Source organism: Triturus cristatus, chromosome 2_1 (assembly GCF_964204655.1).
Source record: "Triturus cristatus chromosome 2_1, aTriCri1.1, whole genome shotgun sequence".
Classification (NCBI taxonomy): domain Eukaryota; kingdom Metazoa; phylum Chordata; class Amphibia; order Caudata; family Salamandridae; genus Triturus; species Triturus cristatus.
Genome location: NC_140581.1, coordinates 545,991,452 through 546,063,540, shown reverse-complemented (window position 1 = coordinate 546,063,540; position 72,089 = coordinate 545,991,452). Strand labels below are relative to the sequence as shown.

Genomic DNA, 72,089 nt, shown 5'->3' with positions numbered 1-72,089 from the left:
AATCCCCTACACACTCTAAATTATATAGCAACGCAAGCGACCCCTAATCGAGAATTGGAAGATACACAGCTTGATTGTATGAACTCGAGCAAGGCATCACGTTTGGCAACGGTATCTTGTGCTGCGAACAAAAAGTTATTAAACATCGGTCCGGATAGCTTTCCATCAATCTCTGAGCCAGACAAATCAAACTGCCTGCCATTAGTTAATGCTCCATCAATGCAACTATTAAATAGTGATAAGACTCACGGTTTGCTTTCTACTTTTTTACCTGCCCAGGGTTCTAGGCAGGGATTAACAGCTCGTACTGATTGCACTGCCCCTACTAATAAGGATGTCCAGATGCATAACCTACTATCGTGGAATGTGGCAGGTTTATCTAACAAGTTCACTATTCCTCTATGGGCAGATACTGTGACCTGATTTAGCATCATTTGCTTACAAGAAACCTGGAACATCGAAGAGATTCATCTCCTGGGCTATACGACTTTACACACACCAGCATATCTAGTTTGCATGGCAGAAACAAGGGGGGATTATGTACATATATCTCAACTGAGTGTGGCTTGTCACCAGTAAAGTTTACTGGGATGGAATTTTATCAAATTCTTGTCCTCTCATGGGGGCACTTAAAAGATCTCATTTTGGTAAATTTTTATAACAATGCTCCAACTCCCTCTGTTGAATCAGTTCTTACTAACTTAAAGACGGACTTAATAAATATAGAAGAACAGGCGGGAGCTGACGTGGTCCTCCTTTGGACAGGGGACTTCAATTGTCCTCTGTGCCCTTGGAGTAATCTGGGCGTCTGTGACTTGGGAAAGTGTAGGGAAGACACCCTACACATTTTTCACACAGTAAATTGGGGGATTTTCTTAACAGTCTGATCTTTCACTTTGATCTCTCTTATGTAAACGAACTGTGCACCCCACCGAAGCCTTTTCAACCAACCTATAATGGGAGAGGTTGTCATTCTATAATTGATTTTACACTCTTATCAGAATCAGAATCAGAAAAACTTTATTTGATTGTAAATAAACAATCATAAAAGTATACATAAAAATAGAAAATACATTAACTCGTAAAAACATTGATTAAAAATACATGATGCCCAGAGATTTACAAAAGAAATACATTATAATATCATCCTTTTCCTAGTAAAAATAACTTTTTTCAAATACAGATTCAGTGTTGCAACACAAAGATGATTGTCCAGGCGATGAATATCATAAAATGCATGACGACATTGGCGATGTCCAATCATCCTTAGAAACGGCAATAATATAGTTCGCCTATCTTGATTATAAAATTTACAAAACAATGCGACATGCATAGTACTTTGAGGAGAAATTTCATCACAAGGGCAGGGAGACAAATCATGAGACCAATCGTTGATTGTGGGGAAACTAACCTATCTGTAGAAAATACAGAATCTAAAACGACACAGTAAAAATCTATCATAATTACCCGGAACATGGGTCAAATAGGGTTGAATATTAAAAGAAGTCAAAATTAATTCATGTTGTAAGACAGTGGGTTTTAAGACCTCCACAGCACATCTTGTTGATTCTAAAAATGACAAACCCTCTTTTTTAAGGTCCTTCCGTGAGATTGCTGTGATGTTAAGAGGATTTAAAAAGTAATCCAGTTTGCCTATATCAGATAGGAATTTTCGTACATAACTCAGCCATGGTATCCTCATATGACCATCTGACTTTAAAACATCTAAAAGAATATCTCGATTAAGCTTGGGTTCTTCTTTTGACCATATCCTGTGCCATAATAATACGGGTTCTAGCTTAATGAGATCTGATATGAAAGAAAGTCCCAATTCTGTATGACAGTTATAATTAGAGGAACTCTTGGGGACCGCGAGGATAAACCTCAGGAAAGTATTCTCAACTACCTGAAGCGGGATAGGATCCACAAAGCCCCATATCCCACTACCATACATAGCGCCGGATACGCATTTGGCTTTATAAATTTTGATTAACTCTAAGGGTGGTCTAGTACCTAGTTTCCCTGTGAAGGACCTAAGGGCAGCAGTCGAGCGAATCATCGCCTGTTTTTTTGCAGCCAATGCCTCGCCCCAAGAGTCCTTTTGAGTAAAAAGAATACCGAGGTAGGAAAATTGTTGCGTGAGAACCAACCGTTGACCTTCAATAAATATAGGCTTCTTTGATTTTACATTTCTACCACAGTGCATGATAAATGTTTTTGCAATATTTACTTTTAAGCCCAATTCTGTCATAAAAAGGGCAAAACTAGCAACCACACGCTGTAGTCCCAATTGAGTACGGGACATCAATACAGCATCGTCCGCATACATTAGTAGCGGAATCGGACGGCCAGCGATGCGCGGGGATCACAATTGTTATTGCACAAAGCTTTCTCCAAACCATTTATATACAAGTTAAAAAGGAAGGGGGCCAGGACACATCCTTGCCTTACCCCGCTTCTAATTGGTATTTTACCAGTGCATTCCCCATTTTGACCATAGCATACAGACGCTGAAGCTTCACTATAAAAACATTTAAGAAAATAAATAATGTTATCTTCAACCCCAATTTGTTCCAGTAATATCCACAGTTTGGAATGAATCACACAATCAAAAGCGGCTGAGAGATCAACAAAAGCCACAAACAAATTCTCCCTCCTTGCCCTAGTGTATTTCCCAGTCAACATCAGAAAATTTAAGCCCTGTTCCACTGTTCCTAGGCCAGTACGAAAACCATATTGTAGGTCAGATAGAATAGAATTATCCTCAGCCCATAGGAGTAGACGGTCCAAAATTATTCGTCCAGCTAATTTTGTGAATGAGTCTAAAATGGAAATAGGTCTGTAACAGGCCGGATCATGTTGATCCCCTTTTTTAAAAATAGGGACGATTATGGACTCCACCCAAGTGGGCAAGAATTTTGACGTACAACTGGCATTTAGCACCTGAACCAGAAGGGGGGCCCACAGAGGCATATCTGCCTTAAATATATCTATGGGTACACCGTCTGGACCAGGAGCCTTCCCACCCTTGCTTACATAAATCGCTTTTTCAACCTCGGGCAGAGAGAACTGCATATTTCTCAGAGATGGATAGTCAGAGGGGTTGCAAGGGGTGGGAAACGTTCTATCCCCCTCATACACTTTTGAAAAGTGATCAATCCACTCGTCCTCAGAGATTGCTATTTCGAGAGTGGGACAAGACACTTCTCTAAATAAGGGGTTTCTGATGATCTTCCAAAAGCTTGCGCAATCGTTGCATACCGACGCCTGGTGCAACGCATCCCAAGATTCCTTCCTTATCTCCTCTTTCCTATCCTTGACGGCAAGTTTGCTCTGTATCCTAAATTTACGTACATCTTCTGAGCACCTAGGTTGTTTATGTAGTGCATTCTTTAAAAGAGAGTACGCCTTGGTGCATCTAGAATTAAACCAACCACCCTTCTGTGCTTTGTTGTATCTGCATTGTCTCGTTAAGGAAGATCTAATCTCTCTACAAATAGACAGAAAGGATCCTAATATATTTTCTGGAATAGCATCCACTGTTAGGCACGTTGAGAAATCAAGGGCACAGTTGGTAAATACCCTTTTAAGCGTATTAATTTGATCCACCTTGTCCCATTTAAGCGAAAAGCAATTGATAGAACCAATGGCAAGGTTTTCCCATAATATATCATTATCTGAACCTTTTTTTGGGGCAGACCTCTTTGGAATAAAGATGGAAAAACAGAGTGGAAAGTGATCGCTTAGTGCAATGTCAGATACATTAAAAGTGATGATGCCACGAGCATGCCTATTTGTAATAAATGCGAAGTCAATCGTTGAGTTACAACCTCGCCCATTAAACGTAGGGGGAAGAGGAAGCGGTGTTGGGCAAACCTCGTTTATAAAGCCCAAATCAAATTGACCAATAAGTTCATTCAATTGCTCTCCCAGAGTAGAATGATTAAAGTGAGACAAACTCAAACCATAATCTCTACCAATACTACATCTATTATCTGCCATCATATTGCATAAAGTGCAATTAAAATCTCCCACAAGGAGTATAAGCATATTAAATCCAAAGATTTTTTCCTGTGAGAGAATTACTTTAGCCAACTTCTTACAGACAATAGAAACTTCCCCAGGGGGAATATTGTTATAAAAGTTGATTAAGACAATCGGGGTGGATAAATCCAAGACCATTGTCAAGGCCTGGAAATGGGAATCTTTAACTGGCTCTGTTATCTTTATAAGATGCAATTTGTTAGATATATAGATCGACAGCCCCCCCTTGGCCCTTCTATGGAGGGTATCCACTGCTGGAGTATGGAACGTTTTGAACCCATTTAGGTGTACCGGGTCCTTGCTCCATATTTCTTGTAGACAAATAAGATCTTGCAATTTGATGAAGTCTTGCCAGAGTGGATTACCAATTTTAGATTTAATACCAGCAATGTTCCAAGAACAAATGCTACAGGGTAGGGATCCAAGGGGGGGACAAACAGATGGAGCCGGGGTGGAATCTACCAAGGAAGATATGGTTCCACTCTCATTCCTTTCCACTAATCCCACTTCCAATACAGCCGGCCGTCCTGCATTACCATCAAGCTCTGGTAAGCAGCGGACTACCCCCGATTCTCCCATATTATTGTCTATTGGATCACACCTAGGCTCTGTAGTGATAGTTAAGGTATTTTGAGAAGAATAGGTTTGCTGTCAGTCATTATTATCTAACCCACTTAAAATGTCAAAATGATTAAATGTTGATATGTTGTATCTTTCTCCTTCAGGATACCCCTGCTTATAAAGTTGACCCCACAACCTTTCTCGACGTATGAGGGGATAAAAGAAGTCGAGAGGAACAATATTAACATAGTCAGCGGCTAGGTGGCCAGTATAGCATTTATCAAGTATATGGTTAACCAGCAAAGGGGACCGGAACAACACGATCACACAGTCCCCTCTCAGTGATTTAGTTGACGAACCAAGCCAGCGAACTCTTCTGACCATCTTAAAGTTTGAAAAAAGAGTGGTATTCGACCCAAATTTAATGGACAAATAATGGAGGGCCTTATTCCTCAAAGTTGACCAATGTTCAAAAGCGTCTGGGGCAAGAGGTGGAACATTTGCTAGCACCACAGTACAGGGTCGAGCCTCGGGTGGTAAGTTCAGCGTGGGTAAAATAGATGTAATAGTTTTCTCCCTGGTATCTACAGCAGGTCTTACAGTGGTTAAATCTATATTAGGAGCTGAATTAGGGGGTCCTACGGTGTTTATTCCATCTGAGTTAATAACACTGGTGCCAATAGACTCCTTCTGCACACAACCACCAGACATCTCTTATCATCTAGGCACTCGGGGATATTGCATGACTGGGCCACACTAGATATCGCTCTCAGCGACCATTATCCCATCTCTGTGTTCTTAACACTAAGCACATATGCCACCGTAAATAAAAAGAACAGCCCTTTTTATACTCCACCGGTTACATTGGCTAGTACCAACGGGTATTATCTTAAATGGGACAAAGTAGTCCCTTCCGACTTCCTCAAAGCCCTGCTTAAAAATACTTATGACTACATCCAATCTTGTCTTTCAATCGCTGAAGACCCCCAGATAGTTAGCAACTCTTTTTCTAAAATCTCCCTAGAGATTAAAAGATTACTGGTCAGGGTACCTGGAATAGCATCTCCGCATAGCCGAGGCTGGTTTAATGTGAGTTGTACCAAGGCTTTGAAAGCCCTAAAAACGGCCTTACGCACTATGCCTAGACAACAGGGGCAAATCCGGTTAGCTAGGCAAGCGTATCGTGCTGCCCTATCAAGCAGGAAAAAGCAACTGAAGAGAGAGGCTTGGATGGTTTGCAGGAGGCGTCTGATAGGAGGGATAATATAGCCTTTTTGAAGGCAGTAAAAGCCCCTTTCTTGCAGAGTACGATGTCCCCAAATATAGACCTAGTAATACCTGGTGATACCTGGGTTAGACACTTTGGTAGCCTATATGACAGCCGGGAAGTTGCAGGATATCTGGGCATACAGCATTCTGACCCTGGATTACCCCTAGGGCAAAATATTCCTAGTCCTTTTCCAATAGGCATTACATTTGACTATGAGGAGGTCCTCATGGCCTTGAAACAAAGTCCTTTGGGCAAAGCTCCGGGCCCGGATTGCATACCAATTGACATCTTTAAATCTCAGTTGGATCTCTGGGCCCCTCTGCTCACAAACGTGCTAAATTCGCTAAAGACCACCGGATTCATCTCTACCTGGCAAGAAGCTATTGTAGTGCCAATTTTCAAAAAAGGTGACAGGAACGATCCCTCCTGCTACCGTCCAATATCACTACTTGATGCCCTAATGAAAGTTGCTGGAAGAATTATCTTAAATAGAATCCAGGAGTGGACAAATGAGCACGATGTAATTTCCAATTTACAATACGGCTTTAGACCAGGAAAAGGGACTATCGAACAAGGTTTAAATGTAGCTCTTATAATCGCTAAATACACTCAGGCAAAAAAAGGTAACCTCTTCGTGACATTTGTTGACCTAAGTTCCGCTTTTGACTGTTTTGACCATGAGTTGCTCTGGGCCACACTCGCAGAGATTGGACTAGAGAAATGCATTCTCTCTTTTATTAAAGAACTTTACAGGGGAGCAGGAGCACGTGTAAGATTCGGGAGAGGGGGCGAATGTTCCGATACATTCCAGATCCGCAGAGGCGTTAGACAGGGATGTATACTAGCACCCTTATTGTTTACCCTATATATAAACTCAGTTGGTAACCACCTCAACAAAACTTACCACGATTATCCCACTATAAACGGTACACCAATACCGATATTATTGTATGCAGACGACGCTGCAATTCTGTCTCAAACGTCCATGGGATTACAAAGGGCAGTAGTGAAGTTTACCGACTTCATGAAACATAGAGGCTTAAATGTCAATGTGTCTAAAACTTTTACCATGTCTTGCGGACCTGGGCACTTTAAGAAACAACGCCCAATCCTATTGAACGGAAGAAGGATAGAGCACATAGATAGGTTTTCGTATCTGGGTATTCATTTTGATAAGAGGGGCACTTGGCTGGCCGCCGCACAGGCAAGGGGAATTACGTTTTCTAGGGCTACGGGCGCTCTCATCAATTTTTCAAAAAAAATGGGAGGGAGACCGGTCAAGCCCTTATTACAGATCTACAGGGCCAAATGTACATCTACTGGCACCTATGGATCTGGGATATGGGGGATTGAGCACCTACACAGCCTCCAATGCTCCGAGAATTCCTTCCTCCGCTATCTCCTTGCCGTCCCACGTGGAACTTCAACATACGTGGTACATAAGGAATTAGGCCTCACATATATCACGGACATCATTAACTCATCACCAATTTTACTGTGGCACAGTGTATGGACCAATCAGGAAACTAGCTTGAATAGGGAAGTTATAAAAGATTGTCTTAGCTTGGTGGGGGCTGATAACATCAAATGGCTAAAGTATGTGAGAAACATGTTAAACGATCTTGGACACCCTGAATTCTTTTCCAATCTACCATCCATGAATAAACTGCCTAGGGCTACCTTTAAAAAAATGATCTTACAGCACCTGGACAGTCATCGATGGCTCGTGGAACAGGGCAAGAGCATGGTGGTTGAGTATCAACTGTCAACCTCTTTGGAAAGGATCCAACACTACTTAACACAAGAACCATCACCTTTTACGCGTATGCTCCTGGCCCGTTTTCGAACTGAAACTTTTTTCAGACTGATAACATTCCCACGTCAAAACAGTTGGACCAGAAACTTGGGGAAATGCCCATGTGACTGTATCTCACCGCAGACTAACATTCATTGCATCCTTTTTTGTAGGTTTTATCAGCTTCAGAGGGTAAGCTTTTTGAAACCCCTATTAAAATCTTGGGGTATACGCACTTGTAGAGCAGCCTATTACAAGTTAAAAACCTTAGACAACCCCCTCGTCATCGCAGCTGTTTCCGCTTATTTAAAAGCGATTGTCAGAGTCAGGGTTTCAATGCAACCTGTGGTTTTTTAAATGCATTTTTAAAGTATTTAATTTTCATGTGGATTTTTATTCTTGTGTTTTCTACTATCATGAAAACTGTTTGCTTTTCTGATATTGTTTTTACATATCGAATAAAGTCTAGCACAGGATTGTCCCCCACCACGCCCCCTCCCCACACACACACACACACACACACACACACACACACAACCATGGGCGTTTCCACAAGTCAATAGGAGAATCCGTAATGGAGCATGGTGTGTCTAAAGATAATCACTTTTCAGCCAGTGCGATTGAATTAGATTACACCCACTACCTGTTCTAGAAAAGAGTATAACGTGAAACCCTAAGTGTTAGATTGACAATGCTCCCATTTTTTGATATATTGAATGTGTATTATGGAGAATTTTAGATTGTTAAATTGGTTTTTAAATCTGATGCATTTTATCTGTACTTTTATGGTATTTTTTTTATACCGAATAAAGTTATGAGATTGAGATTGACTGAGAAGGAGCTGCAGTAAGGTAAACCTTTCAATGACTGTGCATGGATATCTACCTCCCATAGGCCACTATTTCAATTTACAAACAGCAGTAGAATTGCCTTTCCTCTTGTTGAGGGAATAATGGACTTGCTGATGGTCTATATCCACCATCAGAACATCGTGGGTATTCTGTTTCCCAATTGACAAGTGCATATTAGTCCCCACACTGCACATAAATGTGGGCGGAACATATGTCACATTGTTACTGAGTACCCGGTGCTTCAAAATGCAAAAAATTTTAAGTGCTTTTTAAGGAAATTATGTATACAAAATAAGGACGACCCTTATTGCCCACGAGAACTAGAATAGGAGTCAAACAAATGTCCAATGGGACTCATTCACCATTACTTCTACTTTGAAACTCAGTGAGTAACTTGTATCATAATTAATGCTATTGAAAAAGGATGCAGGACACAATATCTTGTATGATGGGGATTTTCATATTTTTAGTATAAGAACAATATACATTTCAGTGTGTATCAAAATTATTGCAGACTACGTAGTACTCAGACAGTGAACAGATACAACAGAATAGAGCAAGGCACTGAACAGATTTCAAGATGATATATGATTTTATATCATAAAAAGAAGCAGAGATACTGTCAGTTTATATTTGGTATCTCCTGTCAAACCATAACATGTTTTGACAGCAATTTAGAGACGGGATGTCAGCATTTCGTCCAGTAGTTCAAGACAGAGTCTACAATATATATTGGCCCACTTGGTTAGTCGGACAGTTCCGGTGGGGTAAACAAATTATCTGGGAGAAGTACGCCTTTGTATTGTGTGGATAAAATGGTCACCCCTACACATACAGAGTACTTCCGGGCAAAGCCAACAGTGCAAAATGGGCTGCTCGGTTCCTTAGACAGTCCCATATAGGTAAATGGATTACTCAGAAAAAGCACACATTTGCATTGTGTCACGCCACCAACATGATCATGGCGGTGGCATGAAGTTTCAGAGTTACAGATGAAAAATATCTCACAAATGGCCACTTTTTCCTACACATTCTCAATATTTCTTTATTTCAGCAGTTAGTTTCTTTGAGAAAACCTTGAAGTATCTATACATATGATCCCTTGCTGAATTTGAAATGTTGTCTACTTTTCAGAAATCTATAGCTGCTCTGGTTCCCCCATGGGTTTCATGCTGGTTTCCACTGCAAACTGGAAGTAGGTTAAGAGCACAAAAACTAGGAAAAATGAGCTACCTTTATGAAAAATGCCAAAACTGTGGTAAAAAAATATTTTTTTTATGCAGGTCTGAATATTCCTGAAAGCGGAGAAGATAGAGACATTAGCACAACAAACCAATGCCATTTATAGAAACAAAACAGAAACTTTTAGACGGAGCATATTTTCTCAGCCCCCTCCAGGGTAATCCACAACCCTTGGGTACCTTTAGAATCCCCAGCATGTTGGAAAAAAGGACCCACATTTGGTGTGGATACCTTATGGAGCCCGATGCACATACTAGCCAGAAGAAAGGCTAAGCAGTTGGAGGGTAAGGCCCAGCAGTTAAGTGGTTAAATAATACAAACTATTTACAGTACCTAATTTGTAAACAAATAAGTGTCAGGGCCTTATCAGGAGGCCACAGCAGCTTGCACCACACATTGTCCCTGCCATCGCTGCCAATGATAGCAACAACACAACTAATAACAATCTCAGTCCAAGTGGGACAATTTGGACTATTTCAGGCCACCAAAGCAATAAGAATGGTTTCAGGGGCAGGTAATAGTCATTTTAATGTATATTGTGTTAATAATTAACTGTTATTGGGGTCATCTCTAAATTTACCAGATAGCGCCACCTTGTGGCAGGCTTTCACAATCACCGATGTTCACAATTAAGTGCTGGTGCTGAGCACCAAAAAACACTTACTCAAATTGAGCACTGCCATTACATAAAAACACAATTTAAACCAATATTTCACAATAACATTTTAAAATTAAATAATCACACTACAATGTAAACCATTTTAAGAAAGTGTTGGACACTAAAGGAGTCACATTTATGATTCCCAGTCCAATCTATAACAATTTGGGGAAAGTGTTGGACACTAAAGGGGTGACATTTACTATTCACAATCCAACTTTAACCAATTTTGATAAGGTGCTGGACATTAAAGGTTGACAGTTACTATTCTAACTCAAATCTATACTAATTTGTGCAAGATGTTTAAGATGGAAAGGGTGACATTTACTATTCCCACACCAATCTAAAATGATTTGAGGAAAGTGTTGAACACTAAAGGGGTAACATTTACTATTGCCAATCCAATCCATTCCAATTTGGGGAAGGTGTTGTACAATAAAATAGTGACATTTACTATTAACAATCCAATTTAAACCAATCTGGCATAGATGTTGGACACTAAAGGGGTGAAATTTACTATTTCTACTACAATCTACAACACTTTATGCAAGACGCTACAAACTAAAATATTTATATACACATTCATTACTTCATACTCACAAAACATTGAGGATATATAAAATAAACTAACATGCACACACTAACCATAAGTACAAACCTATATATTCATATGTAATATTAATATCTATATAAAAACTATATTAATAATAATGAATATTTTTTTATTATGTATTACCATTTCTAAACTTTGAACCATAAAATAAAAATACAATCATAACTCAAAATTAACAATAATAATATTTAAAAAATATGTAACGCACATCTTTGAAATATAAAAGTAAAATAAATATTTTTACAATGACTTTTAATATTTAACATAAAAAATGAAAATTCTTTCAGTTATATATATATATATATTTAAAACCAACAAATTCCAGAAAATTTAACATTTATTTTCTTTATTAAATTACATTCTTATATATGCTTTCATTGTTAATATTTTTATTTAAATAGTTATTGTAATTACAATAAAAGAATAATTTTGAATGTTTTATAATTAATGCATATTTTAGTTAATTTATTTAGAAAACAAAAACAAAACAAAATGAATGTTTACATTTTACAATATTAATTTGCATATATCCTAAAGAGGGACAAACGCAGAAGGCTGCCGCGTGCCGTGTTCGCGTCCGTCATTCACCTGCTGATGATCCGCTCTGATTAGGAGGACGTTTGACGCTTCCCCGCCCGTCAGCCGCTCCGTGCGGTAAATATGCACGCAACAACCAACAGTTTCTCCCTCTTTTATGAGGGTTTTCTTTTCTTTTTTTAGGACACTCACAATCTTAAAATAAGCAATATGTCATTGGCCTGAATCCTCTACATGTCTACTCTAAAGTTTGCTTGGTTTAAATCAATTGCACAGATATTTCTAATTATGTGGCAGGAGTGCTCTCTAGCGGTAGATTGCTGTTGATGCACAGTTTACAGTAGATTACGCTTCATATTTACAGCACAATTACAAAAAAAGCACATTTAAATGCATTCCTCAAAGGGGATATTCCTCACAATGTGTGTATTTTCCAGTATATAATAGATTAAATACACGACAAAAAGGTTACATGCATCTTTTACATTTAAGCGAATTTATAGAGTATATCCATTACAAACACTAAAACTGTATGCATGAGTGTTGTGACCATGTTTTGCATATTCGAATTTAACAATGATTATTGCTCACATTTCACACATACATAATTTTGTGACAGGCATCCATGTTGATTTCCAGCAGAGCTTAGCTTGACATTAGGTATTGGTTGAAAAAGCTTTCGTCATTTTGCCAGTGGGTTAACTTTTTTGTGCTAAAGGCATGTTGTTTGTATTATATGCGTGATAGTGAGGCCTGCATGCAGGAAGTGGAGAACAATCTAGGCAAAATAACATTCACAGGAGGTCTTCTGTGTGCGGAGTACCAGAAGGAAGAGATGCCCAGGGTTGTCAGCTACATACCTAAATCTGAGGAGCTGAGAACCTAGGGAGTGTGTTGAACCCCCTCACATTCAGCAACTGGGTTAGTTGCTGGTGATGGGAGTGATATCTGGATGTTTTTGAAGCTAATGTTATATTTAATTGGTGTTTACATAGCTAGTTAATCAGTCTTTCCCTTGACTCAGGGAGGGAACAGATCTCTTTGATGGGCTATCTATGAGTTTCAACCTTCATGCTGAACACTTCTCTTATTTTTCTGAACTTCTATAGAAGTTCGATTCTATGCAGACACCTTCTATGGTCCCTGGCTAGAAATCCCCATTGGTTAATCCTGGTTTAAACCTATGTCTAGATTAGAAAAGGGAAGTTCGTTCAGGAACACATTATTATGACAATCTGTTACATTTCCATTGTGGCAGTTACTATTTTGTTTCTTGTTTTATTACGATTGAACCTTCTGGCACATTTTGCCCTCAAACTATGTTGCTGTATCTTATGAATTTATTTCTACTTTGCATATATACTGGATGGATTAATATCCTAAAATAAATTCATTAATTTAAAATCATTGATTCCTGGTCTTTATTGTGGAGTCACATTGGTTCCACTATTTGGAAAATTAAAGTCTGATGTTAACTCCCTTACAACACTTTAAGTTAACTAACAAGGGTCCATACAACCAATGGGAAATATATTTGATGATTTAACTAAGAGATTGAGGTGCAGATACCAGCGAGCTGTCACACCTTTCCAGAAGAAAAATACCAGTGAGCGAGGCTCCGATATTATATTAAATAGTAATTGAAGTTAAATTGTATTTATTCATTCAGAAAATGACTTTTTTTGTCTTTGTTTACCTCTATTTTTACTCATGGGTCCTTAACACAGCTCTAGAACACATTTAAAAGCAATTTCTATTTAGAGTTGTTGTTGTTTGAAGTATATATAGATCAAGACAAAAAATACGGGGTTTAGGTGATTTCGCCTAGTTTTGTACTGGTTGAGATATTTCAATGCAGATGGTGTCTGCAGAAAACCGATCAAGTGCCATCTCCAGCACCGTTACGTACGTTGCTGTATATTATGCCATGCCCTGTTGGCTGTTTATTCCCACATGTAACCTTTGAAGGTTTTGTGGACTTAGAATTGTGGATGGGGTTTCTACAGCAACTTCAGCATGTCTTCTCAATGGTTGTGATTGCTGGCTAAAATTCTTAGGTTATACATTATGAATGTGACAGGCTGCTATTAAAATAGGGCCGCAGCATGGTGAGCATCTAATCTTTGTCATTGTGGCTTGTCATCGTCTCACATGATGCAAAGTGTATGTAATCATGACGGTTTAAGTACTTCTCAGCAATGCTATCCTAGCACCCCTTAGCCCTCCGAAAGAAATCTGTAGCATTCTCGCACTACTAAGGGAATTGTTCAAGGGCACATTTTGATGTTTTTTAACATGCTTGATTATTAGAGCTTTAGTGAGTTTCTAAATGGACTGTTTTCCTCACTGTTTTAGCAATCTACATGATGTGCTACAGACAGGCCGTTCTTCTGTTTTCTGATTGTACACCGATGTCAATCAGGACTCAACACCTTCAGCACAGTTGAGGTGCCTTACCTTAGCGAATGTACTGCAGTCATTATTGAAACCTCAATTATGGTAGAATTTGAACCCTCATTAAGTTGTGGATGGTTGGGTGTTTGTAGATATGTCTATGTGGGAACTTTTTCAGGACCAAGAGAAATTCGGGGTTACTGGGCTGGAATTATGTCAAATTCGGCCAATTACTCTTAGTGTACTGGGGCTAACTGTTACTATTGGTACTGAAGGAAGTAACCCGCTTAGTGCCAACCGGGTCCCTAATGACCACCTCTCAGCCCTCTGTACTAAATGAAGAGTCGGTCAGACAGTAGAGAATAGGAACAAATAACTGTTTATTCATAGACACTCAGAGTGGAGCCCCATCTGCCCAGTCACTGAGAGTGCTGCAGAGGGAACTTAAATCAACAAGCATAAAGATACATTATGTACGTTTCGTAACTGGGCGAAAACACGCCCACAGAGGAATTTTCCAGGCAGGTGCAGTTAAACAGTGTAATACAGAAAGAACGGTTTCAGCGCTCCTATCTTACACAAAGTATCCTAGTCCAAGGTCGTTGCATCCAGAGCCCGCCACCAGACAAGGGGGAGAAGGCCTCTATCTAATGAGAAAGCTATGTGCTAACATGAATGGTATGTTTATTACTAAAACAGGACACAGAGGAAGAATCGAAACTTACAGGGGAGCATTTCTCAGAATTAAACTGGATCAGTTTCGAACAGCCTAAAATGGCTTCCAAGGGGGAAATTGCTCCGCGAATGCTAACTTACATAGAGCACTGCGTAAGCATTAACAATTTCTATTCTAACAGTACTTGACCCTCAGGATAGGAACATTGAGCAGTCTAAGGCTGACTTTGGTAGATGCTGTGGGGTTAGAGACTAAGGGACGGATTTTGAGTTTAGCTGATGGATTAGTCTGTATCAGCCATGAAAGATGTTCCATCTACCGTAGTATAGCATTTGTAATAAGGCAGGTGTGATAGCTGTCATGTTTATGACAGAGCACCCATCAGCTAAACTCTGAATCAGGCTCTAAGAACTCAATAGAATGTCTAATCACAATCAATCAATCACTGTCGAGCTGGTACTTTAGTTTTAAACAAAGACATACTTTATTGTTAACACACAATGTAATTTTATGTCAAGACCGGACGCTCATGTTTTACTATGCTATCCTTCCTGCATTTAATTTAATAGAAGTCAGTTAACAGTAAAAGTAATCCACAATGAAGAAAAACTACATATCCCAGCAGCTCTTGTGGCTGAACTACAAGTATTGATCACACCGGTGTCCCATTAGTGCCCTTATATGTAGCCTCCAGGTTCCTTGTCCTTCCTCTTTCTTGCTGCTAGCAGTCAGTCAGATAAGTGCCCATTCCTTTTACAACTTTTTTTGCATGGTTTTCTTTGAATAATGCTTGTTAAATCTGTAAAGTTGGTTTTATTAGGACTGTAGTAAGAAATGATGGCTGGGTAAATACGGTGCTCACAAATCTAATTAATTTGTGGGTTCTTGTTTTAATTGGATTTTATTTTGAGATTATTGATTTAGGATAACTACTGGTGCTACTGCGCACTATTAAGATAGCTGGTGGTTAAACTAGTTTAGTTCTTTCTCTTAGGACAGTAACTACTTTACTATAATATGACGCAGTTTCCATAGCTGCCAAGATTTCGGATTGCTACGTGTGACATTTTCATAATTTTAGAGCAATTGTGAGTGACATTTCAATGCCTATGAGTGACACTTTCTCCCGAGCAAAATCAAGCAATGGGAAACCCATAAATATCAGAAGCTGTCTTATTTAAAAAATACTTTTAACTCATACAGCTAAAAATCATTAACAGCTGATCGGCCTAGTGCCCGGGGTCCGCAGCGCTGCCCGCTAGGAGTTCATGGGCACCACAATCAGTGGCTCTAAGTCACCACAGCCTAAGCCGAATTAGTGCGCTGATGCACAAAACTACTAAAACAGACTGCGTGACTGCATAGTCCTCGGTAATACGGACACAGGCTGCTCCAGATGACCGTGCTTTTAAAAGCATTGTGAACTAAGTGCAATTAGGAGAATTAGACACAGCAATTTACTTCTTTGGGGCAACAGGCGGGCCCGTTGGCGCCCGCACTCGTGGACTCCCGTGGGAACCATTGCCACAACACATTCTGGCTCTCACCCTGACTGGTGGCAGTGCGCTGAGCTAAGGGCAACTTACTCCTGCAGCCGCTGGGCCCATGGTTCAAACTTCACACTCAGTCTGGCCACCGGTGCTGGGTGAGTCGCGTCAATCTGTCGCAGAAACAATTAATAAATACCGCCGTTGTGCGAGCGGCTCTTCCATGTTGGCAGCAGGATTCACTTTCACCAGTCTGCCCCCGGAAAGATCAGGATCATCATGCTTGAAAAGAGTTCCCACTTTTGCTTCACGTCCTTCATCGTTAGTTGGTTGTTTCAGCTTGCTTCGCACTCCAGGATCGGAGCTAAGCCATGTGTAGGCAACAAAACCTGGTGTTAGGTGACTTACAGAAGGACGTCTAGTAGCACAAATTAACTGAATGCAAACTTACAAAAATGTCGCCCGTTCTCGCCGCAGCCAGTTTGTTCTCACAAACTCACAGATGCTGGAAACGAAAGTAGCCATTGGGCAGCCCCCACACTGACTTCTGGCGTTAGTCAGTGAATGTGTGCCACGTGGTGTTGGATGTGTCTACTGGGCTTAATACATTGTAGCAGGTAAGAGAGCTGCCTGCGACCAGATCAATGAGCCAGCCCCCTAACTACCTGGGCAGCCTGATTGCATCTTTCTCGGTATGTGCATTATAGCAGCGCTCTGCCTTCACAGAGGAGACCCTATAATGTGTGATATTGCATTTCAAAGTGGTGATGTGGACCACCGCACTGGAATGCGTTAGCCTAACGCCTGATGCGTGGTACTTAGCAGGGCTGAGTTTCTCAATGCTAACGGAGTTGTGTGATAACTACCATACCCGTCAAGTTTTTGTAACAAACTTTGGTCAAACACTATTTTCTAATGATTGATAAGCCTTCACCTTTTGTGTCTGCCATGAATTACATTTGTCACGGGGGACATGATAGTACACAGTGGTTGTTGATGCATCGTAGATATATGTACCTCTAAGATGTCTGCCAGTAAAAAACGGATAAGTCCTCTTACTTTGGGTAATATTTATACTTCTTCAATATGGCACCTATTTACAACACCACTAAAGTGAACTGGAACATGTGGTTATGGAGTATTGTCCCACTTGGTAAGTTTTTACTTGCCTTAAAGTCTTTTGTTCTTCTTATAATTTCTTTGTCTAATTTTTATATACTTTTTGTCTTTGTGTTTCAGCTATAATTTACAGTCTATGTGTGGTAATCTCACCTGCCTAGAATTTTGATTGTAATATGAGTTATTCTCATAGTCTAAGGGGGTTCATTCGGACAGAATGTTCTGAACTTAAGTAGGGTCATTATTATCTTTTCTTAAAACTGATTATGAGTGACAAACATGGTATTAGATTTTTTGTGTAATATGTCATCGTGTGCGATAAACACTACATTGGTTGTTGTGATACAGACATTTATTTTAATTTGGACATTATAATATTAATATGCCTATACACCTTAATATCATGTATAGGGATCACTTACTATTAGCTTTTTGGTTAATTTACCGTTGACAGAGAAGTTATTGGTGTTGATATTGGATGTTTAGTAGCCTGAATATCTTAATTGTTAGCAGGTGAGGTCTTAGTTGGTCTAGGTATTGTTTTTCTCCCTTTTCCTTTTATTTTTTCTATTCTTTCACTTGTGGTTCTACCCTTACTTAGGACTTGTTTTGTGGGTGTCAGTTGCACTGGTGTGCCACATTATATAGCTTCCCCATTGTTATAATATACTTTTTGTTTGAATTTTTTGATCACAATGTTAATTTTAATTTGATATATGAAATGCACAGTTCCTCTCCTAGTCACTCCTGTGGAATATTTCTTACAGTCACGAGGAATATGGTGGTGACTTTCTCTATATAATTTGGATATACAGGAGTTATCTGTAGCATTCTCGCACTACTAAGGGAATTGTTCAAGGGCACATTTTGATGTTTTTTAACATGCTTGATTATTAGAGCTTTAGTGAGTTTCTAAATGGACTGTTTTCCTCACTGTTTTAGGAATCTGCATGATGTGCTACAGACAGGCCGTTCTTCTGTTTTCTGATTGTACACCGATGTCAATCAGGACTCAACACCTTCAGCACAGTTGAGGTGCCTTACCTTAGCGAATGTACTGCAGTAATAATTGAAACCTCAATTATGGTAGAATTTGAACCCTCATTAAGTTGTGGATGGTTGGGTGTGTGTAGATATGTCTATGTGGGAACTTTTTCAGGACCAAGAGAAATTCGGGGTTACTGGGCTGGAATTATGTCAAATTCGGCCAATTACTCTTAGTGTACTGGGGCTAACTGTTACTTTTGGTACTGAAGGAAGTAACCCGCTTAGTGCCAACCGGGTCCCTAATGACCACCTTTCAGCCCTCTGTACTAAATGAAGAGTCGGTCAGACAGTAGAGAATAGGAACCAATAACTGTTTATTCATAGACACTCAGAGTGGCGCCCCATCTGCCCGGTCACAGAGAGTGTTGCAGAGGGAACTTAAATCAACAAGCATAAAGATACATTATGTACGTTTCGTAACTGGGCGAAAACACGCCCACAGAGGAATTTTCCAGGCAGGTGCAGTTAAACAGTGTAATACAGAAAGAGCGGTTTCAGCGCTCCTATCTTACACAAAGTATCCTAGTCCAAGGTCGTTGCATCCAGAGCCCGCCACCAGACAAGGGGGAGAAGGCCTCTATCTAATGAGAAAGCTATGTGCTAACATGAATGGTATGTTTATTACTAAAACAGGACACAGAGGAAGAATCGAAACTTACAGGGGAGCATTTCTCAGAATTAAACTGGATCAGTTTCGAACAGCCTAAAATGGCTTCCAAGGGGGAAATTGCTCCGCGAATGCTAACTTACATAGAGCACTGCGTAAGCATTAACAATTTATATTCTAACAGTACTTGACCCTCAGGATAGGAACATTGAGCAGTCTAAGGCTTACTTTGGTAGATGGTGTGGGGTTAGAGACTAAGGGACGGATTTTGAGTTTAGCTGATGGGTTAGTCTGTATCAGCCATGAAAGATGTTCCATCTACCGTAGTATAGCATTTGTAATAAGGCAGGTGTGATAGCTGTCATGTTCATGACAGAGCACCCATCAGCTAAACTCTGAATCAGACTCTAAGAACTCAATAGAATGTCTAATCACAATCAATCAATCACTGTCGAGCTGGTACTTTAGTTTATAAACAAAGACATACTTTATTGTTAACACACAATGTAATTTTATGTCAAGACCGGACGCTCATGTTTTACTATGCTATCCTTCCTGCATTTAATTTAATAGAAGTCAGTTAACAGTAAAAGTAATCCACAATGAAGAAAAACTACATATCCCAGCAGCTCTTGTGGCTGAACTACAAGTATTGATCACACCGGTGTCCCATTAGTGCCCTTATATGTAGCCTCCAGGTTCCTTGTCCTTCCTCTTTCTTGCTGCTAGCAGTCAGTCATTTCTTTTACAACTTTTTTTGCATGGTTTTCATTGAATAATGCTTGTTAAATCTGTAAAGTTGGTTTTTTTAGGACTGTAGTAAGAAATGATGGCTGGGTAAATACGGTGCTCACAAATCAAATTAATTTGTGGGTTCTTGTTTTAATTGGATTTTATTTTGAGATTATTGATTTAGGATAACTACTGGTGCTACTGCGCACTTTTAAGATGGCTGGTGGTTAAACTAGTTTAGTTCTTTCTCTTAGGACAGTAACTACGTTACTATAATATGATGCAGTTTCCATAGCTGCCAAGGTTTCGGATTGCTACGTGTGACATTTTCATAATTTTAGAGCAATTGTGAGTGACATTTCAATGCCTATGAGTGACACTTTCTCCCGAGCAAAATCAAGCAATGGGAAACCCATAAATATCAGGAGCTGTCTTATTTAAAAAATACTTTTAACTCATACAGCTAAAAATCATTAACAGCTGATCGGCCTAGCGCCCGGGGTCCGCAGCGCTGCCCGCTAGGAGTTCATGTGCACCACAATCAGTGGCTCTAAGTCATCACAGCCTATAACGAATTAGTGCGCTGATGCACAAAACTACTAAAACAGACTGCGTGACTGCATAGACCTCGGTAATACGGACACAGGCTGCTCCAGATGACCGTGCTTTTAAAAGCATTGTGAACTAAGTGCAATTAGGAGAATTAGACACAGCAATTTACTTCTTTGGGGCAACAGGCGGGCCCGTTGGCGCCCGCACTCGTGGACTCCCGTGGGAACCATTGCCACAACACATTCTGGCTCTCACCCTGACTGGTGGCAGTGCGCTGAGCTAAGGGCAACTTACTCCTGCAGCCGCTGGGCCCATGGTTCAAACTTCACACTCAGTCTGGCCACCGGTGCTGGGTGAGTCGCGTCAATCTGTCGCAGAAACAATTAATAAATACCGCCGCTGTGCGAGCGGCTCTTCCATGTTGGCAGGAGGATTCACTTTCACCAGTCTGCCCCCGGAAAGATCAGGATCATCATGCTTGAAAAGAGTTCCCACTTTTGCTTCACGTCCTTCATCGTTAGTTGGTTGTTTCAGCTTGCTTCGCACTCCAGGATCGGAGCTAAGCCATGTGTAGGCAACAAAACCTGGTGTTAGGTGACTTACAGAAGGACGTCTAGTAGCACAAATTAACTGAATGCAAACTTACAAAAATGTCGCCCGTTCTCGCCGCAGCCAGTTTGTTCTCACAAACTCACAGATGCTGGAAACAAAAGTAGCCATTGGGCAGCCCCCACACTGACTTCTGGCGTTAGTCAGTGAATGTGTGCCACGTGGTGTTGGATGTGTCTACTGGGCTTAATACATTGTAGCAGGTAAGAGAGCTGCCTGCGACCAGATCAATGAGCCAGCCCCCTAACTACCTGGGCAGCCTGATTGCACCTTTCTCGGTATGTGCATTATAGCAGCGCTCCGCCTTCACAGAGGAGACCCTATAATGTGTGATATTGCATTTCAAAGTGGTGATGTGGACCACAGCACTGGAATGCGTTAGCCTAACGCCTGATGCGTGGTACTTAGCAGGGCTGAGTTTCTCAATGCTAACGGAGTTGTGTGATAACTACCATACCCGTCAAGTTTTTGTAACAAACTTTGGTCAAACACTATTTTCTAATGATTGATAAGCCTTCACCTTTTGTGTCTGCCATGAATTACATTTGTCACGGGGGACATGATAGTACACAGTGGTTGTTGATGCATCGTAGATATATGTACCTCTAAGATGTCTGCCAGTAAAAAACGGATAAGTCCTCTTACTTTGGGTAATATTTATACTTCTTCAATATGGCACCTATTTACAACACCACTAAAGTGAACTGGAACAATGTGGTTATGGAGTATTGTCCCACTTGGTAAGTTTTTACTTGCCTTAAAGTCTTTTGTTCTTCTTATAATTTCTTTGTCTAATTTTTATATACTTTTTGTCTTTGTGTTTCAGCTATAATTTACAGTCTATGTGTGGTAATCTCACCCGCCTAGAATTTTGATTGTAATATGAGTTATTCTCATAGTCTAAGGGGGTTCATTCGGACAGAATGTTCTGAACTTAAGTAGGGTCATTATTATCTTTTCTTACCACTGATTATGAGTGACAAACATGGTATTAGATTTGTTGTGTAATATGTCATCGTGTGCGATAAACACTACATTGGTTGTTGTGATACAGACATTTATTTTAATTTGGACATTTTAATATTAATATGCCTATACACCTTAATATCATGTATAGGGATCACTTACTATTAGCTTTTTTGTTAATTTACAGTTTATAGAGAAGTTATTGGTGTTGATATTGGATGTTTAGTAGCCTGAATATCTTAATTGTTAGCAGGTGAGGTCTTAGTTGGTCTAGGTATTGTTTTTCTCCCTTTTCCTTTTATTTTTTCTATTCTTTCACTTGTGGTTCTACCCTTCTTAGGACTTGTTTTGTGGGTGTCAGTTGCACTGGTGTGCCACATTATATAGCTTCACCATTGTTATAATATACTTTTTGTTTGAATTTTTTGATCACATTGTTAATTTTAATTTGATATATGAAATGCACAGTTCCTCTCCTAGTCACTCCTGTGGAATATTTCTTACAGTCACGAGGAATATGGTGGTGACTTTCTCTATATAATTTGGATATACAGGAGTTAGACTTCTTTTGGAGTGCGCGGGGATTAATTTCTGATTATATATGAACTTTGTCCTACTTGAATAAAAATAGTTTTTAGTAAGATTAGTATAGTTGTTATTGCCAGATGTTATGTTTCCCCTGGAGCGTGCGAGAGAGCTCTGCTTTTATCATTTTGCACACGTGCAGGGCTTTCTCAAGGCTCTGTAGCACTCGAGCGCTTCTCAGCTGTTTGACAGCATCTATTTTCTTCAAGGGGTTTTCTCCCACCAAAGCTCGTCATGATGGACTCGCCGGTATTTTTCTATATTAAGGAATTATCTTTGTCTCGTTTATCCAACCCTTTTGCTAACTTTTAATCAACGGTTGCATGTTGGAATTCCACTGCTATACCAGTTTCTTGTATGACATTGCCACCTGCTGGCAAAATATATATTCACATAATAATTTTATTATGATGGAATCTCTGGTAGAAAAGAAAATGGACACAAATGAAGAGATATTTTAAACAAGAGATCTTCAAACTTTTTAGCTGTGAGCCCCCCTGAGCAAAAGTTATTCAAGTCGGCCCCCCTCTAAAACTTTTTGGCAGTACTTGGGGGAAGCGAAGGGTCAAAGTCGGAGGCAGGATTACCATTTCTGGAGTACTTTTTCTGTAGCTGATAATCTACACTAAATGTGAGACTTATAAAAGAGCAAATATATCAAGCAAAAACACAACTCCTGATAATTGGGGTGTTGTGAGCCCCTAACACTTGGGAGACCCAATGCAACTGCACGTGTTGCACTAATGATAGCTGCAGTCGTGACTGTGTCCTCTGCCTCTTTCACCCCTCATACACCATGCATTGCCATCACTTCAATCTTGGAACAGGTACTCTGTCCCTTTCAGAATAAAATGAGCTGCAGCATGTTGCCCACTGCTTTGCAGCAAAGATGCCGTCCCCTCTAATGCTAGGAAGAAAAGTGAGCCTCAAATCCTGTTTTATAAATGAAGGCAATCAGAATTGTTATGTAGCGGGCCCACTGGTGGCTCCTCGTCACCTCACTGCTTTTGAGCAGTGTAAACTAAAGGAAATATAAAATAATAATAATATCTAGTTATTATCATTTTCTGCTTCGAGTGCGAGCGGGCAGGGCCGCTCTGCTCTCGGAGCAGGCCAGGGTAGAAGTGGTTTGCCCACTCCTAAATGTGTAATGACTGTTTGGGCCACCCAAAACAGTCATGCGCTCTTTCCCTGTTCTCCATGCAGGCTGTGTCGAACCAGGACACTCAAAACCAATCAAAATGCTGCATGATTTGTCAGGGGTGCCTGGCTGTTCATCCTGGCTTCCTGTACCACGAGGAGAGCAGGAGCAGAGATGCGGGACCTGGCGGCAAGGTAAGTTAATATATATTTATGTATTGTTTTTCCATTGCGCTACCCCCATGACCTCCCTGCCCCCTCTCCTTCCCCCACCCTACCGCTGAGTCATGCCAGCTGCCATTGAGTGAGCCTATCACTCTTGGGCTCAAGTGCCATTTCACCTAGTTCAGTAATGAGATTGTCTGCCTTGTGAAGTGACGGTCTTCTCTTCCGAACTTTGAAAAAATGGGCCTCCATCTTGCCCCATTCCCTGCTCAGGTCTAAGGTAATGTTCCATCCCTGCTTCAATTTTATCAATCTCTTGGACCATTAGTCTGCGTCCCAAAGCAGCATTGGCACAACAATGGTGCCCTGGGCCCTAAAGTAAGCAAGAAAAGACAGTAAAACAATACTAATTGGGGTTTAGTTGATGCCTCACACCCCTGTGCCACTGCATCTGTGACACAAATTATACCTACTACTCGCCCAAGAAAGTCTTTTTGGACTTTAGCAGTTATATTTTTTAAAACTGCTTCTACACTGGTTTTTAATCTCGTCACCTGGACAGTAACTATTAAAATGCTCTTTCTGGCCCGGTAGATGTTTTTAATATTTGCACTCACTGTTCACTTGCACTACTTGTCATAACATCACATAAATCATTACATCACTTTACCCCTAGGCAATTGCCATTACAGCACCAGTAGTGCAATCTCGTAAATACTGTTTAGTGTGCATTTCTCATAAAACCACCATTACTGTGCATATAATGTATTCTCTGCAATAATACTCGTTATCCTGTTACTGTAAGTCACCAAATGCAGTAGGTGGATCAGGAAGAGAAAAACACATGGTTTGCCTCACATCATGGTACATCAATCAATAACCAGGCACAGGAAGCCCTGTGCTCCTCTCATATATGATACCATACACAGAGAGAAAGAGTGGCATGTAGGCTGCATGAACAACTGTGTGCCTACCAGCAAAGATACAGTAAATCCAGGTTTCTACCAGGGTACAAAAACATATGTCCTCCTATAAGGGGCAATACAGTAATATCTGGGAATTCCTTCCGAGTTAGGACTTGGTAGGACTCTGTTGAGGTCTCACCCCATCCTTTCGCCAAGCTCCATTGCCACTTCTACCACGGCAACCAGGTGGCCCCCCTATTCACAAGGTAGGCACCAACAAGAGGTGGAGCATGTATGATGCCGGATTCTGCGGGGAGGCCTCGCGGAGTCCCTGCATCGGACCCACAAGAAACAAAAAGGCCTTTCAGACATGTGGAGCAGCAGCTGCCTGCAATCATGCGGTGCAGCTGGTTGCCAAGCCCACACTTCAGCTCTCAAACCCCTCCCCCCAGTGGGGTGAAGCTGGCTGAAGAACGGTTCGGCGGTTCTCCCAATCCCAGCAGGGATCCTCCCCTCCGGTATCTTCCTGCCTACAGTGCAGCCTCGTCGGTCCTTTGCTGCTGGGGCATGCGGGCGAAGCCTCTGTTTCCACTGGAGCACCGTCTTGCACTGGGGCTCCCCTTCGGTGGCACTGGATTGCTGACGAGTGGCTGCGCCTGCCTTCAGAGGCCTCCCTCTGCTTTGGTTTGGCCATGCAAATGAAAGACTCCCACACACCCATACACTGATGTCAGAGACGGGGGGGAACACACCCTGTCTCAACCATCATATGTACTCCTCACATTTAGGTTTTGGGGCTACGAGCCCGAAGAGAGAAAAGAAAGAACGCTCTCCAGGCGCTAAGTTGAGGCTCACGAAGTGAAGCGCTTCTTCCACGCTGGGGAGGCAACAAGCACTCTTCGCTCCCCTGCCCAGGGTAAGGGGCACAACAGCAGTCATCATGTGCTGCAAAATAAACCAGGTGAAGAACACAGTGCTCACTGCAAGCTGTTTCAAATCACCCAGGGCAGGCCACAAAGCCCTGGGAGATCACTGGGGGCATGAAGCAGGAAGCAGGCTCCGGCAAGCACACAAGGTCCATGCAGGCAAAGAGGCAGTCCTTTCAGCAGGTCAGCACAACAAGGCAAAGTCCAGATGGCGGTTCCCTGGCAGCACAGCAATCCTCTGGGGCAGCATATAGTCCACGCAGTGTCTAAAATCATGGGGTCACAGCTCCTGTACTTATATCGCAAAAGTCTTTGTTCTGGGGGCACTTCAAAAACATTTTAGAAGTGCACTACACCCCTTTTCAAATCCCAAGCCCTGTCCGCCTGTGCTCCTCTAGGATTGCACGTTCCGGGAAATTTTCCACAATCCACGCGATCTCAGGGTCATCAAAGAAGTGGCTCTCTTGTTCTTGAATGATTTTGAGGTGGGCCGGAAAGAGGAGAGCATATATCAGCTTGAGATGCTGTAGGTGCTTTATGACCTCCAAATAGGAGACCCCTTGTCGTTGCACTTGTATGGTATAATCGGGGAACAACGAGATTCTTGCATTCTCTTATAGTATAGGTGCATTTTCACGTGCTTTACAGAGCAAAATGTCTCTGTCTTTATAGTTGATGATCCGAGCCACAATTGGTCTCGGCGGTGCTTCAGGTGTTCGGCCCCCTGTGGGGTTCCTATGTGCCCTTTTGATGCTAAACATTGCAGTCAAGCCCTCTGGGGCCACCGTGGTGCAAAATCATTGTTCAATAAATTGAGTGGGGTTATTTCCTTCGCTATTTTCGGGCAGGCCAATTAATCTGATATTATTATTTTTCCTTGCTCGCCCTTCAGCGCCTTCTGCCTGATTTATGCATTTCCTCAACCTGTTGCTGAAGTTTGGTAACTGCCTCCATTTGTTCCTTGGCCAGGGCATCATATCAGATAGCGCCATTGAGTGGTGCCGGACTTTTTCCGATAATTTCTTGTGGTTAGCCCTCAGAAGTCTGAGATCCGTAGTGAGGGTGCCCAACTGTTGTTCTAATATCATCTGGGACTCTCTGTTTTCCTTTAGGATAACATCCAGCTTACTGGGGGGAGGATCCAGTGTAGGGGTACAACGTCGGCCCCGGTTATGGGGGAAGATCCTTCTGTTGAGCTGGTGTGCACCCCTCAGGAGGGGCCTTGATCTGTTTGTTACCCTTTGACGCAGCCCATTTTGTGTCAGAGGTTCTGATTGAGTAGACCTTCTAGTAGGTATCAAGGAGCCTTTTCCAGTAGCCGGGGGGTAAAGGGAATTTCTCTGGCAGCCCTCTTGCTTTAGCGCAGTCTCTACTGCTACACCACGCAGCCTCGGTGTTCAGTCCCTGGTGCCTGTGGTACTTTTGGGCATGCAAACACAGAGTCACAATCGGGATGGGTACCATGTGTGGCCTACCTGTTGGGCTTTTCTATTTACAAGTGCACAGTCGATCTCCCCTCTTGTATGGCTATTCCAGACCACGGCAATGGGAGTGTGGTGCCCCACCTACGAGGGAGCAGTTCACACAGGCCTCTTCCTCCTGAGTAGCAATGGTATGTAGGTGGCCGGGGCCACTATCCTTTCCTGCACCATGTATCTTGGGTTTCTTGGCTGTCGCGCAGCACTGTTCTTCTCTGGGGAGGAGACACCACATCTCGGCTCTCCCACAGGACAGGTGGGACCACCGATCGGTCGCTGGCCCGTCCTGCCGCCTTCCAGAACACTTAGGAGTCGTGGGTCATGGTTTCTCTCCCCAGGACGAGGGACTCAGAGGCTCCGAGGGCAAGGGGCAGTCACATGCCCTATCTCCATTCTTCTTTATCCCTCATGCCACATGTTTGAGGGCAAGTCTAGGGAGGCACTATCCAGCAGTATAGACTGTCTGGCTGTGGGCAGGGTCTGGTGTTCCCACTGCATTGTTCGGCACACCCACCACAGCCCCCACTCACCTTGGGCGCTACGGTCTGATTTGACCTGTCTGCTCCACTCGTATCGTGGCCGATGTTGCTTACCAAAGTGGGAGCAGGAGGTAGTGTCTCTCGTGTACTCACTGCACAGGACCTCAGGTCTGCCTCCACAAGTCTTGTTAGCGCAGCAGCCACTGGTAAGGGGCCACATCTCTGCAGGACTCCACTGGTGCACAAGCTTTGGCCCACCAGTCCGTTTTGGTTTCCCGGCCGATCCACCAGGCGGTTCCGGCCACACATGCGTCAGCGGGTGGTCAGGATTGATCGTAGCAGTCCTTTATGAGGCCAGCAGCATCCGGCTTAGCTTTGGCATCAGAAGGCAACAGAGATCTTCGTAGGCCCCCTTGCAGCCAGCACTGGCAGGCGCTGTAGTGCAGCGGGGCCTAGGCGTACCTAGGCCGCAGTAGATAGATGACTAAGGCACGATACAACCACTTTCATTCTTTTGGCCGGAAGACCTCGAGCGGTCTCCGCCCGTTTTTTATCCCCTTGGGTCGAGCCCGCCCAGAGGGGTGTAGGGTTGCATGAAAACTGCAACACTGTAGTAGAGGGCCCAGGTGGCTCTCTACATCCCTCCTTTCTTTTGGTTCCGGACCACCAAGTCCTCCCAGTTCATGGGGATGTAAATAGAAAGTCTTTTAGTCTCTGACTGGGCGCAGGATTCGGCCGGAGATCATACTTCTGGCTCCGGGAGCTGGAACCGACCAGCGGATTGGACGAAGTGCTCTCAGATGACTCAGTTAGGGTGTCTTGATGGGTCGAACTGGCGGCATCCGCACCACCCTGGTTGGCTCGCCGGGGTGTCTCCAGCGACGGACTCCCCATGCTTGGGGAGACAGGGGGAGAAGAGCTCAGAAGTGTATCTTGATAGTCGGATACTTCTTGGCCCGGCTCCCTCTCGGCCGCCTTTTTGAAGCTGGACACATTCCTTGTTACGGAGTGCTGTCCTTTTTGGGCAGTGACCATTTTCCCTTGAATGCCCACCACGGTCCACACTTCTGGCTCGTAGGGCGTCCGAAACTTCCAACCGAGGTGCCGGTCTTTGATCACTACCCAGTCTCCCACCTTTAGCTGGGGTTCTTGCGCCCTGCATACTTCGCTGACTTTCCGGTTTGTCATCTCCATCCTTGCTTGGATCGCCTCATCGTCCCGCTCCATAGCACCCATGACTGGATACTGTCTCGTAGGGCCCTCTTGAACAGTAGATGAGCCGGAGCACACTTGGTTGTGCTGTGAGGGGTCTGTCGATACATGCCAAGGAATTGGTCGAGAGCTGTCTCGGCGTCTTCTCCTTTATCCACAGCGATGCGCAGCGCTCGGTTGAGCGTCCGCATCAGACGTTCCACTTCCCCATTTGCTTGGGGCCATAACGGGGTGATCTTCCGGTGACGAACTGCCTTGTTCTCAAGGTACTCCTGGAATTCTCAGCCCTGGAATGGAGGTCCGTTGTCGGACTTTACCTCTTCAGGCAGCCCCATCATTGCGAAAATCCGGTCCAGGCCCCTCTTCACCTGGGGAAATGCTGTTGACGTTACTACTTCGATAATGGGGAACTTTGAGAATGAGTCAACCATGACCAGCATGTGACGTTCATCTGGGAAACTCCCAAAATCTAGGTTGATGTGTGTCCAGGGGATCTTGCTCGGTTCTTCAGTAATTACAGGTGCAGGTGCGGATCTCCTCCGGTGATCGTGCAGGCTTGGCACTGCCTCACCATTTCCTCCACCATGGAGTCCATCGTGGGGAACCATATCTTGCTTCGCAGCCTGGCCTTTGTCTTCGCCCTCTTAAAACAACTCCTTGTTCCCCCACACTGAGTTCATGGCGGACTTGCCAGAGCTGTTGTCGTGCGTGGCTGACATCAGGACGGAGGATGCGGGCTCTATCCATGAAGTCTGCCCATCCATTGCTCTCCAGCGCCTCTCTCACTCGGGACAGCATGTGGTCTTCCTGGGTGGCCCGGGCAATTTCCTCGAGCATCATGGCTGTGGGACACGCCACTTGCGACACCATGTTTACGAACGCCTCAGTGTTGCACACCTTCGCTGATTGATCTGAGGGCGACGTCGATTCGGGGTGCCGGGATAGATAATCATGCGGGTTGTGGGCACTGGGGCGGTAGATGACCTTGAAGTTGTATGACTGCAGCTGCACTGCCCATCATTCGATTCTCGGGGGCGCCAGCCGGGATGAGCCTGCAAAAAGCGGGAGTAGGGGCTTGTGGTCAGTCACAACGTTGAACTCCTGGCCGCACAGGTACAAGTGGAAATGTTGGCACGCCCACTTGATGGCCAACGCCTCCCTCTCGATTTGAGCGTATCTGGTCTCCGTATCGGTGAGGGATTTGCTCGCGTAGGCGACCGGTCTCCAGATCTCAGGCCCGTGTTCCTGAAGGAGGACTGCTCCCAGGCCCACTGGGCCGGCGTCGTCGACCAGTTCTGTGCGCCACCTTGGATGGAAATAGGCCATCACTGTCTTGTCCAATAGCCCCTCTTTGAAGTCATTGAATGCCTTGTTGGCAGCCCCTGGTCCACTCCCATTTGTGATCATGACGTGTGAGGGTCCAGAGCGGTTCCGGCATGGCAGCAAGGTTTGGAATGAAACACCCAAAGTAGGTGGCCATGCCAAGAAAACTCCTCACTTCGGTGGGGTTCTTCAGGGTGCTGGCTGTGCGGATGGCCGCAGCCTTCTTGGGTTCCACAAGGAGTCCCTCTCGGGTGAAGGTATACCCAAAGAAGTCAACCGTTTCTTGATAGAACGAACACTTGGACCTATGCAGGGTTAAACCGCAGTCTGCTAGTCTCTTCAGAGTTGCTTGGAGATGATTGTTGTGGTCCTCTAGCGTGTTCAAGAATACTAGTATATCATCACTAAGGTTGACACACCTTGCAGCCCAGACAGTGCTTCCCTGATGGCATTCTGGAAGACTTCAGCTGCCAATGATACTCCGAAGCTGAGCCTCTTATACCTTCGGAGACCAACGTGCGTCGAGAAGGTGGTGATAAACCTGCTCTCGGGCTCCAGTTCCAGCTGATGATAGCCAGTATTCAAGTCTAGCTTAGAGAACCACTTGGCTCCATTTAGGTCTGCCACTATGTCATCCTTGTGGGAGTAATGTGGCGTTCTCTCTTCACGGCCGTATTTGGCAGCCTCATGTCAACGCAGAGCCGGATGGCGCCAGGCTGCTTGGGTTTGGGAGCCACGACCAGTGGGGACACCCATGGGGTTGGGCCAGAGACTTTTTCAATCACATCGAGATCTTCGAGCTTTTTCAGCTCTTCCTCCACTTGCGGGCAAAGATTGAATGGCACCCTCCGGTGCCTGAGAGCCACAGGTCTTACAGAGGGGTCGATGTGAAGTTTGAACTTCTTGCCCTTGAGCTTCCCTAGTCCTTTGAATAAGGAAGCCGGGAATTCCTTCAACATCACTTCAGCGTGGGAGTCGTGGACTTGGTTGGCAAAGAAAACGAGTCCCAAGTCCTCAGCCGTGTGGCAGCTGAGCAGTGTCCCTTTTCGTCCCTCTGTGATGTGGAACCTGGTCTCAGTGGCGTAGCTTCCACTCGTGACTTTGGCCTGAATGACTCCTCGGAGAGGAAGTGGATCAGTCCCTCCATACGTATAGATTCGGGCCTTGGAGGGCGCAAGCGGGGGTCAAGGTGACAGGCGATCATATTGTTCTGAGTCCACCATGTTGATGGATGCGCCGGTGTCGATGAGGGCTTGTACATCAGTGCCTTCAACTGAGACGGAGCACATGGGAGGTGGCCTTTGGCGACAGTCAGTTCTACAGACGTACGACACCACAAACACTTTCTCGTCATCATCTTCATACTCCGGGCGTCGTTCCTGTGGCTGGTCCTCCACGGTTGCTGGTGAATCGTCGAGAGAGAGCTGGCGAATCCTTTGTGGCATGCCTCTGAGCCTCAACGAGGTTTGTCTGAACCGTCCGCCACGGCACACTTTGGCGTAATGGTTCAGCCTCCCACAGCGGGAACACATCTTCCCTTTTGCCCCACAGACGGCCGTCATGGGGTGATCTTCTCCACAGTATCCGCACGGCCCCCCTGGTGACGGCCTGGGCACTTGTCGAGTCGCGGTGGGGCGTCTTTGGATTGCTTCAACCCTCTCCTCTTTGATTGGCGGGTGCCTTGGCGCATGTGAGACAGCAACAGGCGTGTGAAGGGCGACTTCAATTTCCTCCGCACGAATGTCCGACTGCTCGTAGGAGCGGGCCAGGACCAGGATCTCGTCCAAGGATCAGTTTCCGCAGGAGTTTGGAGCGGCATCTCAGGATGATTTGGTCCCGTATCTCCTCCCGGTGATCTGTGAGCGTGCACGTGGTGGCCAGCCGGCATAGCCGTGCATAGAACATGTCAACAGACTCCGAGTCCGGCTGTCACGCTCTTCTGAACTTCAACTTTTCGAAATCGGGGTTGAGTTGGGAGTCAAAGTGCTTGTTCAGCGCGGCGACAAACGCATCGTAGTCGTCATTTCCCGTGTTGGGGAGCGTCTCAAAGAGGTCATAGATCTCTGCGCCTACGTAGTAGATGAGAAGCAACTGTTTTACGGTGCCGTCCGTTTCTCTTGTCCCTTTGAAGTAGTGGTTGTGCCGTCCAATCCACGCTTTCCATCTTGGTGCAGCTGTGGCAGGGTCTGAGGCTTCACTGAAAGGGGGTAGAGGTGCGATCGCTGTGTGGCAGTGCCCTGGGGGAGGTGCATTGGAACCCCACCTGGATTGTTTCCCCCATCTTGCCGGGCGTGAGCGCCAGCCGCCGGAGGGTTGCACATCACGACCGTGTGTCAATGCGCAGGTGCGAGGGTGTAGCTTGGGAGCTGGAGATCCGCGCCTGGGCGTGCGTGTCACCACGTGGCTGTGTGCCTCAGAGTGTTCTACGGCGTCACTGGCGTGCACGAGGTGATTTGCCCTTGGTGTAGTCTAGTGGAGAGGGGCCAAGTGATCATGTCAGGCTGCTGTCCTCCTTGCCCTGTGATTCTCCTTTTGTTTCCCACCTTCTTCTAGAGTCCCTTTTGTTTTTCATTTTTCATTTTTTTTGTTCAGTGTGGTAGTGCAGTTAGTCTACAACCTACACCCTTGTCCAGCCGGAACCAGAGGTGCAGATCACCCGGATTGGAAGCACACGGCAGTGTCCTCTCACCGTCGCAGCTGGGTTGTGTTTGGGGACACTCCCATGCTTTATGAAGACGAACCAGAGCTCCGTGCAGATTGAGGGCAGGCAGCAGGCACGGCAGCCCAGCATTGGGGGTCTCTCTGGGCAGGTGGGGGAGCCGAGCGCTCCAATAGCGGATCCAACGCAGCACCCACGAGGCAGGGGGCGAGAGCAGACGTGCCCTTGAAGGCTGCAGCGAGCAGGGAGTAGATGGGGCGGCCCGACCGCAGCGAGGCGCACTGTGATTCAGCGCTCGCGCGGCGGGCACGTACCCCACGTGACCTCAGGCCGCAGTGAATGCCGCCGGCTGAACACGCACCCGCAGAGCAGGAAGACGCGTGAGCGGGTGCAGGCTGAGCGGCTGATTCAGCGAGGACAGCGGTGTAGCTCCGGATGCCGCAGAGCCTCTGGGGACATCTGGCAGCAGTAGGCGTCGGCTGGTGCAGGGCAAAGTGGGTGGGCTCCGTGAGCTGACTGCAGGTAACCAGGCAGGTGGGTAGGTGGGCAGGCACACGTGGGGTGCAACCGGCCTCGTCGCCAGTGTAGCGCGGCGGGGCCTAGGTGTAACTAGGCCGCAGCAGCGCAATGATTAAGGCACGATACAACCACTTTCACTCTTGTGGCCGGAAGACCTCGAGCGGTCTCCGGCTGTTTATTTATCCCCCTCGGGTCGAGCCCGCCCGAGGGGTGTAGGGATGCGTGAAAACTGCAACACTGTAGTAGAGGGCCCGGGTGGCTCTCTACAGGCGCAAGCAGTCAGGCCCCACCTCTGACCGATCTTCCGGGAGGCCCCGTCATCGTCCCCTGCTCACTTCCGTGCCTGGCAGGTGGTGGTGAACCACTCCGGGGGTCCACGGCCCAGCTGGTGATCAATTTGGCGTAAGCCAGACCTAGTACACCAACCTGGCCTGTCTGCACTCTGCTCCATCAGGCGTCAGCAGCATTCCCACCGCAGTAGGCCTCACAGTGGTCAGGTCCGATCTAGGTCAGCGCCTCTGCTCAGGTGCCTGCAGGGCACACCGTGAGGCTGCAGGTAGTCCATAAATTCATAAGATCAGTATAGGGTGCATAAGAAAGGACTGACCTACAACCAAGCACCTTTAGGGGTACTGCAAGTTCAGAAAAAGAAGGCTCATGGATGTAGCAACGAATGATTAAAAGGGAAGGAAATGCTGAGGTGAGTAAGTAATAAGGCATAGACATTACTTATGAGCAAATCTCACTTGGTAATAAAAAAGGATATATTCAATTGAATCTATAAATGACAAAATGAGGCTGCAGATCTAAAAGTGAAGGGAAAAGGCAATCAGCGCCTATGTGACATTAGAAACGTAATTGTAGCTATGATGAGCCAGGGCCGGTCCGCTTACCATCAGTGAAACGGTTGCAACCACTGAACCCAATGTGGAGGGATATGATTGGTGGCGTCCCATGAGTCAACAATTGTTGGAATGAACAGGTTCCTGAAATAAAAACCAGGAGCGCAATAAGGGAGGGAGGGTGTGAATGGTGTCATACAATTTAGCCGGCGCGGTATTAATACTTAAGGTACAGCCGAAGGTGTAGCATGAAGTGACACGCGATCCCCTCTCTGGAAAGTGCCCGGATGTGTTTGCCAAAAACATCCAGGCACCTTCAGGAGAGGAGATCATGTTTTGCATTTCTGTTTATTTGTTAATAAATAAACCTGATTATAATTTGAAACACTAATTGGTTTTACCAAGTTGGGTGTTTGGTTCTTCGGTTGCACTGAACAAAAGGTCCAGCACTACAATGTGTAAGAAAAGATGTGGCAAGAGAACTGGAAGACCACCGCAGGACACTTCAGGCTAAATTAAGAGTAGACGATAACTAAACCCTAGATGTAGTGACTATGCCATGCTTCCAGTTATATACATTTACTTTGAGCACTGCCAAACCAGTCCAACAACAAGAAAGGGAGACACACTAAATTCGGAATGATATATTTATTTCCCTTACTAAACAATAATTTCCAATCCCAAGGGTTTTCCTTTCTCAAGTTGGGGGGCTCAGATCATGATACAAAGAGTATTTAATATACTTACCATTGAAAAGGTCTGAAAGCACTCTTTAAAATTGTGCAGCACCATGTGAGCGCCCACACTACAACATTCATATGTGTCCCATGTTCCCAATGCATTTTGGACCGTACTTGGGGCCTGATTATGAGTTCAGTGGTCAATGGGACCACCGAACCCATGGTGGAAGTACAAAGGCAGTTGTGGACTACCACTGCACCAGTGGCCCGACTGCCGCATGACGAGTGCGATTGTCGGACTGTAAGTGAACCGCGCAACCGCCGGGGATCTCAGATACCCAGGGCTGGCGTGTCTGTCCTGAGACTGCAATATGCTTCGCAGTGCTGCTGTGGCACCACCAGGCATATTACGAATTTCCTCCCCACCTCACTTTTCATGGCGGTGAGCCCTCTGTGAAAAGTGAGGCGGGGAGGAAACAAAGGATGGCCCTACATGTCAGAATAACCATGCGTACTTACCTTAAGTCAGCATGGTTGAGTTTCGCAGAGGAGTTATGGACCAACTTCCTAGTAACCTACCTTATAGCCTGTGTATCTTGTAATTCACTAGGGATACATAGTAGGTTTTCAGGGAGGAGGGCCGGATACTGGACGATGGACAAATCTTTGTTTTAGACCTGCGAGGCAACAAGAACATACTTTCAGTATTTTAGATTTCTGTTTTCAGAATTGGTCCCTCCCTTTCCTTATACACATACCCTTTGTTAGTTAAATGCACCTACCTGCGAGCTAAAGATGTATTGCACAGCGTTTTGATATTCTTGTGTAGTGGATGGAGTTCTGCAGCGAGTTTGTGTGGCGTAGTTCACTTTACTAAGCTCTTCAGTGTTTGTAGCGCTATCAAAATAAATATCACAAATTTGCACTAATACATTCATGGATTCTAACACAATTTTTTATATGACACTTTTACTGTGATACTTACTAATTAGGTCTTTACTCAAACTCCAGAGTCTACCACTAAGTCAACTTAAAGAGAAACAAATACAAATTCTAAAACTTCGAATTATAATCATTGGTACATTAATACTGTCCTTGGTATCCACGAAAGGAATTATGTTGCAAGCAAACAGTTCTCAAAGTCGAAATGTTCTTTTCCTTAACATCGAGAATTTTAAAGAAAAGGGTTCCAAAAATTTGTTTGTGTTTTCTAGAACAACTTTGTTTCAAAATGCTAATTCTCTCTTGTGAAGGACACCTTAAAAATTAAGCAGTACACTTAGCTTTCTTTCTGTTGTTTTTCCCCAGGTCCGATTTCCTACTGAAATCCGGGATAAAGAATCGGAGAAGAAGACTGCTGCATCAGTTTCGGCTAAGCGTCCCTGGATACCGACTCTCATGATAAATGGAAGACCAAGCACCTTCCAGAAGTGGGTCTGCCCTTAAAGAGTTTTGCCACACCCAAGACGGCCACCACGCGGATGCACGCGCAGTGTAAAGTGGCGCTGCTGAGGGCCATTTCTTTCTTGTGGTGCATCGGTGCAGACGCATATGACTCCACTGGCTCGAGTTCAGTAAGCGTTTCATTCTTCATTACAAAACTCTAATCTTTTGCTCGTAACTAATATGACTAGAATACAAACGTTACCTAAAAAGCGCGTACAAATTGCTACACCACAGACCATATTGTACATGATAAGAATCGCAAAATTCACGATCTTATTATAGCAATGTAAACACATGCCGCTATACGGCAGTGCTGGTTGCACGGGACAGGGGTGGGTTTTTTAATTGTGAATAACTGGTCATTGGGATTATTATGAATCCCTTTGATTAATCTTTCCTGGCACTGCCTTACAGTCTAGGTGGGCAATCATGACTCTAAAGGGCCCCCTTATGAATCTGGGCCAGGGAATACATGCAGGGGGGGCACATGTTGTGCCCCCCCATGTGTGCATGCGCCCCCTGTTCCTGCATTGCACAGACTTAGTAATCCATGCTGTGCAGGAATGGCTTTGACATTCCCATTGCGGTCCCTTTTTGAAAGGCACTGCTGTGGGAACAGTGAAGGACCGTGTGCCAGACTAATAAAATACTAGTAACCTTGCGAGTGGACAATGGTGAGCTTTGGTAGTGCGGGAGCAGAGCGGCGGCATAGTGGCCAGCTCTTGCACCGCCAAAGACTTAATCAGGCCCTAGATCTTTTCTCAGCGATTGTCCAACTCCTACGAATCCTCTGTGCTTACACTCAGTAACCAGAGTTGTGCTTTTTTTATGTAAACAAAAAAATGAAATAAAAACTCACCCATCACAAAGGCTTGAAACCAAATGATTCATTGATTCATCTCCATTTAATACGAGAAGCTTCAGCAAAGGTGGATCAAAAAAGGGAAACCCTAAGAGGTAGTGCTGAAAGGGGACACAGTACCAGACAGGATATGTGCATAGGCATAACTTTAGCAGAGAACATGTGTGATAGCTTGTAAGCAACCACTGTTAAGTAGATACCCAAAGCACCTATATTTTGGGTCTCGTACTTTCAATGCTCAAATGTTTTTGGGGGCAGAAGTACTAACGGCACTGGGGTGCTCACTGGATAAAAAGCCTTCATCAGTTACCAGGGGAACATTAATATATAGATAGTATTTAACCTCAATTGCAAGTGGTGATGGCTGAAACAGATCTATAATTAGCACAACCTCCCTAGCTGCTAATGGAATGCAACCCTGTCAAAAGGAAATGAAACCCTGGCAGAAGGGAATGAAACCCTGTCACAAGGTGGGTGTGGCAGGGCCGGTCGAGTACAGAAAGACTATATTAGAATACGTTCCTGAAGAAAGGACTTTGTTGTTAGTTGACTGCTGACATTCACAGCAAAGTGTCAAAATATTTATATTTATAGTTGTTCCCTTTTCTTTTTCTTTGGGACTAATCCGTCACTTCTTCTCCTTCACAGGCTTTTGAAAGGATCCAGGACTTCATTTGACATGGCATTTCCAGACTCTGACAGAACAGAAAACTCATGGTACAAGAACAGGGCTTGCACTTTTTATGATTATTTTCTCTTTTTTCTTTTCCTTTTCTTCTTTTTTCTCTTTCCCTTTCCAGATTAACCAATGGGTGACTCGCCCTAAAAGTCTTACCTCTGAGGCCCTAGTTGGGGAGGGTAGGGAATTTTTTTTAGTACACTTGTGTCCTCTTTAACACAATATCCCCTCTGGCTGTATCAATGGGCTTACCATAGTTATGACAAGTGATCCCACAATTGCCATTTTAAGTTGAAAACCCTCTACGTTTTCCCCTCATCCATCTTTGCTCTGCTAGCTGCTTTCTCCAGGCCCCATCTAAAATCAGCTCCCTTCCAAGGTTGTCTGATCTGCCTGAGGAGCCACAACTCTCTTGGGTCATGGTGGGGTACAAACGTGAAGTCAGGTAGGCCGCCTCTCCTGCTATTGGTCCACTCTCTCGCCCCTAGCGGTATGTTCCCTACCTGCTGTGGAGTCTCTCCAGACTCCATCTGGGCCTGCTATCCTCTGGTCTGTATAATCAATAAAGCAAAGAAGCTTATTTCGGGTAAGTTACACATAAAACAACATCAAAGACAATGATGAATATGTAACAAAAAGCTTAGATATGTACAGCACATCCAATACTCACTCCCTATACCCACCTGGGGCCTACTTAGTTCATACCAATTTGGTGATTGTACGTCACTTACCTTTACAATCACTTACTCAAGCTCTTGGCACTTTCAACATACAATCCATTCACCAACCTGTAGATTGAGCATAATGGATGTATGACGTAACAACGCGTGCTGTTACATCGCGTGCTGTTACATCGCGGCCGTTACAACGACTGCGATGTTACCACGCTATCCCATTACAACGCAAGTCTTTACATCGACTTGCACTAGATGGCGTGCTAACATTAGAAAAGTGTAATTTACTATTCCAACTCCAGTCCACTTAACAGTAGGGAAGGTGTTGGGATAGTAAACTACACTATTTTTAATGTTAGCACGCCATCTAGCGCAAGTCGATGTAAAGACTAAAGACTTGCGTTGTAATGGCATAGCGTGGTTACATCGCGTTCGTTGTAACGACTGCGATGTAACCGCATCGCGGTGTAATAACCGCGTTGTAAAGGTTGTTCCCCGAGCATAACATTTATTATATGCTATGCAGACCTTGATAGCCTTGAAAAAGTCATGTTGATGAAACATGTATCGATGAAATTCCACAGTGATCCCACTACCCAACATCAGGAGCAAAGCCTTCCTGTGGCATTTGTATCATTTATTTGTACACTGTGAAACTAATGTGCTTTTATTTTGTTGTACAGTACCATTAGTAGAATGACTGCAAGAAGTCCAACCAGTGTTATTACACAGAATAAACCACCACCTGTTTGTAACAAACTAAAATACATTTTACTTTCTCTTTGTACTTGACAGAGAACTTTCACTGTTATAGAATGATGGAGGATACCAGAATTTAAGGGTGGCAGGGCAAATAGTGTACAATTTGGGTGCGGTTTAAATTTCAGTAGGATATTAGAACCTTTCTATGGAGTGGTTCTCATTTGTAGAGACAGTAAACCATTTCTCACCGATGGATCAGTAGCTGATTTCAGTATAATCATGGAGTTAGGTGTGAGGTGGAATTCTCTTTACAAAGAGGATGTCTGTCCTAATGACTGAATAGCAATGTCTTACAACTGCCACTCTGCTTGTCAAAGAGTTTCTCCTCTTTAAACAAGAGACTACCTGGATTCTAACTGACTAATCTTTTGAGTGAAAACTTTCAAGCAGATATTCTACTTTTAGGGGTCATGAGCAATTAGCCTCTTGTGGCTTACCTAATCGGACATCGACATTAGTGGACTTATTTTCAGCCGAGTAATGTTTGCTCCAATCCACACATTGAAAGTTTAATGGACCAAGGCCTTGTACTCCTGTGGGAATATGTTGCATTGCTTTTTGAAGATTTTTGAAATAGCACCACCCTAACTTTTAGCAAATCATTCAAAAGCAAGGACTTAGTAAATGGGTACATGGATTATCCAAATGGGTAGTTGGTGTTAGGAGAAATTCCATTTTCTCTGACAGGGTAATCATTTGGAATAATGCTTGCCTGTGTAAGTAAATGGTCTCTTGGCTGAGTTATCTGGTGTAGTAATTTCTGCCTCTTCCTCTTCCCTGTTCTCTTCTTCCATAAGGGAATGTGCACAGGAGAACATCAGACATGTCCAATTATTAAGATTTGAGCATATCAACTTAACATAAACAAATAAAAAAAAAAACTCCATAATAATGAGAAAATTTGGCAGGAGTCAATACATTGATAGATACAAGGAGCAAGCTCATAGAATATGTATAGTTAATAACAATATCCAGCTATTTCAAGGGCCAGACCAAGGGGATAAAAGACTTGTAAGAACCAAAATTTTAAAGAAAGAATATGAACACACACTTTCCGTTTGGCAGAACGCCTGAATGACTTGAAGGTCACACTTAGTCTGAGGACTCTCCCACCAATAGCCTAGGATCATCCAACAAAGTTTCAGTGAAATAGTGACTTAAGTTTTCCAGCAGAAATCTCTCTGGAGTGGAATCTGTTGCAAAGTTAGTAATTCACTAGCTTGAAAAGTGCTGAAAGCTTTGGGGAAATGCCGACCAGTTTGGGAGACCCACTAACTCCAACGACCCTCCCTTCCACAGCAATTTACTTAAATGTAATTTCCAATTAGGGTCAAGGATGTGGATAAATGACCTGAGCAGTACTTTGATGACCTCTGAATGGCATCGGGTTGCAGAACCAAGAGGGGTAGTGGTGTGAGGGTAGGTATTTGGAAAGCTGAATGAAGAATATTATGGGGGTTCTGTTTGTGTAGTTACAGCAATGACAGCCGGAGGTTCTCCCTTGAGTCTGAAGGTTGGTGCTGCTCTGTTGTACCATCTAGATTTATAAGTAAATTGATTAAACTTACCTGGATGGTACCTGATCCTCTTTATCTTGACATTGGTGATGGGCTGGAACTCCCTCCTCATCCCAACAAAGCAGCATGACCAGCAGAGGTATTGAATTTGGAGGTTTCTGGATTGCCTTGCCGGAGTTCATGGATACTCATAGTGTTGTGCGGACATGGATGCTGTTTTCTCGCCCTGCTTCGGTGTGGCCTTTCCCTTCTTAAGTTTATGGATCAGATTTTCTATTGAAATGCAATTCCTGATTGTTGATGAGGTCAGTGGAATGCACGCACGTCTACTGTCTTTTAAGCATGTTGTCACGCACCATCTATCATCACTTGTCCTCACAGCTATGTGGCAAAACGTGCAATGTCTGCTTGATTTACTGTGTTGTGTGCCACATCACTGTGATGGTCTGAAACATTATGTCCTTATATTTATATTTATTGTGACATGTGGTACATCACAATCATCCTCTTTGGCTTGAGGGCAGTGTTGTTTATGATGAAGGTGAGATAATTCCTAAAGGCTTGCTGTCAGAAACTGGGATCCATTGCAGTTGCCCTCCCACACTTTTTGCCCCCCATTTAAATTGCTAGATGCTGTTTTTTTGACTATGATAGTGCCTGCTAGCCAGGCCCCAGAGCCTATTCTTTTTCCCCTAAAAGTGAAGAGAATTGGTACACCCAATTGCCAAGGTACTTTGTCCCTTATAAGCCCATAGTATATGGTAGCAGTGGTACTCAGAGTAAGAGTGGTAAAGGGGTCACCATGGTTGCAGCACTGTATTGTGCCACCCTGGGTGACCGAGTAAAAATGTGTCTGCAGGTCTGCCATTGAAACCCTGGAGGTAGAGTGCATTATAATAAATGTGTGGATATATATGTATATGTATATATTATCTACTGGCGGTCGCCAGTAGATAGTTATAGTTAGGACCCTGTTTCCATAGGAAATCCGCAACATTCTATTTGGAATAACTTTGGCGCCGGTCGACGAATCCTCGCGAAATTTTCAAAACTAATGGGGCGCTACGCTCCGCTCCTACCCTGAAAGTCTCGGGGGGATTCGTCAAGCGGGGGCTGAGAAAAAAGGGGGGTCCCAAAACCCGTTTTCCCCATGCATTTTTCCATAGGACCTTTAGACACAGCTACAGCCCGAACGGCTGAACAGAGTTACTTGAAATTTGGCAGAGAGGTAGTCTACAGGTCAAGGAAGTGCCTTTTGTAGGTCTGGTGTAAATCTGTTCAGTAGTTCCTGAGAAAATAGCATTTAAATCAATATATATATCTGTGACAGCGCTCCGTGCGCTTACCGTGCGCTTACGGTAAGCTTACCGTACGTGTACGGTGCCGTGCGCGAGCGCAATTCTGATTGGCTGTTAGATCTTAGTAAACATTCGAATCGGTCGAAACCAGGAAGTGGCGGCCGCCATTTTCTCTCTCGCACTCTGAGGGGGGGAGGAAAAACAAAGTTGGATGACATGAAAAGGGGCAGGCTAAACAGCTCCTAATCACCTAGCCTAGGTTAGGGTGTCCCAAAAGAACCCCCAAGGCCAAAAAATCAATTTAAAAAAAAAAAAAAAAAAAAACGCCGAGTGTGCTTATCGTACGCGTACGGTCAAAAATAATTAAAAAAAAAAAAATATCCACATTTCCCCCCCCCCTTGTGCAAAAGGTGCCCGCAGTGCACCTTTTGTGCATGGCATATATAAAAATTGAACATTTAATAGATAACTTTTCACAACGAAGCACATAATATGTCGTCCGTGTGCGGACGGTGCGCGAAGCGCACCGTGCGTACATGGCCCATCCAGCGTAACGTGGGCACGCGGTGCGCGTAGCGTACCGCGTGCCCACCGTGCGCGCACGGCACTAACTGCGTAAAGTGGGCGCGCGGTGCGCGAAGCGCACCGTGCGCGCACGGAACGAACTGCGTGAAGTGGGCGCGCATGCCACGAACGGCGTAACGTAACTTAGCATTTAAAAAAACGTACAAATTCACTGAAAAAACCATAGGTTTCACACACGTTATAGTTAGGAATTAGCATTTAAAAAACCTTGCAAATTCACTGAAAAAACCATTGGTTTCACACATGTTATAGTTAGCTGGACATTTCACTCGTGAAAAACCATTGAAATTCCCCCGTTATAGTTAGTGCAGGCAACTATAACTCACGCGACCGCAATCCTCTGCTGATGACATATGTGTCTTTATGAAAAAAAAATATTTGTAATATATGTATAGCTAAAATTTAATGGAAGAAGACATGGGCAAATAAGTGTCTAAATACAGTATTAGCATCAGCAGAGGATTGCGGTCGCGTGAGTTATAGTTGCCTGCACTAACTATAACGGGGGAATTTCAATGGTTTTTCACGAGTGAAATGTCCAGCTAACTATAACATGTGATTTGATTTTTGATTTGATTTGATTTGATTAAAAATTTATAAAGCGCACGTGTGCCCATAGGCGTCTTGGCGCTGAGCAGAGACAATGACTACCTGGTGAAAAAGAAAGCGGTCTGGTCTACAAGGAAGAGAACAGCCAGGTTTTTACCTCTTTCCTGAAAGATAGGATAGAGGGGCTGTTTTTGATAGTGATAGGAAGGAGATTCCACGCCCTTGCTGCATGTAACAGAAAGCTTCTCCCCCCCATCTGACCTGCTTGTATCTTGCTGTCTGAATGAGTTTAGATTGACTTGAACGAAGGGTCCTAGGGGGCTCGTACAGTTGCAGGTGGTCTATCAAAAACTTAGATCCGGTCCCTTGCAAGGCCTTGAATGTCAGGCAGACAGATTTAAATTTTATTCTTTTGTCTATTGGTAGCCAATGTAAGGATTTTAATTTGTGTGTGACTGGCTCAGATCTGGGGATATCAAGGATTAATCTTGCCGCAGCATTCTGCAGGCGTTGAAGTTTAGCCAAGTGTTGGGCCTGGATCCCAGCAAATAGAGCATTCCCGTAATCAAGCCTTGATAAGGCCAGGGCAGTTACCACCGTTTTGCGGGAAGCTAGGGGAATAAAAGGCAAGAGTTTCCTGATTACTTTCAGAATGTACCACATAGTAGATGCAAGTTTATTTGTCTGGGCATCAAACGTGAGCTTATTGTCCAGTATAAAGCCAAGATTTTTCAGTTTGTTTACTGGACGTGGGCACTGGCCTAGGTTATTCGGCCACCAATCCGGGGACCAGATTTCCATGTCCGTGCCTAGCATCATGACTTCACTTTTGTCTCCGTTCAGTTTTAGACAATTCCTCTGCATCCATAGGTTAATTTGAGTCATGCACTCTTGAAATTTTTCTGCTGTGTCCCTGATGTTATTTTTGATTGACACCACTATTTGGGTGTCGTCGGCGTAAGAGACTGGCAGAAATCCACAATTTCTAATAATAGCAGCAAGGGGCTTAACGTAAAGATTAAAAAGAGTGGGGCTCAAAGAGGACCCCTGAGGCACACCACATGGGGAGCTGAAAGATTTTGATTTTGCTTCCCCCAACTCTACTGTAAACGTTCTATTAGACAGATAGGAGGCAAGCAATGATCGAGCTGATGAGTGCACTCCTGCTTCAGTTAGACGGGTAAGAAGAATGCCGTGATTGACCGTGTCGAAGGCCGCCGAGAGATCAAGTAAGATCAAGGCGGCCTTTCCTCCGGCATCTAAGGTTTTTTCAGTGAATATATATATATATATTCACTTAAAAAACCATAGGTTTCACACATGTTATAGTTAGGTGGATATTTCACTCGTAAAAAAACAATGAAATTCCCCCGTTATAGTTAGTTCAGATAACTATAACTCGCGCGCCCGCAATCCACTGCTGATGACGTCACATATTACATCACTCATGACATGGTCAGTGGCATCACTCATGACATCACTGATGACATCATCCTTGTGATAGAGTGGCGGCCGCGCGAGTTATAGTTATCTGAACTAACTATAACGGGGGAATTTCATTGGTTTTTTACGAGTGAAATATCCACCTAACTATAACATGTGTGAAACCTATGGTTTTTTAAGTGACTTTGCAAGATTTTTTAAATGCTAATTCCTAACTATAACGTGTGTGAAACTTATGGTTTTTTCAGTGAATTTGTACGTTTTTTTAAATGCTAAGTTATGTGTGTATTATTATTTTTTTTATATATTTATTTTACAATAAACTACATATTAAAAAAAATGTAAAAATTATTATTATTTTATTTTTTTGGTTTTTCACCGTGCGCGCACGGAGCGCGCACCCTCGCCACCTTCCTTTTTCACTCTTGCACTGAAAACAAACAAAATGGCGGCCGACACTTCCTGATTTCAACCGATTCGAACGTTGACTAACATGTAACCTCCAATCAGAATTACGCTCGCGCATGTTAGGTTGCTCGCACGGTTTCTTATTTAAAAAAACACATTTTTTCCCTTTTTTTGCTGTTTTCAGAATATATTGAATTTCACTGTAAATTGTGAAACCAATTGCATTCATCACTTAACAGCGGGCAAAAAAATTAACAATCTGAAAGATTGTTTAAAAAAAGCCCTGAATCTCTTCTCAGTAAAACATTCCTTTATAGAAATGTAACATATTTAATAAAAACATCATCTAAAAACAACAAATATTTGCAATAAATATCGCCTGTAAATCTTGTTGCTTAAGCACATACACCAAAATAATATCTGTCAAAGAAGTCCACAAGAGAAATTTTTACCTTTCCATGAGGCCAAATGGTAATTTTTAAATTCTTTTTTGATGAAATATCCAATGGTAATCCGATAAAATCGCAAAAATGATTTGTTCAGATGTTGCAATTTGTATCTAAAATTTTGGTTTCAGAAAAATTAAATAGGAATTTGGTAATTCTGCAGGCAAACGTTGCTTGAAAATCAATTGAGAATCATTACACAGTGTCCAGTCTTTTTCACATTTAAGATAAACTGTGTAATGACCAGAAGTTATCGAAGGTCCATCATGTAAAATTATTGCAACTGCAACAAAAGTTTTTCCAGATATTGATAATTGATGTCCTGTAAACTTCTTTATTAAAGTGTCCAATTTTGAACCATCAGCCCTACAACGTTGCATCATTAAAATTACATAACTGTCCATATTTCTTTAAAAATAATGTTGAAAACATGTCTGATTTACATTTAGAACATTCCATGCTGTGATTGGCATCTTTAACTATTTTACTAAAAGTCACTGATTGACTCTCTGGTAATGTTAAATATATGAACCTTTCTGAATCAACATTAGAGCTGCATGTGTTGAAACAGTTTTCACAACTATGTTCCCATTTATAAGAGAGACCAAACATATTTTCTATTTCTACCCCTTCTTCTTCCAGTACCATAAGGATATACATCAAGAATTCCTGTGCATCTTTCTGGACATTTTGAGTAAACTGTGTACATCCTGAACATACATCTAAAAGTTTTCTAACATCAGAAACACTTTCTATTTTAGTTTTATCAATACTCAGCTTCTCAAAAACTCAGCAGAGAACAAAATCTTTTTACATGATTAAGTATTATCTGCTCTTGCAAATTTTCAAGATAAAATACAACATTCAGCACTACATTAGCGTAGCAGTTGACACCAGAGCTATTTTCAAAATGACAACCAACAACCTCTTGAACACTGTCCTTTTTCTTTTTGCTTGCAATCACATCACTCTCCTTTTGTTTTCTCTTCTGTGCATCCTCATTACAGATATTCTCAATTCTCCTTTTCCGAGAAACAACACGTTTTTCAAACACAGGATACTGACCTAAATGAGGAGCATAGCTTCTTCTTAATCTATTATACACAATTTGCATCAGCACTAACTTTTGAGTCATCAAAGTCTATCATGAATAGACCAGATAATGTTTTCACTCGTGACAAAGCAACATATGCCATACCTTCTTTGAACACAGTAGAACCAATGTTTACAAAAGCACTATCTACAGTTAATCCTTGAGATTTGTGAATAGTTACAGCATATGCTAGAGAAAACGGAAACTGCTTCCTACGTACATATAAGTCTTTCACAAGCAAGAAACGAACTGAACAACGACAAATGTCTTTAACCTCTTCAATCTGATCAAATTTTATTTTTAAAAATTCAATCCCATCTTTTTTCTGGTATTTCACAAAACCCACAACTTTACCCATAGCTCCATTCACTAAACCTTTTTCTACATCCAAATTTCTTCTTAAAAATACTCGACAGTTCATACAAACATAAAGATGTTTTTCTAATCCAGCTGTTTTCGAAATATTCTTCTCTAGAGAATCCAATTTATTTTTCAATGTGCCTGTTAATGTAATAGTAATTCCTTCATGCTGAATTTTGTCCACTGCTTCCATTTTCTTAATCTCTTCCTTTTCCAATTTCAAAAGTTCCTCATTGAATATCGAGCATTCACGTAGTGTTGGCATTCAGCAGATTACAGTATTTTTTTCTGCAATGTTCTGGTATATTTTCTCTGCAACTATTTCTTCACTTGGAAATAAATTATGTAGCAACCGACTCTGTAATGCTTCTCTGCCAACTTCTGTGAGTAGTCCAATTCTGATATCTTTCTGAATACTTGCATAATCTTCATCGTTTGCTTGCCTCATATTGGTAGTGAGTTCTTTGTACTCAAGGAACGACCAAAAATTCGCATTACCAATACTTCCTAATGACTTCTTCGTGTCTTCATGTGTCACAGTATTAAACACTGGTTGTCCTTTCACTGGAGTGAGCTGCAGAAGATCCCCAAAAACTATAACATGTTTTCCACCAAATAACACATCATAGTCTCTCTTTAGAATTTGCTGCATTCTTAAATGCACAAAGGCAAGCATTAAGTTTGATACCATGCTTACCTCATCAATAATGAGAACTTGCATCTTCTTCAACACTCTTGAAACTTCGAAGCATGCGTCTCTGGTTAGCTTGTGATATTCTATTTTGTTCTCATGCTCCACTGGTAACATTAGCAAGCGATGTAAGGTAATTCCTTTTATGTTATATGCTGCTAACCCAGTTGGAGCAGTAACAACACAAGACAAAGTTGAATCTGTTTTTTGCTGTAGGTAGCTTCGGATGACTTTAATTAAGAAACTTTTTCTAGTTCCAGCTTGTCCACTCACATACATCCTGATTGGTTCAAATGATGCGCAGGAGCACTCTTTCTTTTCATGTAGTAATCCATGATCAATTTTTTTTGTGACTTCTTCATAACTTTGTTTTTGTTCTTCATTCAGTTGCTGTTCCAAATTTGGTAAGTCTATTAAATCTTCCTGAGCTTGATTCATAGCTGTTTCCACTTCAGTCATTGCTATTGCAGCTTCATTTTCTACGATTGGTTGTCCTAGGGGATCTTGACTGAGCGTTCCAGAACTTTGGCTGACTTGAGAACTGTCTCTAGCTACTTCAGCTGCAATTGTAGCTTCCTGTTCAATTTCTTCATTTAACATTTGCACATAATTTGTGAAAGTACTGCATTCAATCGTATCTTTACATGCATTAAAGGAATCTTCATAGCTGTGAAAATCTCCAAGTAATTCATCCTCTGAACGCCATGGTTTAAACAGCTGTAAAAGTGCTAAGTAGTAAAATTCCTTTTTGTCAGGAGTGTCGCAACTCAGCTTCCTGTGATTAATCAAACTTCCTTTTGTTTGCTTCACCAAACATCCTTCCTCACCAATGACTTTATATTTTCCATTGTTGATATCTTCTGTGGCTTTCCGTGTAAAAGTAGTTCTGCAGCACTTCATAGAGACACATGCTCTCAAGATGACGACTTCTTTTTGGGTAATATGTGTCCAACATGTTTGATTTCAAAATATCTGTACTTTCCGGGTCATTCTCTGCCAAATATTCAATTTCTCCAACAGATTTCAGTACCCGATTTCGCATTCCTGCAAGGCCTAAACTTTCCCAAATTATTCTTCTGGATTTGGAGTAGAGACTTGCAGATGATAACCTATCTGAGCATTCGTAGGATCCAATTTCTCGATGCGATAACATCTTTAAACTGAAACTGTATAGCTTCTTACTGACAGTCTTCTCGTGAGAAATCTCTTCTCACATTTCCTTCAATTCCGTTTTCTCAGATTTAGTGATGTAAGATGTGACATACCGAGCAGCAGCAATAGAATTGTCAGCAACATACTGTATATCCATGTTAGCATTCCACATGGATAAAATTACTGGGTTGTAGTCATTTATATATTTTGACTCTTCTTTTCTTCTTAGGTTGTACGTATTTTTGGGAGATTTTCTTGTAATAGTATGTCGCACAGCTGACATAAAACTGTTGACTCTTCCTTTTGAAAGAACAGGTCGTGGAAATCCAAATCGACATTTTGTGTAGAATTTTTCTTTACTCTTGTACTTTCGTCGACAGTTTTTTCCACACCGATGACTTTGGAAACGTAAAACTTGCTCTTTTAAGTTTTTCTCTTCTGTGCTTTTAGGTATAGCACATGTTGCATATTCTTCTATGAAACTTAAAACTGCATCATCATAATCTGTTCAAACTTTTGGGGCATCCTTGATCAACAACTGCATATGAATATGAGGAGCACCTCTTGCTTGGTACTCTTTTCTCCAAAAGAAATCCACAACTTCTCCAAGAGGTGGATTTTTTTTATTGCAGATGAAGGACATCATAGCTTCAAATCTATGATTGAAATATCTGCAAACATTAACCGGATCCAATGAGCACAATTCTCCTGCTGTCTTGTATTGGATGTTTTCAATATTTGAATTTGCCTCTCGAAGAAAATCCAGAAGATCATCCCAAGCGTACTCAGCACAGCTTAGGGTGAGAAACCATGTAGGAGTTCCTAAATTCCGTAACATACATTTCAATTCTCCATGGCGTCGGCACCAATATTCATTTGTCCCACGCTGACAAGCCATTAGATTAATCAATTGAGATTCCAAATGATCATCTCGCTGTTGCACTTTGTTCATAAAATCCTTTGCAGACACATTATGTAGATGTACTCCAGTTTTCAAAATGTGATTTACTGCATAATATAGTGCTGACAAATCACTTTCAAATAAAAGATGGAACAAATAAGGAATACTTTGACGAAATCTTGGATCTTCTGCATATAATCTTGTAGTCCGATACTCAGAAGCAGGAATCTGTACTGGACGTTCATCATATCGTCCACCTTTTCCTGTAGGAAACAGCTGGGGAAAACAACGAGCTTCCAAGCTCTCCTCCCATACACTCACGGGAGTTCCTTGTGCTTTTTTCATCTGAAACAGATCAATAGTGTTTGCCATAAATTCTTTTGAATGAAGAGGATGTATGCTGAAATGTTCATAAATTTCTTCTTCTTTTGACTTATCCACTTTTTCAATTTGCCCAGCTGGTATTCCTGAGTCTGGTAGTAAAACTTCTTCATCTTCATCCATATAAATTGTTTCATACCATTTATTATTTCTTTTCAAATATAAATTTGCTCTTTGTACTTTTCGTACATCTACCAGCTCCTGCCAAATTTTCTTATTCTGTGTTGGTACTCCATTAACCAAAATAACTAATGGTTCAGTTTCCAATCTATCTGCATCAATAGTTTCCATATTTTTTTTCAAATCCAATGGCAAATAGACAACTCTTCCTTTTAAACCTCTTTGTAAATCCGAAGGAGGTAATTTGCCTGTTTTGGGCTCCATACGAACTATAGTCTGAAAAGGATGGACACATTGAATGAGTATAGACTCATACGTATTTAAATCACTAAGTTCTGCAGGAATTTCAACCAATTCTAAATTATTATGTACAGCTCTTGCTGGCATTTTATTTTCTTCTAACTTGTTATAACAGTATTTACAAATACGGTGATATTCACCCAAATCAAAACAATTTTCCAGAAATAAATATGTAGCAATATCCATCCACTATGTATTATTTTCTTTTTCACTTTTTTTTATAGAGATCAACATACCTGGTTTGATTTTTATAATGGCTTCTCCGGCAACAAATACAAGTAATATTTGGTCTTTCATTAGAGATGATAGTACATTTTGTCATTTGATCCTCAAAATTTTTACTAACAGTGGGTTCTACATTCTCTTCCACATTTTCTTCAATAACTGTGTCATTACCTGCACTTTCTTGTTCCGGACCAAAGCAACAAAACTGAATTTCATCAGTAACCTTCTCTACATCTGATAGAGATCCACGGAACAGAGCCCTATTCAACTCATTTAACTTTAGTGCTGGACTTTTAGCAAAATACAATCTTCTCACAAATTTTCTCATTTCAGTATGATGAACTGCCAACATCCTAAAATGGTGAAAAACACTTTGGCAAACTTTCCTAGAAAGACAAGCCAGAGAATGTCCTTGCAAACCAGTATTCTCTCTCACTCTACATGAATCTAGTCCTTGAAGCACCTTACTCTTCTGTTTAACACTTTTTTACTATATTCTCTTAGAAACTCACGTAATTTATCAATAGATTCCTGTCGTACAGTACAAATACTACTACAATTCCAAGTGTACACTGGGGCTTTAGGACGTCTCCCCATAACCTCATCAGCTATCACTTCTTCCTCATTTCTTGGAACCATTTTCTCCTTTTCCATTATACAACCATCTTTCACTTCATAAGCACGACCTCTGGTGTCAACTGCATGCAGCAAACTATTACTTTGAAGATAACTCTCTTCATTAAAAAATGGTTCAGTACTTGAACTATGCATCCATTCTCCTAAAAACACTTTACAAAAGTTATTTCTTTTCACTACTCTTTTCGTTTTGCTTTGTGACTTCATTACATTGACCATTTTATCTAATATATGGATCCTGTTCAAAATTAAAATGAATAGTTTTCTTTTCAAATCTAAAGCCTTAGCTACAATTGATTCAATATCTTGCTTTCGCTTATAAAATTTTGCTTTCTTCTTATATTTTTTCACATCCTTTAGCAAATTGGACATCACTCTTCTCTGAAACATTTTTCTACGAATGTCTTTAAATGCTATTTTTCTTTTTAAGTCAATCTTTATTGCTTCTGATTGTACATTAGCATTTTGTAATTTCTCAGTTTTATCCTGTTGTTTTCTACTTGAAACACTATTTGCAGTGGGGACATTTTTCAAATTTGTTCTTTTTTTGAAGATATTTTTTTTTAAATCCTTAGTTTGCTTACCAGAAGACTTTTTTTTTTTCCAACATGAGAATCTTCAACTAATTTGGGTCCTCCAGTTGTCTTCAAATATAAATGTTTTTTCTGTTCTTTTCTCTTCCTTAATTTTAAAGGCATCTTTAATTTATTTCACTGTTGGTCAGCAATACCTGAAAGAAACTAAAAAAAAATACCTTTATGTAATTTAAATTTATTACTATATTTTTTCTGTGCTTTTCAAATCTTATAATACTATCTACCCCTTTCCTACAAGTGAAAAACACAATAAAACATACATGAATTAAAGCTTCCCCTTTCCTACGAATGTAATTCTAAAAGAACCAGAGTACCACGAATTAAATCTCTGACAACAATTCCTGTGTGCGCACAGACTCATGGTGTGATTCTAGGCAGAAAACAAAATTTAATTTGCAATTTGAAAGCACACTTACTACTGTGGTAGAACAAGTGATAATTACTCTAACAGTCTGACACATTTTCATTATATTTTTCAGAAACAGAAAAGAGCACTAGCCCAAACAGCTTTTTGAGACCATGAACATGTGCAACCTGAATGACGTACTACAGTCTAGCAAAGGAAATGAGCCTTGGTGATGTTCAATGTATTAGCGTTGCTATCTGAAACACCACACAGCGCTGAATAGTAAGCATGACTGTACATGAGAAACAGCTTGCTCTCTGCTAAGATTGTGCTTCTGGAGACTGTCTACTGTCAAGTGCAAGAGAGATCTGCATTGACGCTTGCACAACTGCATAAACACTGGAGACAGGTATGTAACACTACATGTGTGGTAAGGGTTAATAGGACTTTTGAACATGTACAAACTACATGACCCATTGCAGGAGTGGAAGGAAAATCTACCATGTTGATTTCAAATGTGTTAGCATTGCCCTCTCATTTGTGACATATTAATTTGGGCTCAATGCTAGCCATCACAGTTCAAGAAAACAAGCTGCCCCTTTCCTACGAATGCAATTCTAAAAGAACCAGAGTAACACAAATTGAATCTCTGACAACAATTCCTGTGTGCGCACAGACTCATGGTGTGATTCTAGGCAGAAAACGAAATTTGATTTACAATTTGAAAGCACACTTACTACTGTGGTAGAGCAAGTGATAATTACTCTAACAGTCTGACACATTTTCATTATATTTTTCAGAAACAGAAAAGAGCACATGCCCAAACTGCTTTTTGAGACCATGAACATGTGCAACCTGAATGATGTACTACACTCTAGCAAAGGAAATGAGCCTTGGTGATGTTCAATGTATTAGCGTTACTCACTGCTATCTGAAACACGACACAGCGCTGAATAGTAAGCATGACTGTACATGAGAAACAGCTTGCTCTCTGCTAAGATTGTGCTTCTGGAGACTGTCTACTGTCAGGTGCAAAAGAGATCTGCATGGACTCTTGCACAACTGCATAAACATTGGAGACATGTATGTAACACTACATGTGTGGTAAGGGTTAATTGGACTTTTGAACATGTACAAACTACATGACCCATTGCAGGAGTGGAAGGAAAATCTACCATGTTGATTTCAAATGTGTTAGCATTGCCCTCTCATTTGTGACATATTAATTTGAGCTGAATACTCGCCATCACAGTTCAAGAAAACAAGCTGCCCCTTTCCTACGAATGCAATTCTGAAAGAACCAGAGTAACACGAATTGAATCTCTGAGAACAATTCCTGTGTGCGCACAGACTCATGGTGTGATTCTAGGCAGAAAACGAAATTTGATTTGCAATTTGAAAGCACACTTACTACTGTGGTAGAGCAAGTGATAATTACTCTAACAGTCTGACACATTTTCATTATATTTTTCAGAAACAGAAAAGAGCACATGCCCAAACAGCTTTTTTATGCTGAATACAAACCATCACAGTTCCAAAAAACAAGCTGCCCCTATCCTACTAATGCAATTCTGAAAGAACCAGAGTAACACAAATTGAATCTCTGAGAACAGTTCCTGTATGCACACAGACTCATGGTGTGATTCTAGGGAGAAAACGAAATTTGATTTGCAATTTGAAAGCACACTTAGAGCAAGTGATAATTACTCTAACAGTCTGACACATTTTCATTTTATTTTTCAGAAACAGAAAATAGCACATGCCCAAACAGCTTTTTTATGCTGAATACAAACCATCACAGTTCTAAAAAACAAGCTGCGCCTTTCCTACGAATGCCATTCTTACAGAACCAGACCAACACAAATTAATTCTCTGACAACAATTCCTTTGTGCACACAGACTCATAGTGTGATTCTAGGCAGAAAACAGTATTCCTGGGTGATACCAGTACACCTTAACTTCTAGAGAAGACATACTCCATAATATCTTACAAGTTCAAGGCACTTAAATATCTTCCTTATCTTAAAATATAAAACACAACTTTAAAAGTGGAAGGAAAATGTTCCATGTTAATTTCAAATGTGTTAGTATTTGCCTCTCATTTGTGAGAAAGTGATTTCTGCTGAATGCTAACCATCACAGTTCAAGAAAACAAACTGCCCCTTTCCTGCGAGTGCAAGGCTAACAGAGCAAGAGCAACACAAATTAAATCTCTGATAACAATTCCTGTGTGCACACTGTCTCATGGTGTGATTCTAGGCAGAAAACAGTATTCCTGGGTGATACCAGTACACCTTAACTTATGGTGAAGACATAGTCAATAATATCTTACAAGTTCAAGACAGTTAAATATCTCCCAAAATACAAAATGTGAAAAACAACTTTAAAAGAAGAATCACATTTCTAATATTTATATCAAAATGCACCACATACATCCCCTCTCAAATTCATAACTCACCTTTAAAAGTAGTTAGTTCAGAAAGAAATGTGGCACTCAAACGGCAGATTATCACAGCAACAATCTCTGAGCTGTACACCTCTCTCCTCTCACCAGAACCAGTTAATGGCAATGTTTCCCTCTCTTTTTTCACACATATACATGTTAACTCCAAATCACAGTGCTTCCCACATTTTTTTCAAATGGAAATACACATTTCTATTGGTTGCAAATTTCAACCCTTTCCAAATGATCCCTTCCCCCAACATGACTTCTGCCTGCTACCATAGCAACAGGTCATGGAACACTGCTGTGAGCAGAGAGGTCATAAGTTCAACACACAATGTTTCTAATCCTTAGAGCAAGAGTGCTTGACTTTTCAAACCTAACAGCAAATCCAAATTAATGTTCTGTGGGTACACATTTTTCTGAGCCAATACAAGACATGCTTGTAAAAATCTAAACATACAGCCTAGTTTTAACTTTAAAATGGTTTGAATCAGCCAATCAGTTCTTTTTAAAAAAAAAAAAAAGTATGTTAGCCTCCATTTTACAACTATCTTTCTTTTCAAATTGCCATTCTACTGAAAGACACCTTCTGACTGCATCCAGATCTCCTTGAAAGATGTTCACAGTGTGGATTGTAGGTCATAGCTATGTCTTCTGGAGTGAAAAGTTTTCAGAAAAAAGAGGTATTGTGAAAGACCTTGCTTTGCCAAATGTAGACATTAAATGGATTGGTCAGAGAGGGTTAAAGTGGCACCAATTAATGCCTTTGGTGAAAACCTTTCTACATCTCCCACAGCCTAACATTATTATTGTGCACTGTGGTGGAAATGACCTAGGCACTTTAACTGGGGTAGGTCTGGAAATGCTTGTTAAGGACACCTTTGTGCAATTGATGTCACTTTTTCCACAAACTGCCTTTGTATATTCTAATATATGCCAAAGGCAAAAGTGGAACTGGTCCAACCAATTTTGTCTGCAGATTGACAAAGCAAGAAAGCACATCAATAAGTCTGTTTCTGCTTTCCTCAGAGACTATGGTATGGGTTCTATATACCACAACAACTTGCGTTACAACATGCAAGACATTTATAGAGGAGACGGTGTTCATTTCAATGATGAAGGGAACAGAGTCTTCCTCTTGAACTTTAGACTCTGCATCGGTACTTACTTGTAGGAACCAAAAAAACACTCAATAAACACAACAGCTCTTTTTAGAGCCAACCAACATCTAAACATTTAATTTAGATTTTTAATTCTATTTTTTTTTACCGCCGTACGCGTACCGTACGCGCCCGGTACGCGTACGCCGCGATTTAAAAAAAAAAAAATATATATATATTTTTCACACTTCTGGGTCCTTTTTGGACCCCCTGACAAAGGCTAGGGGGTCTGCAACTCTCTACCTTGCCCCCTTTTCACGTTCTTTATCTTTGTTTTTCAGTGTGAGACACATAAAATGGAGGCCGACACTTCCTGATTTCGACCGACCGGAATGTTTACTGTCATGTAACCACCAATCAGAATTACGCTCGCGCACGGCCGTGCGCGTACGGTACACGTACGGTACGCGTACGGTGCGCGCCTATAGATATGTATGTACTTTTAACTGCAATTTTCTCAGGAACTACTGAACAGATTGACTCCAGATATTCAAAAGGCACATCCCTGACCTGAGGACTTTCTCTTTCCCAAATTTCAAATAATTCTGTTCAGCCGTTCGGGCTGTACCTTGGACTAAATGTCCCTACGGAAAATGCATGGGGAAAACGCGTTTTGGGACCACCCTTTTTTCTCAGCCCCCGCTTGACTAATCACCCCGAGACTTTCAGGGTAGGAGCGGAGTGGAGCGCCCCACCTAGTTTGAAAATTTCGCGAGGATTCGTCAACCGGCGCCAAAGTTATTCAAAATAGAATGTTGAGGATTTCCTATGGAAACACGGTCCTAACTATAACTATCTACTGGCAACCGCCAATAGATAATATATATATATATATATTCACTTAAAAAACCATAGGTTTCACACATGTTATAGTTAGGTGGATATTTTTCACTCGTAAAAAACCAATGAAATTCCCCTGTTATAGTTAGTTGAGGTAACTATAACTCGCGCGCCCGCAATCCTCTGCTCATGACGTCACATATTACATCATTCATGACATGGTCAGTGGCATCACTCATGACGTCACTGATGACATCATCCTTGTGATTGAGTGGCGGTCGCGCTAGTTATAGCGAGTTTCAGGGTAGGAGCTGAGCGGAGCGCCCCATTAGTTTTGAAAATTTCACGAAGATTCGTCAACCGGCGCCAAAGTTATTCAAAATAGAATTTTGAGATTTCCTATGGAAACACGGTCCTAACTATAACTATCTACTGGCGACCGCCAGTAGATAATATATATATATATATATATATATATATATATATATACATACATATATATTCCAAACGAAACCGCATTCCACTTCCTGGGATGCAAGATCAAGCCACACCACTGTGCTAAGTTACAAATTCATTTTATTCTGGCAGCAAACACAGCATGACGCGTTTAACTCTCCTGAGTCTTATTCATATGCAAAGTGTCAAAAAGTCACTAATTGGTCTATTTTATAGCTGGTATTCATGAACTGTGATGAAGGACAAAGTACATATTTCCAAACGGCAATTCAAAATGCGCAGGGTGTGACTGCAGTAAATATGTAAGTTCATCTTGAACATGTTTTGTTGCTGTATGGAAGCAGTGGCAATTTTAATTTTAATGCAAGGATGAATCCTTATTCCTTATACTGTTTTGGCATCATTTCACCCATCCACTGCTTACAATTTTTCTGACTAATTAATAAACACTAGTATTCAAACTACAGTACCCACAAAGCCTTCTTATTGCAAAACAAATACCGGTGTCCCAAAAGTCACTGAATTAAAATACCTTCAGTCCTTCGTTTTGGAACATAATTATGCAGTCTCTTTCGTGCCTTTAAAAGGATAATTCCATGTATGGCAGAGTCTGTGGCATTAAGTTTCAATTCAAGGTCGTGACATTTTCTTGAAAACTTCGATGGAAAGAAGCTTCTCTGCCTTCATTTGATGAACGTGAACACAGAGTGCAAAGAACAGTTCTCTGCAAATCCTGGCTGAATTGCAAAAAGTTTTCCGAACTTCATGAGCGGGCCTCACACTGGTAGCCCTGCTCCAGTCACTCCTTTAACTTTTTTTTGGCAGCTGGCGGGCCTCCCATCTGTAACAAATCCATACGAACTGCGACGCTTAGGGTGCCCAGCCTCACGGATCGGGGCTTGTTCAGTAGCGTCAATCCTGATATATTCCGAACGAAACCGCATTCCACTTCCTGGGATGCAAGATCAAGCCACACCCCTGTGCTAAGTTACAAATTCAATTTATTCTGGCAGCAAACACAGCATGACGCGTTTCAACTCTCCTGAGTCTTATTCATATTCAAAGTGTCAAAAATTCACTAATTGGTCTATTTTATAGCTGGTATTCATTAACAGTGACGAGGGACAAAGTACCTATTTCCAAACGGCAATTCAAAATGCGCAGGGTGTGACTGCAGTAAATATGTAAGTTCATCTTGAACATGTTTTGTTGCTGTATGGAAGCAGTGGCAATTTTAATTTTAATGCAAGGATGAATCCTTATTCCTTATACTGTTTTGGCATCATTTCACCCGTCCACTGCTTACAATTCTTCTGACTAATTAATAAACACAAGTATTCAAACTACAGTACCCACAATGCCTTATTATTGCAAAACAAATACCGGTGTCCCAAAAGTCACTGAATTAAAATACCTTCAGTCCTTCGTTTTGGAACATAATTATGCAGTCTCTTTCGTGCCTTTAAAAGGATAATTCCATGTATGGCAGAGTCTGTGGCATTAAGTTTCAATTCAAGGTCGTGACATTTTCTTGAAAACTTTTATGGAAAGAAGCTTCTCTACCTTCATTTGATAAACGTGAACACAGAGTGCAAAGAACAGCTCTCTGCAAATCCTGGCTGAATTGCAAAAAGTTTTCCGAACTCCATGTGCGGGCCTCACACTGGTAGCCCTGCTCCAGTCACTCCTTTAACTTTTTTTTGGCAGCCGGCGGGCGTCCCATCTGTAACAAATCCATACGAACTGCGACGCTTAGGGTGCCCAGCCCACGGATCGGGGCTTGTTCAGTACCGTCAAATCCTTCATTTGATAAACGTGAACACAGATCGGACGCCCGCCGGCTGCCAAAAAAAAGTTAAAGGAGTGACTGGAGCAGGGCTACCAGTGTGAGGCCCACACATGAAGTTCGGAAAACTTTTTGCAATTCAGCCAGGATTTGCAGAGAACTGTTCTTTGCACTCTGTGTTTTTACATTTTTTTCATTAATAGATTTTTGCATTTACATATATTTTTTATTAACGTATTTTTTGCTATCCTGTTAGTTTAAAGATACCTTAGATTGACTCACTACATCGTATTGGACTTTGGACTCAGAAATTGTTACTCGCAAAGAAGGATTTAGCGAGGCTCAAGGTGAATATAGTTAGGTATTCGGGTAGATCAGACTAGTTGTTGGTCCTGATTGAGGATGTCTTTACGTTGTGCTTTTGTACTTTCAGGTTTTCAATTGACGCTACTACATCGTATTGGAATTCGTACACAGAAATTGATACTCGCAAAGAAGGATTTAGCGAGGCACAAGGTGAATATAGTTAGATATTCGGGTATAACAGAGAAGTTTTCAGTCATGATTGGGATGCTTTTTACGGTGTGTTTTTGTATTTGTAGGTTTCCAATCTTAAAGAATTCATTTAACTTGGATATTCTATCATTTATTACTGATGAAAGAAGCTGGTCATCAGGTAATTTTGCATTGCTTTTGCGCCGTTTGTCTACACTATCCGGTATACACGTACTAGGTGACATGAGATTACCTTCTCACATATTTTCTCTCTGGATTTGTGGCTTTAGAGTGCTCTTGTGCCTGATTGCTTCTGCTCCCTGGTAATCACGATTTGATTTTGTTTATATGATTTTACCCATTTTTTCTCAATGAACTTCGGATATACCTCGGTGGTGGATTCTTTCACTTTTTACTTTGACAGTGGATTAAACTCTGATAATCCACTTTTCATTTTGATATCTACTATCTAATATGTAGAATAGTGAAGTAATTGTGTTCTCCTTGGGATTCCAGCCCTGAAGAAGTCATCAGTGTATTGTACTGCACGACGAAACACGTGTTGGCTGTCTTTGCTGTGTGAACCGAACATCTAGCTGTGTCTAGAAAAGTTTTCATGGTTCTACTTTGTGAATTGGAAATATTGAATAAATATACTGACATCGGATGAAGAATTTTTTGGGGACTTTCTCAATATATTTTGGACTATGAAATTTACTAATTGAGTGCTCAGGGTCGATTTTGACTGTAATTGGTAACCCTTCAGAGGAAGGATACTGCAAGATTGAATTGGTAACCAATCTTTCTTCCCTTCTGAGTACCACTAAGGTTATATATGTAATGTGTACTTAACCTGTGACAAGAGTAGAGTGCCCACTCAGGAGTACCTGGTTACCAATATATAGTTGTGCTGCTTGTAAACCAAAATGTGGTTGTACTCTCTCAGATTCAACACAAATCGGTGACCACCACCCTTCTACTGCACCAAGAAAATATTGCTGCAGAAACCGCGAGGCCCGTTGTTGTAATAGGTGATTGCGCTCTTCTGAAGCAATTCCTTTATTTCTGCGTCTATAAAAGCACATTCTTCTGGGAAAAAACCAGTGGCCTCGGGTGTGCGGTCGCGTATGGGGTTTGATAGAAATCTAGATGAAACCCCTGAATAGTCTGTATAATCCATGCATCTGTGACAATATTCCCCAATTATGTATGAAGAACTGAGTGCGACCCCCCCAAAGGTAACTGAGATGTCTTGGTAACCTGTAGTATTTTGGGCTTGGAAGTTCGCCCTGTGTCCGCCTCTATTGAACCGGCGCTTGTTGAACCTCTGTATTGTGGGGTAAAAGGTGCCTCCTGTGGGGGAGTCCCAGTCACCTCTACCACGTCCGTAATCTCCTCCCGGAGGACCTTGGTAATATTGACGGCCTGGCGACCGTCCTCTGCCACACCCAGCCCTGTTGAAAAGGCCTGCATGAAACACTCTCTTTATTCCTGATTGGGCTTTGTCCAAAGACATGAACGTACCCACGTATTTTAAGACATCCTTGACAAACCTTTCCCCAAAAAGGAGGCCCTCTGAAAAGGGACCTGGTTTGGCCGAGGTCAATTCAGTAAGATTAGAATCCATTAAAAAGGTTAGGAGACTGGTATCAATCTCAGGTGTCTCTGCCACCTTGTCCGGTATATCTGGCCTTGGCCATTCCGATCGCAATCTGCTGTTCACTTCCCTTTCGAAACCCTTCCTCAAGTACTCCGCTACCTCCGGGGCAGGAGCCCAATCTGAGGAGGGGGGATGAACAATATCTGCCGGGTTGGAGGTGAACAGGGTGTTAGGAGCCTGGGAAGTCATATCAGGCACAAGAATGATCATCTTCCTAGCCTACTTCTTGGGAGGGCTTTCGACATCCGATTTCGTTGTGTCAGTGTCAGTGGTGTCAGTATCTATGTACACCTTTTGCTTGCTCTTCGCCTTTCCACCTTCTGGTGCTGGGGTGGTGGAATAGCCATGTTTGTCTATGGCTGCTGGAGGCAGGTTAGCCAATGCGCCTGCATAAGGCTACTGCCATGACTTGGCTTTACTTTTGCCTGGGGGGGCACCATCTTGGGGTTCGGGAGGATTCTGGAAACCATGGCGCTTTGCAAAGCTCTCAAGCTGCTTAGTGATCGGTTTCAGTAGTGCTGCCAATACTTGTTGTACTGTATTTGGCACAGTGCTCTCAATGGTCCTGTTGACTGACTGCTGGACTGAAGCGTCCAGGGCATCAACAATACTATCCTCTATAACAGTCTCCTGTTACGCATCATAGTAGGGTTCATCCTCCTCATCTTCATATCTAACCCACTCTTCCAATTTAATGGTAAAATGAAGCAGTTTATTCCTGGTTATACCCAGATAAGACTTAGTCAATTATTAGGAGGAGTCAAGGGGGGAGCTGACCCACGTGCACCCACAATAAACTTTCCTTAGCTCCTCAGCAGTGCTGTAGTCCTAATTATTGCAGCCCACAAGTCCCAGGGCACAATTGAGCCGAAATATCACTTTAAGGGAGTGTGCACTCGTTCCCAGGGCTGATTACTATTGCAGCCTGTCCAGGCGTCCGGTCACTAGCAAAATTCCGGTTGAAAAATTAGCCACGGAAGGCTTGGGATCACGCTAGACGTGCATAGCCCAAAAACCGCCAAAATGTAGCCCAAATGTGCCACGCACGTCAGGAAGCGTAACGGCTCTTGAAGGAGGTCGGGCTCGATCGGGGGGCTGCCTACACGAATGTGGAGACCAAGTTGATTGAAATGCCTGAAAAAATGCTCTGCTTAAGCTACACGCTCCGCTACGGGAGCACAGAGACACGCGCTGAACAAGCGGTAAGTTCAGTACAAACGCGCTGGTAAGTGCAGTAATGGATACAAAGCCAATTATACAGTCCACCTATTATAACCAGTAACAAGCGACCGCGGTCGCGCAATGCAAAACGATAATGCAGCTTGTTCCCACTAGCTCGAACGTGTGTGGGAAAAAACTGTTCACATGCAATACAATTATAACGATCAGAATGGTATAATGAGAACACTTATTTCCTGCTGTGAGCAGCAAAGAAAGAGGCTCATGGGATGGAGATGATGGCTCTTATGGGGTCTGATGGGACTTGATTGGTGAAAGAGCATCATGGGAAATGTTGTTTTTGTATGTTAAAATGTTTTTCATTGGCTGCTGTGATTTAACAGTAAAGGAAGAGCAACAATATTCCGAACCCTCCGGTCCTGTAATAGAATCCATTTCTTACTTATTAGACTCTTCCTCCCAATGACCCTACTTGCAGGATTGGTTATTTTGGAAAGGGAATATTTATTCTTTGGGCACAGTGTAAGATGTACATGCAAGATTAGGGCCACCCTGGAAGGAAATGCTTTTACACTTTTAAATTCGCAGAAACATGCAAAGAAAATAATATACTGATTGCCCGTTGGTTGAGTTGTTTATATATGCCATTGACAGGAAGAGTCTAGAAATAAGGAACATTTTAGAGCAACCATAATTTATTCTACTGATTTCTTCATCTAGAATGTTAAGGAGCTGAAGTACTTATCTAAGTGTGTATTAAATAATGTCCTCTTTAGTTAATCGCTAATGCCTGTATGGATGCATTATTTATTTAAGATTTCGAAGTTAGTGCCACTATCACAAAAACATGTTTCCTAATTATTGCTTATGCAAGTAACTCTAGCAGGAGCTCTTGAAACTATTTTATTGCCAGATGGAGGTACAACAGATATAAATAGAATTCTGATTACACTGATGTACACTCACTCACATGAATGCTGTTATTCATATTCTAAAAGAACACATATCACATAAGTCTTAGGAGGCCAAGAGAGCCAAACCCATGGGCAGGTGGCCACAGGTAGAGGGTAAGGAGGAAAGATGACAGTGGGTGCAGAATTTTTCAAGCAACATCCTCATCACAATATGGTGATCTCTAGTGCTAATTCTCATTCAGGATTGTCAATCTCCGGTTAGACAACTCAGTGTTACCCCCAAAATATGAACTCCGCATATGGGACCAACATCTCAAAATCAGACTGAGTGTCCACTTGGTTGAGAGTTTTTTTTTGGCTTAGCTACATTGAGTGCTCTTTATCCACCAATATGCAAACTATAACCAACTCCAGTTAATGACATCATCCGGCAACAAAATTGTCGTCTATATTTTAAAACGGTAGCACTGGATTTCACACAAGTTTATAGGCACTCTTGATTCCATCCTTCTGACAGAACTCAGTTTAGAAGTTTTTAGTCTCTCGCTGCTGTCAAATCACCAGACTTCACGACCGACAACCCTTTATCTTATCTTTATCACCGTATCACATCAACAACGCTGTCCAATCTGCCAACATTTTAAATCATTCACTTAGGAAGAGCAATTACCTCCTCGTAAGTCTTCCTCACCACTAGAGTTACGAAGTGAGCTTTAGCTCCGCACACCAGAACCCTCCAAAGCAAATTAGCATCCCATGCCTCCCATCCCTCCCCAACATGGCCTACCTCTGTCACCCTTGACCCAGTATAAGGGGAGGGTTGACCGACCCCACTTCCCGTTCTTTTTGTTCTGCGCTGCAGACACTTCAGAGTGCGTTTCTGATAAGTTGGGGCGAGGTCCTGCTCTAGCAGGTCCCACAGCCCTGGGGGTGAGGCCCTGCCCAGGCGGGCTCACTTCTCAATTTCCCCTCCCTTCCCCCATGCCTCTTTGCTGCCACTGGGGGCTGTAATGTCTCCCCTGGATTGGTTTTGCGGTGGCTGCCCTGCTCTTGCGGGCGCTAGCGTCTGCCCGGCACTATCGGGCACTGACGGTTGGGGCTTGACGTTTGGTTCGGACCTGCTCTAGCGGGCTCTGCCTGTTTGGATATCTGCCATTTTGTGCACCTCTCAGCCTGCATGCTCGCCTGTGGCTTGGCTCTGCTCCAGCGGGGGTCGCGAGCATAGCGGCATTGTGTTTCTGGCCGGCGGCTGCTGCTGTGCATGTTCACCTCTTCCCGCATTCTGTCTCTGCTCCATCTCTTGTCTTGTCAGGGTAATGTGGCACAGGATGCTCTCCTCCGCTTCTCCGGCTGTGGTAGTTGGGCAGAGGCAGTTCTTCCCTCTTCCGGTCTGCCTTGTATTTTCTGCTTGGTTGAGCCTTCCGGGGTCGCACCTCCTGCGGCTCCTGGGCCCGTTGTCCTTCGGCCCTTTTGCGGTCCGGTCGTTGTGCCTGTTGCTCCCTGGCTATTGTGAGGGGCGCCTCGTTTGTATAGTGGCGCTATAATGGAACTCCTGCTGCCAGTGAGGGTCGTGGCGCTTCTGCCTCCTGAGTCTCGGGCATACTTTAGGGAACTCTTCAATGAGATTGATGAGGACTGTACTGACTGCTCTTCGTCACTTCCGTGTTGGTGCTTGTTTGTGGGGTTGTGCGTTTCCAGGGGGTACGGATTTGGCATGCCTGCTGTTTTCTTGGGCGGTTGGCCTTGCTTCCAGTCCTGGTTTGTGCCACCTGCAGTTGTGGGGGTGCGTGCATGTTTTCGACTGAGGTCGGCATCCCGTTCCGTAACCTCTCCCTTCTTTCGCTGCCGGGTCTGGTGGCTCAGTGGACTCGTGCGTTCTTTGCCGCTTCCTGTGTCTGCCTTCTTAGTCGCTGGTTCAGATCCCGGCTGGTCCGCTTTTCCTTTTCTTCTTCTGGGGTTGTTTGTTGTGTGCCGTTTTATTGGTTTCCTGTTGTGCACACTTGTTATTCAGCACTAAGTTGCCTGTGGTGTGCGTGCGTTTAACTTATGTTTTATCTTGTCATTGACTTCATCAGTGGCGTGTACTGACCCTTGCGGCTGTGTATTTTGTGTGGGGATTTCGTCGCTTCTATGGGGCGGGCTGGTTTTTCTACGTATTGGCATTTGCTGGTGTGTATCACGGGCCGTGGTTTGTCCCTGCCTGCCTGTTCCCTTTTCCTGGCTTGTGCCTTTGGACTTTTTCTGCCCTGTACTCTCCTGATCTCGGATTGGTCCCTGTGGCTCAGTGGCCCAATGCGTCCATTGTAGAGACCTGTGTTCTGCCTCGTGGTCGCAGGTTCGAGTCCTGGCGGGTCCACTCAGCCTTTCTTCCATCTGTAGTCGGTAAAATGTGTGCTAGTGTGTTGGATTTCAGTTTACATCTGGTATTTAGTGTCAAGCACCTTCCGGGTGAACGTACGCTTTGCATGTACACTTGTCATTCTCTAGGAAGGTGGGCTGTGTCAGGCCTGGTTCGTTCCCATCGTGCCTGGATGTGAGTCCGCCTGAGGTTCCAGGTGCTGTTGGTCTACTGCGTGTCTGATGGGGGCGGGCTGATGGTTGTCGTATTCGGCCTTCCCGCGCGTCCGGTGGCTTCGCAACTTGGTGCTTCAGCTCCACATCAACACTGGGTTCCGGGTTCCGGGCCCTCCCCCATGGTTTATCCTCTGCCCCTCTGCCTTTCATGTTGGGGTTGGCTGCTTTGGTCGGGTTCCTCCGCGGGGAGTGGTTTCGCGTGTTTTTGTGCCTTGTTGACTGATGGGACTATGCTTCGTCTTTCTCTTTGGGGCTCTTCCCGGCCAGTGGGTCTGGGTGCTACTGGGCCGTCTTGGGTTCCGGTTCGTCCTCGTGTGGTCCCGTCTAAGTTCCTTGGTTGGGGGTACTGCTGTTGCTTTCTATGGCTGCCTGTTGCTCTCCTGGGCTTGTCTTTGTAGGTTCCCTTATTGTGCCTTCTCTTATGAGTCACTGCAGCCTAGTGGTTATGGTCTCTGTCTCTTACTCTGGAGGATATGTGTTCCAATCCTAGTGTTTCACTGTTTGTCGGTTGTCAGTCACATTTAAAGGCAACTTTAAATGTCTTGGTGGTCTCCTTGTCCCTCGGTTTCCGTGAGGCCGGACGTGCGGCTCCCTTCCCACCCTGTCTGCGGGTGCGGCCTGCGGTCTTCCTTTTCTGGTATCCCCTTCCCGGGTGGTTGTGGCCTTGGCAGGCCTGTAGGGCGTACTTGGGTTCCACGTCTATGCGGGGTCAGTTGGTCCCCCTGTTGGCGGGTTTCTTGTCCCGTCTTTGTGGGCCATTCCTTTGGTTTGACTGGGGTTGTCCCCAGCCCGGCAGGGGTTTCTCGTTTCTGGGCCAAACGGTTTTCACCTGCCTCGTTCTTTGGGGTGGTGCTGGGTTCGCTCCTTTTGGCTGTTTGGCACAGTGGTTCTGTCCTTGGCTGGGGTGACGGGGCTGTCCCTCATGGCGGTTTCTCTCCTGGGGTTGGAGTGCTGCATGGGGTTTTCTCTGGTGCAGGAGTTTTCCTCCCATGGCCTCCTTCTTCCTGTGGGTCAGCTAAAGTGAAGACAGACTCGAAAACAGTACCTTTCTTGTTGTGGCCAACATGTTGGTATGAGCCAGTTGAGACAACCGTTGTGGTTGCGTTGCAAAATGGAAGCGGTGCAGGCAGCTGTGCCCTCTCGATGCGATTCAGGCAGCGGCTCAGTGACGTTCCTCCAGACAGTGTTGGTGAGGCCAAGGCTTACTGTGCAGGGTGAGGTGGTGCTTGATGTGGTGCTGGCAGGCTGCGGTGCTGCCGACGGGGCCAGTCGATATACCGGTCGGGCAGCGATAATGTCGGTGATGTCCACGCAGGGTGAAGTGAGGCGGTGCAGAATGCGGTGCCCACAGGATGCAGTGAGAGCAACACCTCGGTGACGATAGTCAAGACGGCATCGGTGAGACCAAGGACGTGGTGCGAGGTGTGGTGGTGCCTTCTGCGGGGCCTTAACAACATGGAATCCTGCAACAGACTCAGTGACAGAGTCAGTTGCCCTTTTCTTCTGCGGCAACTTAAACCAGTGGTTCCAGAGAAGGTGCCCAAAAGGATGGTGATGTCTTTGCTGTTCCTGAGACCTCTTGAACAGGGGGCAAGCTCTAATTCAAGCCCTTGGACACACTTTGCAAGCAGGATACACACAGCTCCCCTTCTTGGCAGAAACAGCCACTGCTGCCAACCCAGACAGCACTTAGCAAAGGGGCAGTACTCCTCCTCCAGTTTTTTCAGCTGTTCTCCTTGGCAGAGGTTCCTCTTAATTTCCAGAAGTATTCTAAAGTGCTCGGATCTGGGCCCCAATATTTATACAACAAAATCCTTTGTTCTCTAGTGGCAGAGAAGCCCTGTGCCCTATCAAAACCAGTTCTGTCCTCTCAGTGCAGCTGCCCAGCAGGAGGTGGAGACAGCATTGTCTAAAGAAAACCAGGCCCTTTCAGATGTGAAAGGAATCTCCTCCCCCTACTCTAAATGCAGCCCAGGTGTATTCAGCCCAGCCCTGACTCACCCTGGAAAGGTAGCACACACCTCACTCCCCCAAGTGGATGTCTGAAAAGAATGTACATCCCCAGCTCCTGCCACTCGAAAACCAGACAGTCAATACACAAACCTAGCAGAGGCACACAGGATGGCTAAGCAAGAAAATACCCACTTTCTAAAAGTGGTATTTTCAAACACAGAATGTAAAAATCATCCTCACTAAAAGATGAAGCTTTACATTCTGAGTTCAGACATGCTAAACTTTGGGGCACATGCATAAAGCATTATTGCCTTCGCAAACGGGTGATTCACAGAATCGGCCCGTTTGTGAATGCAAAAAATGCTTTTTAGATGCAGCAAACCATAATCTGCGATTCAGTAACCTGTTACCGAAACGCAAAATACATTTACGATTCGATATTTGGAAGGGGCGTGTTTAGGGCGTCCCTTCCAAATACCGAATCTAACGGTATGAATGAATGTTTTGTGACTGTGAATGGGGTTGCAAAAAATGTGTATATTACCACCTACTTCAAGTAGGTGGCAACCCATTCGCAAATAGGAAGGGGTCCCTAAGGGACCCCTTCCCCTTTGTGAATGATTGTAAAAGCATTTTTAAGAGCAGGCAGCGGTCTCCCAGACCACTGCCTTGTCTTAAAAAATTAAAAGAAAGCTTTCTTTAAGGAAAATGGGCTGCTTTACAAAAAAAAATACATTGCTTTATTCAAAAGCAATCACAGACTTAACAGACCAACATCCCTGTGATGGAGTAGATTCCTAATAGCTTGCAAATTGTGACCTACCTCATTAATATGCATGAGGTAGGTCTATTTGTGACCCATTAAGAATTGCTAATGGAACTGAAAACAGTTTCATACATTAGGATTAGCGATGACCTAATTGCGATTCAGAGAAAATCGCAAGATGTTCTTATTGTTTGCCCATGGGCAGTTATACTTATAAGATGTTATAAGTTAACGCCTATTCTATCCTATGAGACAGATAACCTTGCTATAGTAAAAAACGAACTTGGAAGTATTTCACTATCAGGACATGACATACTCATCAGGGCATGTCCTACCTTTCACATGCACTGCACCCTGCCCTAAGGGGTACCTTGGGCCTACCTTAGGGGCAACTTATATGTAAGAAAATGGAAGGTTAGGGCCTGAAAAGTGGATGCACTTGCCAAGTTGACATAGCAGGACAAAACTGCACACAGATAACGCAGTGGCAGGTCTGAGTTACCTTTTACAGGCTGATTATGTGGGTGGAACAATCATTGCTGCAAGCCCACTAGCATCATTTGATTTACAGGCCCTGGGCACACACAATGAAATAAAATTGTAAATTTGATACTTGTATAGCGGACTACTCACCCACAAGGGTCTCAAGGCGCTTGTACGAATACCACTGTGGAACCCATCCTGGCTTTCCCTGTGAGGCGTCCACTCCTGGGCACCCCCAAGGTGGAGGCCAGGCATCCTTAGCATTGTGGGGGCTGTTGTGGTGATTAAGCAAGCTTTTGCCCAGAGTTGGACTCCATGATTGGAATAGACACCGAGGCGAGAATTATCAGGTCTGTGGAATTTTTGAGTCCAAGACCCGCCGAGGCGGGGATTTGAACCCTGGTCCCAGGCTAGACCTCTGCATCAGGGTCTGCTGCTCTAATCATTGAGCCACACTTCTCCAGTGCACTGTACTAGGTACTCTACAGTAAATCAAATATGCCAATCATGGAATCACCAACCTATAACAACAATTTACAGGGAGAGCATATGCACTTTAGCAATGATCAGCAGTGGTAAAGTGCCCAGAGTCATATAAGCCAACAAAAACAGGTCAGAAACAGAAGGCCAAAAAGCAAAACGTCTGGGGATAAACCTGCTGGACAAGCCGGATCTAACAGTTAGCTAACGTGTCATAATGAAAAGAATGCTTAAATAGTAAGTCATAATGCATTTTTAGTAATATGTGAATTTTAAATGGGAATAACAAAGTGACATGTATATTAATCCTGCCGAGACAAATAAAAACGTGTGAAGTATTTCTTTCAGTTGTGCCTGATATTGACATATAACCTTTGAAGAGAAGAATAATGAGTGAATTTATTAGAGAAACTGAATTATTCATGTTAATGTGTTTTATATTAATCTTAATGTGCTGATGATTTTAGCGAGTTTTCATGTAGGCCACAAATGCTTCTTTTTCCCCATCAGAAAGGCAATATCTAGCTGAAGTCGTCATTTTAGATGCTATGAGAACTTTTATGAGAGTTTCCTTTTAGTGATTGTGAACAAAAGGTCCTATTCTCATTCAGTAACACTTTTGACAGAAATGTATCAATATAATTGCAAACCCAGAGAGAGCTTCTGGGAATGGACGGATAGTGAGCAAATTGAATTTCCTTACTTCCGAGGAGAGGATGCAAATTATAAAATTGTTGAAATTGATGATTCGACAAAAGGATTACTGAAAGTTTCTAGATTTCTTAGTGAGGTATTGATCACACCATGAGCAGCCCACTATGGGCAACCAATGGAAACTATAACATACGACTGAAATGATACTTTGTGGGCGTAAACTGAGAACTTTTGGAAGTATAATTGCCCCCATGGAGGAGGAGTTGGGCTGGCTATCATTTCCAATTTCCCTGCCTGGCATGCTGTCGGACTGAACTTTGATTACCCATGTCTATCCCATATTGAACTGAGCTTTCAAACTGACTCAACCTGTACTGGTAAAGTGTAGAGGTATAACTCATCAGCTGGAGAGTTATAGACTCAATCCTGTGACTCCTTACTTGTTCTTCACTACATATTTGGTTTGTATAAACTAAATGCTGACCTTGATCATTGCCATTTTCTCTCGCTCTCTTATTCCTCAGGTAATCAGCAAATGTTTATTCATCTGTATTGATTGGTGTTGTGTGACTACTTGAACTAAATGATTTCATTAACTAAAAGACTAATTGTGATTTATGTTTCTTGACCATTCAAATTGAGGCATAGATAAATGATATTACATGAGCTATATTATCGTTTTGAGTCATTATTGGTGTGATATCTGTGTCAAACATTTAGCCATGTGGATTTAAAGACTTTATTGTATATGTTCTTTGCATGAAAATGGCATTTTCTTATTCCAGGTCCTCATAAGGATTTGCCCCATGTTCTCCTAATATCCAAGTCCCCGTTAGCTCACATAAAACATTAATTGGAGGATCTAATGGTTTGTATGTATGTTTTGATAATGAGCCCAGAGAGAAAATAGGTTGAACGCAGTGATGTAAGTAATTCTATATGTGTTAAAATTTGTCATGCTTCACGCTATATCAGTTATCTGGTAGCTTGTCGGATGGTTAGATTTGACTAATTAAACTAGGATATGACGAGACATGACTAATAGTGATTGGGTTTTACAGTGGTAAGGAGAAAAATTTAGTTTTTGACGGATGATTGAGTTTTGACTTTGATGAAAAGATTTAAAGTGGGATTGTGATTAAAGAAAAATGTTGAATTGTATGTTTATGTTGTGGTCTGTCGTGACCTAAATGAGTACGGGTCCGTTGAGGCCTAAGATCGCGGGATAAACCTATGGGTAGTCTTAGGGTGGCATACATTAAGTGTGTTTGTCTGCTGTTTTGTGAGTACTGTGCGTGAAACGTTGTTGCTGGTACTGAGAAACGGAACTTGATGCATGACAAGTTGGAATTTTTTAGATTTCTTTGGAGTGCGCATCGGGGGAGATATTAAGAGTTCTAACTTAATGAAAGTGAAATAGCGCTGGTCGAGGTTTTCACAAGAAGAGATTTTCTGAATGAGTGGGTGTCTATAATTCATTTAGTTGAGCAGGCAAAGCTGTTTTATGTTGTATTGTTTGTGGAGTTTGTTTAAAAAGACGAGAGAAAAGACAACAAACAAATTGTAAAGGGAGGGTAAGTACAGTGAAGAGTTAGACTGAAGTCATAAAGTGCAGCGCTGGTATTGGTGGTTGGTGTAAAGCCGCGCTGGTATTGGTGGACGAGAACGAACAGTGATTGGTGGTAGAAAACAATGATACGGAAGACAATTTAGGAATTTTAAAATAACAGATTGAGTTGGTGGAAGAGAATCATGAAAATATTCAAGTTGTTAAAGGCTTTAGTGTGAAAAAATGAGCCGATACCAACAAGGGAAGGAGTTCCTGTGGCTCCGGAATGTACACCTGCTTTGTAGATGTCATTAGAGAAAGGATATCATATTTGCATCTGTTTAGAGAATTGGGTAAAATACACTGAGAAAGATGTTCCCTTAGCGTTTCCACAGTATGGAAAATGTAATGTTAGAATTTTAGAAAATTTGAGAAGACAGATGAATGATTTAAAACCTATTCCTAGACCCATACAGTGCGAAGCTCTTGAAGAGTGGAAGCATGAAGCACATGGGAGAGAAAAAGAAATATCAGGGGAAATATAGAAATACAATAAGTTGATATGAACAAGCAAAATGGGATTCCCAGAAAAAGATATGGAGACAGGATGT

The 72,089-nt window shown here is 42.8% G+C and overlaps 1 long non-coding RNA gene across 1 annotated transcript; it reads right to left on the bottom strand.

Moving 5' to 3' along the window:
• Positions 1 to 35,296: 35,296 nt before the first annotated feature.
• On the bottom strand, positions 35,297 to 58,678 carry LOC146865611 (uncharacterized). Its single transcript, XR_014976659.1, has 3 exons — positions 57,518 to 58,678; positions 35,456 to 35,570; positions 35,297 to 35,350 (listed from the first exon to the last, which is right to left on the bottom strand). It is a non-coding gene; the product is annotated as an uncharacterized LOC146865611 (long non-coding RNA).
• Between the last annotated feature and the right edge of the window lie 13,411 nt (positions 58,679 to 72,089).